Here is a 72,089-nt window from a genome sequence, read left to right on the forward strand (position 1 = left end):
GACCTCCCTGGGTGATCCCGATGCCTTTTCAAATTTATCACATTTAGATTTTTCAGAGGACACAAATGATGTATTAGGAGCAGGTTTGGGCAGCCATTTATAATTAGGTTTTCTAAACGTCCCGGTTGATTTAGAAATGGAATGTTTATCAGTTTGCTTAAAACCTGTGAGACTTCTACCAGAGTTGGTTGAAGACCCATTGTGGCTTCTTGAAGAGTCTGACCTTGGCTTGGCCGAGCTTGGTTTTAGCAGACTGCCTGGGACCTAGTAATGAAAAACCTTTTTATGTCTTTGAAAGATAGCCCGTTTTCTACTCTGTTCATCTGCCCAATCATCATTTCGAGAGCGATTTCTAGAGGGATTTCTATTTAAAGACCTTCCTCTGAATTCGTTCTCTCCTCTTGGGAGTTTGAAATGTACAAACATACGATTTTGGCAGTTTCTAGCTATATGACCACCAACACCACAATTAAAACAAATTTGTTTGTTACTGTTGTAACTTGTGCTACATTGATCATATTTGTTTCCCATACTATCACTCCTACTTCTCTCACAAGAACATGAACATGAATTGGGTTGTGAGGCAAGCGAGGGTACAGTAGATGGAAAATTTTGTGATGTTAATGGTTTATCAAAATCATTATCACACACATCCAAATTATCAACCAAATTGTTCAAACCAGACTTTTTCAAAACATTCAAACTAGTATCAGAAGTCATAAAAACACCATCACAAAAAACATTGTCTTTTGAAATATCAGAAAACGTATTGTCTTTATTAAAAACTAAAGCTTCAGGTTTAGACTCGATTTTATTTTCAGAAACACATCCTTCAACTTCGTGCTTTGACTGATTCAAGGATTGATCTGCAGGAGAAGTAGAAATGTTAGTACTTTCAACATTAACAAATCATCCCGAAATAAAACCAGAGGGCTTGCCATAAACCATAAATGATTCATTGGCAATCTCTTCTTTGGACAAAGGCTTGGGCACATATGAATGATTGAAGGGAGGGGGTACATGGTTATACCCTAGACCTTTTGATTGATTCCTTTTAAACTGCATGCTTTGGTCTATCATATTTGCAACCACCTCACTTGAGAAGTCATATTTTCTAACATCGAGTTTGGCAGTTTCAAATTTTCCTTTCAAAGATTCAACTTCAACCACTAGCTCGGCGTTTTGTTTGACTACATAATCATAGTTTTCACATTTATTATTAGAGTCTTCCTGAAGTCTCCTAAAGTCCTTAATTTTTTATTCCAATTGAGTTTTGAGTGGTTTTTGTCCCTTTCTAAGTTGGTACCCTTCATATCTAAGGTCTTCTACGTCCCTTATTAATTTTTCATTAAGTTCACGAAGAATCCTAAGATTTTCTACTTCACTGCCTAATGTCTCAATTTTGTCATGTAAAGTTTTAACATAGTCAATACAGGCTTGAGAGCATGATGGAAGACTTACCTTGGCTGAATTAGGTTCATGAGAAGAGGATACCATCAATGCAAACTGCAGCTCCTTCATCTCACTTTCGGCTGCCACAATCTCTGTTGGGGCATCATCACAAACTTGTGCTAGGTGGGCAGCTTCACGTCCAGATAGGTTCAGCGCTTGCATCTGATCCTCCCAATCAAATGACTGAGCGACCATAGCCTTCTCGTTGTTTATTTGACTGCCACTATGATTGTTGCCAACTGTAACCATTGTCCTATCATTATTGAGTCTTTTGTCTGGCTGTGGACAATCACGAGCAAAATGCCCTGGCTCGTGGCAGTTTAAGCATCGTAGCTTTCCTTTGCTGAACCCAACTTTCTTGTCAGCATTCATTCCCCAGTTATTCTTCCCAGTTTTCTTGGCAAATTGCTTCGCTGTAAAGACTGCCATGGCAATTTGCCAAGTAATGTCCATCTCCTCAACATCTTCAGGGTGAATTTGATCAAGATCGGAAAATGATAGTTGAGGTGGAAGATCCCCGGCTACAAGCGCATTGTAGTAATTGACTAATCCCGAAGCAAGAGCAAAATTCCCATCGCCCTCCTTTCCTCTTGAAGAAGAGGCTCCAGTTGAGGATGAAGCAGCTTGAGCAGCCACAAATGATTGATTCTGCGAGAAGGGAATGGTCGTAGCAGAGGAAGCCAATGGAGTTTGAGTTTGAGCTTGCGAAGGAGGTAGATTAAAAGATGAACCTGCAAAGGGATGAGAGACAGAAAAAGATGAAAGAGCACTGTTAGAGGAAATGCCAAGATTCGCAGCTGAATACAAGTTCACATGGTTCATTTCCCGCTGCTTGTCATCAATATCACATGACTTGATGACAGCCATCACTTCAGCGAGAGAGAGGCGGCTGAGATCTTTAGTTTTCTTAATGACAGCTACATTCATGTCCCAAGATTTTGAGAGAGCATTCAGTAGCTTCTTGTTCACTTTTAGACTTTGTGTAGAAGATTCCAGCCACAGTCATTTCTGTATTGAGAGTTGTGAACTGATGCAGCTGTGATTCAAGTGTCTCTCCAGGGATATAGTTAAACATATTAAAACGTTGTCGCAGCATATCCTGGCAACTCTCTCGCATATCTTCATTTCCTTCATACACCTCGATCAGGGCTTCCCACAAAGCTTTAGCCGAGGTATACTCTCTGAACCCTTGAGCAATGTCTGGTGACAAGGCCATGGTCAAGATGGCCAAAGCCTTTTCCTGGTCCTCCACACTTTCAAAATCCTCATCAGTATAATTTTCAATTTTCTTATCAACCACTTGCCCCGCAACTGTAGTGGTTATTCTGACTGGAGTCTTGATGACACATTTCCAGAACTTGAAATCTTTCATTTTTATGTACTTTTCTATTCTATATTTCCACTCGGGAAACCCATCAGCAGACATGAGCCTAGGAATTCGCGTGGTGGTACCCATGAGAGCATCAAGCTCTTGAAAATGGTTTTGATTTTGAGATTCTATTTTGAGTTAATTAAAATTAATTAAGATTCAAAAAGTATAATAAAATAGAATTTACTGTTGAAAACTCGATTTATTGTAAAAATAGTTTACTGAAAAAATAATTTACTGCCGTAAGGAGCTTGCGGCTGTAAACTAGGAGTTTGCGGCCGTAAACTCCAATTTTTTTGATTGATGTTTTCGGTTCAATTATTAACAAAAATTTAAGAGATTAATTTAGTTTACTGTCTAGGGTTCTTTGCGATTTACGAATATGGTCTTCAAATTAACAAACTTGCACCCAAAAATCGGTTCACGGCCAAAGAGCTTCAATTTACGGTTGAGGAACTTGACGGGTTTGCGGCCGTGTAAAGGAGCTTACGGCCGTAATCTTGGACCGGAAACTCCAAATACTTCAGATTTCTGATAAACAATAAAAAACCCTTTGCAGAGAAATACGAACTTGTAACACCGTAAAATTTCAAGACAAAATTTTCATTTAAAATAATCATTTTAATCTTAGAACACTTGTTTAAAATCTCATTCATAATTGAATTACAAAACATAGCTTCATTTTCACTTGCATAGAAAACCAGGATCCTCCAAAATATGACTCTTTCTCTGGTGTGTACAATCAAGCCGGTGCCGTCCCGTGATACTGAAAGAAACCTGAAAACAACATAACACAAAACACTGTAAGCACGAAGCTTAGTGAGTTCCCCAAAATACCACACACATAACACATATAAGCCACTCGAGGCCATAACTCTATGGGTCCGTGCACCCAAACTCTGTGAACCCTCAGGTTCTAACTCTGTGAACCTTCCGGTTCTAACTCTAGGATCCCTTCGGTTCTAACTCTGAAAACATGCACCGCATAAATCACATAGAAATAATGCAGTACAACACATAGCATACACATAACATACACACACTAACACATAGCTCTGATTACCTACTCAAGGTAAGGTATAGTGAGAAGACTCACCTGGCAAGCAGAAAGCAGATATCTCCATACTTGAATCCCGAACTCGCCACCGCCTAACACGTAAGGCAAAACTCTCATGACTACAACTCTCGAGACTAGAATCAATCCTCTCAATGCACCCTCTTAAGGGTAAAAGAATATTTTACCCCTCTCTTGGCCCAAAGGCCACATCGCTGACCAAACCCTAAAAGTCAACGGTCAACCCTTGGTCAAAATCAAAGTCCTCAATCAAAGTCAACCCCTGACTGACCCTACTCGCCGAGTCAACCCTATGACTCGCCGAGTTCCTATAATCAGAACTTCACTCAATCCGCGACCTAACTCGCCGAGTCACTCCGAGACTCGCCGAGTCCAACAACTCTGAGTCCCCTCGCACACAACTCACCGAGTCATCCCTTGACTCGCCGATTCTCGACTCAACCAGGGAATATCGGGACTCTTCGACAAGACTCGCCGAGTCCAAGAACAGACTCGCCGAGTCTAAGACTATCATCAACCTACTCGCCGAGTTGTTCATACAACTCGCCGAGTTCCAGGCCATCTTCATCCAACTCGCCGAGTTGTTCTTCCAACTCGCCGAGTCCCAGCTCATCTTCAAGCAACTCGTCGAGTCCGCTCATGTGACTCGCCGAGTACCACCGGTCTGAATCCACTCAGAAGCATTCCAGGCCATGCAAATGATCCAAAACATAGGTCTAGTCTCATACAACTCATCCATCACGTAAAGTGGCAAACTTTACGTGAATCCAAAGAGATCTAGGCCTTATTCACTTATAACTAGGGTTTGGGACATGCAAGCTTCACTAAATAGTCCAACACAGGGACTTTCATGCTCTCTGATTCTTCTCCACTTCAGATCTGAGGTAGCAACCTCAGATCTAACCTCTAGACTTCCAATTTCATCCATAGACAAGATCCCACAAACCCTAAAATGAAGAAACAACATACAATCAGTCCAAGAACGAGATATTACCTCCAATGGACGCCCCAACTGCAATGAAATTCGAATCCAAGCAAAGCCCCTTGCCCCAAGCCTTCAATCTCACAAGATTCCTTCAACAAACTCCTCCAATGCTCCAAATACGCTCCAATCTTCTTCAATCACACTTTCTAGGGTTTCTGGACTTCAAGAGGGAATAAAGAGGCTGGGGGAAGGATATAATGTTCTTTAAATAGGGCTCAACCCCGAGAATTAGGGCTTTCTCCACACAGCGCCTACTCGCCGAGTCCATCTCATCGACTCGCCGAGTCGGCTGCTTAACACGCGACCAAGCCGCGACTCTACTCGCCGAGTCCATCCATGGACTCGCCGAGTCGCTCTTTCCTAAATAACACTTTTAGCCCTTCAACTCTACTCTTGCTATTCCGGGATGTTACATAACTTGTACCAAAAAAACGACTGTAGAATGTCTTTGACACCGGTCTTGCTCTGATACCAATTGTAAGGTCCAAAAACGGATTTTACCAGAGATCAAAAGCAAACACAATCCCACAAAGCAAATAGAAAATGCAGGAAAATAACAAACCAAGCTTGCATACGTTTTATAGCTATAAACGTCTGATACAACTCGGTGGGAACCGTGAACACAAAAGGCATCAACAACCAAAATCGTCTGACAAACCCACTATATATACACCTCAAGACCGTGAAGAGTTTACGACCGTAAGGTGTTTACGGCCGTAAACTCTTTTACAACCGTAAACTATAGTTAAGGCTAATTACCAACACGTCCCTATCATTAAACTGCAAAACTTAGACCAAACCACAAAACTAAGCCCTTCAATCCAACATTGAGAAAAAAGAAATTAATAAAGAAATAGTCAAACGGTCGTTGATATGGGACATATTAGGTGAATTCTTGAAAGACATTTGATTTCTTTAATATTTTTTTCACCAACCCAACAAACATTTATTTGCTTTTTTAGAAGTAGGAATATCCAAATCAATAGTTTAAACATATATGGGTCAACACTCTCTTCTTTAACAATAGTTAAAAATCAAACACATCAATGCTTGTACTTAAATTGAAGATGCTATATAACTGAAATCGTTGAGTTATTTATAAGTATATCCCGCCAAATCTTATGTTATTTAAACTTATTATATTTCATTTTTTTTTCAAATTACTAATTATTGGATCTTTTTTTTATATGCAAATTTGAAAAAAGAAACATAAAACCTTTGCATACATACCCAATAATAAAAATCAACGATTGACCTTTTTGATGAACTGAATCCAAAAAATATTGATTCCAGCTTTTATCATAATAAAAAAGAATTATCAATATCATATCTTTGGTTACATAAAAAAATAATAGAATGTTTAATGCCCACAAAATTCATATTATCTTAGATCTTTCATTAACACTATAACAAAAAATAAATATAACAGGCCCAAAAACTTCTAAAACACAAATGAGCCAACTTCAAATTCTTGTAATATCATTAATTTTTTCAAATAGAAACTTTAAAAGTTCCTTGATTCTCCTTTCTCTTAAACTCTATAGCCAAATCTTAAACAAATAAAAGTTACCAGAACACAATGAACAACTAAATCTCTACATAACCCTCCATAAACTCCATTATCCATAGATTGGACCTACAGAAATCTGTAGATTCAAGTAACGGCTTATCCAAGTCTATTTGTTAAAAGAAAGGTTCCACCGGTTCTTTTAATTGACAATTCACATATATTTTTCAAAACTATATTCTGTAACTAATCAATTTTAGTCAATAAGAGTTGACCCCGTCCTGCAGATAATTACAAAAACAAAAACATTATTAGTTAATGTTCAGGCATCCATCTCAAAGTTTGTCAAGACATGAAAAAATTATGTAGGTTAATGAGCAAAAAGCGAGGAGATGTTTCTTTGAATTAATGAGCTCAATATGTTAGCAATTAAACTCGAGATGTATACTTGGCTGTTTCTTTTTTTTTTTAATCGGGACATAACAACTTAATAGGTTAAGACAAAAAAAAGTTGGCTTAATGAAATCAGACACCCATCCAATACCTATTTCGCCTTTGTTTTCCTTCAAATTACTCACATGGTGATCATGGGTTTTTAAACCATTCGAACTATTTCCTATTGTCGTTGAAGACACTCCATAACGTAAAAACACAATAAACTAAATGGAACATTACCGGTGCAGTAGCAAACTATGTCACTTAGTCAAATGATCAAGGGAGACATATTTTGAGCTTCATCCACCAAATACTGTTGTTAAAAAAGTATATGACTACCAACAAATTAAGCATAATAGTGCTTCCATCTACTTCAATGATCTGCCATGACTACCAAAAAAACTCCCAGGAAGCACTTCTTAATTCTTCATTCAAAAGGAAAACACTTGTAATCGATCTTAGAGTAAATTGTAGTTAAAAATGATAAGGAATTTACCTTTAAAGGTGAACTTGGGTAGATATACGATATCAACAATCCACCAAAGAGAAAAATATGAAATGGTAGAGAAACGCCCAGTCTAAAATAGGAAACGTAACGACATGATTTTCACCAAAATGATCCCATTTCATGACAAAGTTGTAATTTTTGTAAAATTAGCTAACATATAAGCTACACATTTCAAATGTACACATATTTGGTTGTAGAAATTGGCTAATCAGTTTAGCTTTTCAAGTAAAAAACATGTATGTTCAAGTTTTAGGAAAGACCAATTTTTCACACATAATGGATAACTACATTTAAAAAAAAGATTGCCGTTATTGGGAGTCAAATATACACCTCATAGGAGCCAAAACCAAATTACATCTGCTGAAAGTGATTTTGTGTATATCAATGTAACCCCATTCACAATATTCAATACTTTCATTTAGAATTGGTAAGATTTTTATATAACTAAAACATATTGTATTGAAAAATACGATTATAGAGCATTATGAATAATATAGGACAATAACATGAGATATTGAATACCTAATTATCCTCCCTTATGTTTTAAATTTGTCCTGCTAGGTTCAGCAAGTCGGCAACAATCTGTACAAAATAAAACAATTACAATCAAAGTTGGCATGAAAATGTAAGTAAAACCAGGTATAAAGTTGTCATCATATGTGTATGAGAAGGAGAATAAGAAAATGAGTGAAAGAGTGGCGTGTATAGATGGTTCTAGTAGATTGATGCAACGTCGAATTACACCCCTTAATCACTTCAACTTCTTACGTTAACTACAATATTCAAACATGAGGTGTATAGGCTAATCCTTCACCTTGAAATATGACATATGAAAAAGAACCCTGATCTAAAAAAGAGCAACATTGGTTATCAACATTTTGATTCTCTTCCTATCCATCACCCATCTCTACATATAAGCATCAACATATTTCCAATGATATCCATACATATCAAATACCAACAGAGCTCACCTCAGTTGATATATTTCTTCAAGATCTTGAGAAACTGAAGCTTAAGATCTGTAAAAAAATCAAATCTAATAAAAAAATTTTGTAAAAATCTGCAAATCCATTCTGGAAAAAAAAAAAATTTATGGAGTAAATCAAAATCTGCAATAACAAACTTGTTAATCAAAACCTTGTATTCAGATTTTCCTTACACTAAACCTCAAAAATTTATTCTACAAAATATGAGATTCACATTAGACACAAAAAAGAAAGAAAGTGCTCATCTTTTAACGTTAATCAAACTCATATGGAATTATGGCTCATTTGTGAGAACATACGATAGAAGTTACTATTCTAGGGTTAGGCGCATCTAATCTACAATGGATCCAAACATAAAAATCAACATCAATAGCAGAAGATTAAAACGAAATCGAAGTTATTTTCGAAAAAACAAAATGACTCTTCGTCTTCGACACCCAAAACCCTAGATAAAGGTTGTGCAATGATGATGGTGTGAACGCAGTTGGGGCTGAGATTACGGGATGATTATGGTAACAAATGAAATAAGGAGAACGTAACTATACCACCTTAATCAATGTCGGGGAGGTTGTTAGACAGGATGGAGAATACAGACAGAGTCAAGAGCCATCGACCTAGTTGCAATTTCTTCAAAAAAATTAGATGAAAAAGAAATTCCATTGTAATTTGTTCAATATAAGAGATGAAAAAGAAGTTGTTTTACCTGATTTGTACAGAGAATGACGTTGGTATGGTGGTTCTTCAAGAGACATAAGAGTGAGATAGAGAGGAGGTATGGTGTGCTTCAGTTTACCCTAAACAAAAAATACAAAATCGAGACCTGATGAAACAAACGCAAAAATGATTTTTTATTGCTGGACGGTGGAGGTTTAGGTGATAATCATTGATGGAGAGGCGAGGCACTGATTTGGATGTGTCTTCAATTTTATATGAACAATGAAGAAAATATGCCGAGATATGGGGAAACGGCGAGATAAGGAATGAGCCGGGTCAAAACAATAATGCCTTAATAACAGGGGCAATAAGATTCATTTGAAACAATAACGCCCAATTCAACTCATTCAAGTCAGATTTGATCTAACCGATTCATTTGATTTTGACCAATTCAAAAGCTGAAATTGAGAAAAGGTTGGTTTAGCATTTGTTGACTGATTCACCGATAAGATCTGATTGCATAAACTTGTTGTACATTATGTTTTAAGGATTGTACCGTCTTGACTCATTCTAGTCAAAAAGTATGATTTTTTTTAAATTTAAATCATCTATATTGGGTAAGATAAGGATATAGGTTTGAATGTTTCAATATTAATTTTACATTTGTACTTAATGCATTGTATTTTGTAATTTGTTGATAAATGTTTGTACATTCAGCTTAAAGGTTTGGACGTCTTAAATCTATTTTTAGAAATAATAAGGTTTGTATAATAAGATAGTATATATCTTACTATCTTATAAAAGAAATCTCACTATTTCCAAAAATAGATTGAATATAATAATATTATTTTTTTAAGACGTTCAAAACATTAAGCTAATAGTACAAGTAACCATCAATAAAATAATATTATATATATATATATATATATATATATATTATAATTATGTAATTGTTTAAATCGTATAAATAATGAAGCAATATGTACAAGTATCTAATGGAGAATAAATGTTATTTCCAATAATCAAGCCTTATAAGCATATAATTGACCCGACTTTTATTCAAATCGAAGGAACCCAAAATATGTACGTACATTTTTATTTAACAAAAACAAAATTTTTTCAACCAAAATTATGTACACATTTTTATTTTTAACCCAAAACAAAAACGCAATTATATTTGTTTGCCGAAAACTATTTGCCTAATAAACATCATTCACCGCCCGCCGCTTTGCACGGGTAAACGACTAGTATATATATATATATATATATATATATATATATATATATATATATATATACACACACACACACACACACACACACTATTAGGATACCCGCGCGATGCAGCGGCGTAGATAGTTCCCTCCTGCAGATAGTTTCCTTGTGGCGATTAGTTTGTTTTTGACACAAGATAGTTTCTTTTGGCCTTAATATAGACAGTTCATTTTGGTGTGACCATAATATCAAAATGACTTAAGAGGGTAACTACCTCTTATCCGTGTTCACATATTAGCAACTTCTTTTTTTTTGTACATAATAAAGCAACTAACTTGTTTTAACTGTTTAAATTACACCAATATTACCGGCTAATATCTGTTTTAACGGGTAACTCAAAGGGAAAATGACTTAAAAGGGTAATTACCTCTTATCTGTGTTCACATATTGGCAACTTCTTATTTTTTGTACATAAGAAAGCAACTAACTTGTTTTAACTGTGTAGCATCCAAAAAATCATGACCAAAAAATTTCTTTTTAATTTAATACTAAAACCATTAATTTAATATTCCGACATCAGGCCCCGCCTGACATTGAGCCCCGCTCGGTATACTTATTTGTCTCTCTTAGGCCCCGCCTGTCGCCGGGGCCCGCCCGCTAAACACATACAATCCTATAACACGCTAACACATAAAGAAACATACTCTACTGTATCCCTGTCCTAAGAAACGTAGTCTGGTAATAATGAGATACAGAACATCGTTCGTACTTAACTAGTGATGAGATACGGGAGCTCGCCCACACTCACCTCTTTACTAGGCACATACAAGTATCACACATACAACAAGTATAATCTAACATGAAAACATTCCTTAGGCACCCGCCCGACATCAGACCTTGGTCTGGAATAACATACTAGCAAACAATGCCTATGGCTAACCCCCGAGTCTTCCTACTCATAGACTACATGGGCTGGCATTATGGCCTTAGACCCATTCACACTATGAGGAGACTCACCTTGCACTGCTGAAGCCCTGGCTGGAACTAGCTGAGTACGGACGAAGTTCTGTATCTCATTATTAGTAGAGTATGTTTCTTAGGACATGGATACAATAGAGTATGTTTCTTTATGTGTTAGCATGTTAGATGATTGTATGTGTTTAGCGGGTGGGGCTCGAAGACAGGCGAGGCCTAAGAGAGACAAATATGTATACCGAGCGGGGCTCGATGCCAGGCGAGGCCTGATGTCGGGCGAGGCCCGATGCTGGAGTATTAAATTAATGGTTTGACAATTATGGTTTTAGTATTAAATTAAAAACGAAATTTTTGGTCATGATTTTTGGGATGTTACACAGTTAAAACAAGTTAGTTTCTTTCTTATGTACAAAAAATAAGAAGTTGCCAATATGTGAACACAGATAAGAGGTAGTTACCCTCCGTAGTCATTTTCCCTTTGAGTTACCGGTTAAAACATCTATTATCCGGTAATATTAGTATAATTTAAACAATTAAAACAAGTTAGTTGCTTTATTATGTACAAAAAAGAAAAAGTTGCCAATATGTGAACACGGATAAGAGGTAGTTACCCTCCTAAGTCATTATCTCAAAATTGTTTTAAAAAAACATTTGATTTTGTTCTTCCAACACATAATATGTCGAACCATTAAAATGTCTTTATTGTATCTAATACACTTCAATTCATTTTTTATGGATACGTTTTTTTATGTTTTGGATTTATATCAGAGTTTTAGGTTTCGGGTTTTGGCATTTCGGTATAGGGTTGACATGTTAACCACTCATGGTCCTCATGAACAGATAATATCGTTTCTTAAATTAAAAAATTATAGTGTTTTACTGTTTTATATAACGTCTCAAGACGTGTCGAAGCATGTGGGTAGATGGCTTATGACGTGAGTTTTTTTTCAAAACATTTGATAAATTTATATATAAACCTTTTGCCAAATTTCTTTATTAATTTTGTTTAAGGTATTCTTACTAAAAAGAAGAAAATCCTGTCGTTATAAAAATTTATATATTAAAATGTTTCCAAAAAATTTAAATAAAAATTGATGTATTTTTCTATTACATCTTTATAAAGTTATAAAGGCTTAGCGACACAGTTTGTTGCCCGTTTGCCGTCTCACTCATTGTACGATAACAATTAAATAGAAGAAATCAATATGAATATATCAAATTCAAAGTGGAAAAAAAAATCTTCATAATAAATTAAGATTAAGATTAATGAATAAAGAAAACTATAAATAGACTTTACATCTTTAATAATAATAATAAAAAAGTTAACAATAAATGTTATACCGGTAAAATCAAAAAGCTTAGAAAAACAAATAGACAATCTATGATTATGAGAATTGCCACCTATGAGTTGTTACTTCTCAAATCTTTAGTAAGGCTAAGGCTAAGAAGTGTCTATCACGCGTGAGAAAGGGAGTGAAAATATGCCACGTCATTATTTTAACCATTTCACAACCAACCTACTAGATTGTGGAAATGGTGTTTACTAGTAAAGTGGTGGTGAAGAAGAGAGAGATTGTAGAGAGAGATAGACACAAACAAATCTTCCACCAATCAGAGCCTTAGTTTTCTTCTGTAGCCGGTACTACGCCACAAGACACTCATCCATCTTTGGGGTGGTGTTCACGCGTAGCCTACTATGCCACATGGGACATTACGTGTAGTTTGATGATACCGGATAGCCTAAAGATTTTATTTTCTTTAATAAAAAAAATGGAAAATGTCATTTGAATAGGTCTTTTCTAGCAAGTGTGTTTGCACTATTCACGCTTTCCGACAACAAAGGGGTGGAACTCGAACTTGGGTTAATCAGATTCCTTCTAGTTATCCATTTCTAAGTTTTTTAGCTGTCTTTTTTTATATTTTCTTTTATATATATATATATATATATATATATATATATATATATATATATATATATATATATTTACTATATTATAAAAGAAATCATATTATTTCTATAAATAGATTAAATATAATAATATTATTTTTTAAGACGTCTAAACCATTAAGCTAATAGTACTAGTTACCACCAATAAAATAATATTTTTTCTCCCTTTGACTCGCCATATATCTTTGAATAACTTCGATGATCAAAATTTGTATTCTACATCCTTAATTCGCGTAATTTGAGTTTTAAAATCCATTAAAAAGGTACAATATCAGTCTCACCCTTAAACCTAAGTTAATCTCGCATCCTTTAACACCGCCTTCCTCGGCCACCATTGCACCAGCCACCAGCTCTATCATCTACCATCGGCTCCCTATTTAACCTTGAATCAAACTTGACCCAAACATTACCCTCAAATACGGTGACGTAAACATCATCCAGTTTCTTCCTGTGTGGACAATATCTATCATCACCAGTAGCACCCCTGCCGACGACCTTCACGATTTCAGGGATTTGTAGAGAGAGGATTACAAATCGGGGGTTTGGGAAGGTGATAATTATTCTTCATAAATGAATTTATGCTACTCTACTACTGGTGAGTTTTTCATATCCTCTTCACCTTCTTGAACGTGTTTGTTCTTCTGATTCTTGTATGTTGCTTGACTTTGATGGTGATGCTTTTTTTTTCAGTTCTATTGTATTATTCTATACCGATGTTGTTTCATTTTATGATCAATTTCTATAATCTGTATTGAACTGAAATAGTGCTTCCCGATTTTCCTGAAAGTTTTCACAGGTAATTCCGTAATGGTGAAATGATTGAATAAAGCGGGTCAATGGGAAGATGATGGCTAAAAATCGGCTCAGAATGCTCTCCGCTTAGTTGGGTCAAAAGAATATCTTTAGGAGTCGGGTTTGAAACACTATGCTAAGCTTCGATCCCCAGCACTCTTCACTCTTCAGTTGTGTCAATTATGTCTCCCCTACAATACGAACTATGCCAAACTCATCATCTTCTTTTTCCTTATTTCTGGAGGTAAGAATTTCCATCGGATTTTCTCTTTTTGTTCTGTCTCTTATTCTCTTACCTTATTTTCACATCCAACATTGTTTTTTTTAGTTTTGTATGTATTTCTGTCAATGGTTGTGGTTCTCCAAGATCTACATATTCAGTTATAAAATCCATAAAGAAAGTATTTCAAGAAGTACGTCCATTTGCCTTTCCTTTTCACCCACTTCCCCTGAAACTATTGTGATTATAAGCTGTTGTTGTAAACAGGTTTTTCAATTTTGAACACGTGGTTTTATTTTCGTGTAATGATCTGGTTTAATCTTTTAATTTGCATCTTTTATTCTACATTTTTTTTCTCATTTTTTGTGTGAAATTTGTGTTAGGCTTTTTACCAGGTGGTAGAGTTAGGGCTCCAAGTAAATACCAAAAATCAAAGACAGGTAGCTTTTAACTTTGAATCTCCTGATCTTGACTATACCATGAATGAATGTGAATGGAATTTAAACAATGCTTTTGATAGAAACTGTGATTGTGAACTTTGATTGGCCTTTGATTTGTTCAAGTAACTCTAAATTTATCGATCTTGGAAGCTTTTACTGATCTTGGTATGCTTTTAAAGAAAACTATGATTTTGTTTTACAGTGAACTTGATGAAAGAACTATAGATTCAAGAGAAATGGTAGTATCTTGAACTTGATCACTAAAAATTGATTGACAAATTGTAAACATGATCCAATAACGCTTGGATCTAAATTATGATCTTTTGATAGCTGTTAGAAACAGCTTTGTCATTTGCAGGTTTAAAACAAGAAATAAAAAATAACAGAAAATGAGAAGTTGATCGAGGTTTAAAAGAAAGGAGTTAAAGGACGTTAGAGAAAATAAATTGAAATCCAACTTTTAACCAATTGTGGGGAGTTTCTGATTCATGAATTTGATAGTTTTATACCTTTATATGCATGTCAGGTCAATGAGCACTATTTTGAATTTGCATATGTTTCTGGTTATTTACAACAGGTCAAACAAGACTTAAAGTTCAAAGAAAGTTTTAAATCCATCCAAGTTGATTTTTTTTGTTTCCTAGAATGATGATGGATAAATGGAATCTAGAAATGTGGTTCTTTGATCTCCCGGGTTTTCAGTCATATAAAGTTTTATATATGTACTTTCTGTATCAAGATTCTTGACCTGGTTTAGAGATTTGAATGTTACCAAGCTTTTCTATATCATAAAGCTTGACCTAGGGTTGGTATAATATTATTGTAATTCATATATTTATTTTTAGAGTATTATAACATAGATGAAGATTTTCCTGATTTAGAAAGATACAAATGTAAAATTTGATAACGAGGCAATTGACTTTCTTTATTTATGTTATACCATATCTTTTTTTACTGTTCGATTTATTCCTTTTGAAAGAAGTAATTTTATTTGACTCTTATTATATATAATCATTTATTTCTTTTAATAAATGATTATTACTAATAATGAAGCATTCATATATTAAAAAAAAATTTGTATACATAAAAAAATTAGATACATTGGTTCATAAAAAGTGGTCTGATTGAAAACGTGGACTCAATCAAGTGGTAAAATTAGTGTCAAAGCTAGAAAAAAGCATGGTTAATAAAATCTTACATGATCATTAAATGCTTTTTTAGTTAAAAATATGTTTTCATATGTAAAACTGGTAACTTTAAAAAAATTTAAAATTTTGAAATAACCTAAATAAAACAAGTTGAATTTTGTATTGCCAAGTTAATTTTTAAAATTGTATTATACTATTAGTGATTTAGTGTTTAAGTATTTTTAAGAGGTTTTAATCATTTTATTATATTTTGTAGGATATAAAACCATTATAAAATAATAATACATGTTAATATACATCAGTGTTACTGATTTTTATGTCAGTGATTATTATTATTATTATTATTATTATTATTATTATTATTATTTAATGAGAATGCACAAGATTTGTAAAAAAAAATTTATGTTTGGAGCTAAACAATATACTATTTTCTAAGATTATATACAATGTTTTAATAATTTTGCCTTGAAATAAAATGTTGCAATAAATTATAATTGTCATATAAAAAATAATACAAATATATTAACAATTACTATGAAACCTATCCAACAAGTCATGAAAACAACAATTGAAAGCAAAAAATAATTCCAATGGACGAAAATATGTTATGACAATAAATACGTGAAGAAATGTTTTTGAAAGTCTTTAAATTTGTTCCTACCATGATTTTAGGTTTGTTAATGTCTAAATTTTATCAATTTTTTCCCCTTAAGTTTACAAATTTACTAAAGAGATTCTTAAGATTCCAAATCTTTTATGCATCTACCCGAATAATGTTCTCCAAATTTGACATGAAAGTCTTTAACTTTTATAAAGTTTATCGGTTCCGTTGCTTAAAACTTACTATTAGGGTTTAGGGTTTAGAGGCATCAAGAACAAAAACTAATAGTTCTTCAAAACAATCTGAAAGCGAATCAAAATTAGAAGCCACACCAACTATTTAAAAATGGTTAATTTAAATCAGTTTCGGTTAATTTTTCGGTCATTATACTCACTTAAACTAATTGTATTTAGTTGTTCATGTTAATAAGAAAAATGATCCCAATCAGAAGGTTTTTTTGTAACATGTATACAAAGAAAATTAATTGTCGAATAGAAATTATCTACTGACCGGTAAAATAAACTTTTCGTTAACAGTTGAAAAGAAAATGATCACTGGATGTCAAACTTTTAAACCGAAAAAGTACTACTCGCTGAAATAAAATATCACGCGCCATCGCATCGTGCGGGTATCCTACTAGTATATATATATATATATATATATATATATATATATATATATATATATATATAATTTATTGAGCCTTTCTTTTATATTTACAATTATATGGATGTTAAGTTTTAAAAGACTTAATATTACTAAAATTATAATATTATTAAAAGTTCAATTCAATACATATTTTAAATATCATTAAATTTGCTTGATAATCTACGCATTTCGTTTTAATATTTTTGAAGAAGATATATATTACTCTCTAGACATGTTTGGAAATTTATAATGAAATATATAGTTTATAAAAGTAACGTTCATATGTATACAAACACATATATTTTTAATGTTTATAAAATGTATTGTGACAGAACACATACGTTCATTAATTATCCAATATGCTAATAAAATGTATTGTTTAAACTATTTCTTTTAGAATATAAAATTCATAATTAAAATGGGAAGTGGTGTAATTAATTTGAGGGATGGAGTTTTATTAATCCACCGAAACACAAATTTAATAAAAGCAATACATATTTGACATTAAGGTCCCGTTTGATAGTTTATGTCTGGGAAAGTGTTATCTGCGAAAATTTTGTGACTGGGAAAGAAATCATGCTGTTTGATTGTACATCTGATTGACTGTGCTGAATGATGAAAAAAAAAATAATTCAATAAAAAATAAATTTTAAAAAAAGTTATTTAAAAAAAGTAATAATTCAAGAAAGAAAGAAAGATGCGGGGTTTGGTGCATAATTGTATTTCCAGCCCATTCAGTCAGAAAGATATGATTTTGGGGCTTTTTGGGAAAGACATGTCTTACCGAGAAAGACCCATTTTTTTTGCAAATCAAACAGTCTTTCCGGTCCATTCAGTCGGAAAGATCTGTTTGGACCTAGAAAGATATGTATTTCCACTACATTATTTTATTTTTATCCACAAATAAAATATTATCTTTAATTTTATATAAAATCACTTTGTTATATAAAGTGAGGAAATGATTGAGGTGTTGTAAAAATATCCACATTCTCTTTATATGATTTTTAACTAAAAATATAGTATTTAAAACAATTATTACATAAAACATATACTAATTATATTCATTTACGTTTATAGAAAAATAATAATAACCGCTAATAATAAAATCAATGATATTTTTAATAACGGTCTAAATAATATTAAACTATTTTAAAACTATATACCAATAATACAAAATTGATTAACAATATTATATTATAAAAAGGGATAGTAACTTAAAAAGGGTAACATATTTTTCAGTTTGTACACATTTAGTCAGTAATGTTTTTTTTGTCCACATTTTTCCATTGAACTTGTTCGACTGTTCAAATAACATCCTTATGCCTTGCTATCAGAGGTTAAACCTGTTTTCGGCATATTTGCCACCTCCGGCGACACTCCGGTCGTCTTCTCCGGTGAGTCTCCAACCATAAATCTGAAATAATTTAATTTTTTATTTTTTGATCAACAACACACACAATACTTCATCTCCAAACCAGAAATCTAAACCAAACATGAACTCAAGAACATAAATCAAAAAAATCTGAGGAAGAACATGAATAAAAACGCAGAAATCAAAGTTGTGTTCTTGAACAAAAATGGAAAATTGAAGTTAATGAATAACACGAACTCAAGAACATGAACTTCGGTGTATTCATATCGTGATTCAGCTTGAAAATCAAACACCTTACACTTAAATATCATTTTTAGAGAGAGAAATAATGATATATGTTTTTGAGTTTGAATAGAAGAAGTATCAGATGAACACATACACAATGATCTTTAAGGTGTGTAGATCTTCATCGTCTTCATCTTCTTCCCAAATCTAATGTTCGATCATCTTCTTCTTTCCAGAAACAATTTCCAAGCACATAGAAGAAATTGATTTTATGTGAGCTGGTTCAAAGGATAATGCATCGACGAACTTGTACATTGTGCTGCATTGTTTGTACTTTGTTGACTTCCAAGAACAAAGAAGATGAACACGATGAACAAAAGATCTGGAACAACACTCCGATGGTTTTTGGGTTTGAAAACCCTAACTTGAGTTAATCTTAAAGCTCATCAGACCTTCAAGAACATAAACAAAAAAGATTTATGCCGGTTTTTAGATCTGATGAAGAACAAGAACACAAATATGATGAAGAACACGAACTCAAACTCAAAAGTCATCTTTACCTATTCAAGAACATACAAACACTCATGATTCTTGATTTCTTATATGAACTTGATTTCAGATTCGAGTTCAATGTGTTCTTGAATAAAAATGGAAACATGATTTTCGAGCTTCAAACTTTTCACATGAACACTTCTAGATTCGAGTTCAGTGTGTTCTTGAACAAAAATGGAAACTTGATTTCAAACTATAACTCAAGAACATAACTTCGGTTGAGATCTTTTGATTTCTGGGAAGAAGATGAACACACACACACACACATACATCGATGAACTTGTTTTTTCTGATCTATTTGTTCTCAGATTTGGGTTGAAGTGGTTGAATGATTTATGGGTTTATGATTTTTGGGTCAAAGGGTTTGAAGGGATGAACATGATTGTGTATGTGTTTTCTGATCTATAAAACCCACACATACACACTGATTGAAGGGTTTGAGAATTTTTGTTCAGATCTAACAAACACACACACACACACACTCACACGTAACTCTAAAAACATTTTTGATGAACGTATTTTTCAGATCTAGTTTTTCTTAAAGATGTTCAATTTGGATTGAAGGGGTTGAAGAATTTTTTGAGGAAAACACATGAATCTAGGTATTTTTTGTTTATGTATGTGTTTTTTTGGTGTTTTTGGTCAGAGACTTGCCGGAAAATATGACCGGAGTCTCACCGGAGCTCACAAGAACGCCGGAAACCGACTGAACCTTCGATAGTAGGTCATAAGAATGTTTTTTGAACAGTTTAACAAGTTCAATGGAAAATTTTGGACAAAAAAAAAGTCAATGACTAAATGTGTACAAACCTGAAAATATATTACCCTTTTAAGGCATTATCCCTTATAAAAATCATGGTCTATTATAGTTAGTAAAGATGTGTAATCTTTCGTAAAGTTCATGATTATCTTTGTCTTCCCAAGATATTGCGTAGTCTTCCCAATATATAGTTTTTAATTTTGATAATGTCTTAATATAATTTTTTTTGTTTAAACTTATAAAACTTTTACCCTAATGAATTACCTATTTTAGATAATTTCCATGTACTATATTCTAAATCTTCTAAATGTATTTCCTTATAATTTACTAAACCAACAAGGTACCCTTCATGAAATTTATATATAAACTAAAAAGAGATTGAATAAATCCAAATTTATATAATCAGACTTAGCATAGTTTTTGTAGTTTTATTTATTTTTATTTTACAGTCTTTTTATTATTTAACATCTCTATAAATATATAATAAATACATAATGCATTTGATTTAATTTAATATTCCTAATTTAAAGATAAATTAAAAGTCTGTTATTAATTATTTTGATTTTGGATAGAGTCTAAATAAATTATATGCTATTCGTGTTTTTTAATTTTCACAGAAGTTGGTTTTGTAATTTTCCATTAAATATTTATGCATGTATTTTTGTTAGTAATTCAATAATAGAATGGAGAGTTATATTCTTGTAAAGAAAATACCATTGTTGTCAAAATCGCGATCCTGATCATAGGATCGTACAATCCTACGATCCGGATCGTAAAAAGATCGTATTTAGGGTAGGATCGTAGGTAGGATCGTAAGATCATAAGTAGGATCGTAAGATCGAGATCCAATCCGATCCTACCTCCCTTGATTTTTTTTTTTTTTTTTTTTTTTTTGCAAATGAGTTTTTTTACCACTTTATGTCTTTTACCCTTGTGTGTTGTGACTTGTGATTAATATTTTAAAGTTTTTATAAATTTTGAACAAAAAATTGAATGTTTGAATTATTTTTCATGATTAAAAATTATAAATTAAAATTATATTTTATTTTGTGGGATCTTAGGATCCCGATCACGATCTTACGATCTTGATCTTGCAAACCCAAAAATGACCCTACGTAGGATCTCAATCTTGACAACCTGGGAAAATACCTTTAATTAATTTATTTATGGGATTACACAAAAGAAATTGTCGGTTTTAAAATCTAAATACAAATACGAATCAAAAGATAATAAACATATCTCCAGAAACCAAATGCATTTATCATTCTAAAAACAACAAAAGAATCATAACATAAGTTGTCTATTATACGCATCACCAATAACATAAAAGTTCCATGCCTAAAATAACACATGTCCACCAGCCAGTAAATTTGAAGAATAATTAGTCAAAACCAATAAACTTAACCTAAAATCTGAATCATATTTACAACTTGAAAAAAAAAAAAAAAACCCGAAACTTCCCACTTCTATTTTGCTGGAAAAAAAAAGAACTGCACTTATTTAGTCAACCAAAACATATTAGAGTATCACATTTCAACAAAAAATATATATAAAAAATGAAAAAAATACAGATAATAAGATTTCTAAAAAAAACTTATGTTCCGTCAGAAGCGAGAAGGAAGATGTATCGCTGAAGTAAGCAATGGTGGCACATATGAACATAAGGTAATGCATGGCTGAAGTAAGAAATGGTGGTGAAGTGTACCTGCAAACCAGTGAACATATCCATATAAGATAGATAAAGAGATATATATATCATACACACATATCTGAACGGTTGAACAAGGGGTGGTGTTCGGTGGTGGGCTTCATAGATCTAAGATTTTAACATTAATGTCTTAAGAACCGGAGCATGGAGAGAAGAGCATTGATGTGTTGATGAAGGCGATGGAAGAGGAAGTCGTAGGCTGTGACGGCGGCTTGCGATGGTGGCTACAGCAGCAACTATCGAGGTGATGTCGGCGTCTGGTGATCAGAGATGGAAGAAGATTAGGGTTCTTAGGGATAGTGGTGTATTGAGATAAAATTTAAGAGGCAGTGTTTTTAAAATAAGAATCTTATGGTGTGAGTGTTTTAAGGTGAAAGCCTTTTATTTTGATTGATTATCATTACAAGAAAATCACCTTTTAGCGGCGACGCTATTACCGGCGACGGATGTCTTTAGCAGTGACACTAGAGATTGTCGCCGCTAAAAGCCCATGTCGCCGGTAATAGCGTCGCCGCTAAAGGGTGATCACCCGAATCCGTGTTTTCCCCTTCTGTTATATCTACACCGTCCGATCAAATATCCAATCCAACGATTGGGGTCACCTTATCCGTACTAACCTAATACCGGCGACATATGTCGCCGCTAAAGGTTGAAATTGTCGCCGCTAATAGTTTACTAAAAAATGACGTAGTACCCTTCCCTCCAGATTGTCGCCGCTATTGATACGTGTCGCCGGTAAAACCCTATTTGTCGCCGCTAAAGCCTCTCGCAGATAAAAAAAAAACGCACGCAGTAGACTTCATTTTTCCATTCTGCTTTCTGTTTACCTTGGCTACCCTTCGCCCCTTCCAGCTTTTTCCGAGTTCATCTTCAATTTGCTTTTCCATCCTGATTTCTCCCCACATTGTGTCATATTAAGGATATTAAGGATGAAGGTGTGATTTGGGACCGATTTCTAACCCAATTTCTTGAAGAAAGGTAATTTGATTTGATAATTTCCTTGTTAATTTGTATGTTAACACTGAAAAAGTGTTGATTAAGTTTCTAAGATTAGGTAATTTAATTTCTATGTTACCCTTGCAAATATTGTTGAAGAGATTTGTGACATCTTGGATGGCTCCTAGGTTTTGTTGGAGGACATTTGACCTTACAAGCAAGAAAACATCATCTTTACTGTCGATTTGTAGCTTCATCGGGTGAATAGCAGTTTTTCCGGCTACATATCCGTGGATTTCCGTCACTACAGGTTCTATTATTTCATTTTTTTTTGTGAATTTGGTATTTGTAGGTGAAAATTATGTGAAAATTGCCATATGTGAAAATTGTGTGTATATTTGATATTTGTATGTGAAAATTGTGTGTATATTTGATATTTAATGTATGTGGTATATGAGTATTTGGTAGAAGTATATATATGATATGTGAAATTATATGTATTTGTTATATGTAGGATGTTATTGTGTGTGTGAATGTATGTATGTTTGTTGTAAATGTGGTATATGATTGTGAAATTTTGGTATTTGGTATAAATAGGATGTTATTATCTATATATGTGAAATTATGTGTATTTGGTTTAACTAGGATGCTATTTTATGTGTATGTGAATGTATTTGTATTTGGTGTATATGTGGTATATGTATGTAAAAGTATGTGAATTTCATGTTCTTATGTATTATGTATAAGTATGTGGTTTTGGTATAAGTAGGATGCTATAATTGAAAAAAAAATTAAAAAAAATTATTGTTATAATTGCAAAGTGTTAAGAATCACATTTTAATGTTTGAATAGATGCGAATATAATAGAATTAAAATGATTATTTAAAAACCAAGTTGTCAATACGCACCAAAACAAATATGATTTTTAGGAAAACGATAGAAATTATTTATCAAACCTGTTTTAAATACTTTTAAGTAATATTTCTTATTATTTAGTGATTAACTTTTCCAAAATCGTCCAACCCCGAAATAGCGTATTTATATATGTTATAAATTATATATATATATATATATATATATATATATATATATATATATATATATATATATCTTTTAATCTCGACGGTAAATTACAAATACTAGAAACAACAACACAATAATAATAATATCCTACAAATTGTAATTAAAATTAATTAAAAAAACGCATAAATAAAAAATTTTAATTTAATTTTTTAATTTTTAATTTTTTTTTATTCTTTTAATTGTAAAAAAAATGTGGATTGGAAAAAAAACAATGCTAATTCTATATACTAAACTGTAAACCCAAAATTATGTTTCAGCAACATCATGTCTATTGATAAAAGCTGGACTACTAATCCATATCGAAACCATCCCGAGTTCCAAGCAGGACTCAAAGCTTTTATCGAGAAGTCCAAGTCACACATTGATAGTAATGGTAAAATCAGATGTGCGTGTGAAAAATGTGATAACCGTTACTTCGCAACCATCACAACCATCACATGTAAAACAATCTACTTTGGTAATTTTGGTTTTGTGGTGATTATTTGCTAAAAAGTTTGGTAGTTAGGTTTTTGTCCCAAGTGCAAAAAATAACAACGTACTTTGGTTTTTTTTGTCTTAGTTTAAAAATAGCAATCTACTTTATCATCGTAAAATGCATGTTGATTTGGTAATTTTGGTTTTGTGGTGATTATTTGTTAAAAAGTCTGGTAATTAGGTTTTTGTCCCATATGCAAAAAACAACAATGTACTTTGATTTTTTGTCTTAGTTTAAAAATAACTATGTATTTTGATAGTTTTTGTTTATTTTTGATAATTTAACTTATAAGTTTATATATGTTGTTATTAATTATGTAGTTGGAAAATCTCCGTGCGATGCTGAATGACCCGGCATGTAGGGATGAGCTGTATTCGTTTTTTCAATCCCAAAATAATCAAGGAAACGATGGGAATGAAGATAATGACATATAGGGATGAGTTTTATTTGCATATGTTATCACGCTTTGCTACTTGGTAGATTGTAAAACTTTGGTTGTTTTTTTGTAATTACCGACGACACTAATACCGGGCGACATTATTACTTTTTATATTTAATCGGATATTATGACTTTTGATATTTAATTAATTATAATCGGATGTTTGTTTTGTAATTAGCATCGACACTATTATCTTTTATATTTAATCGAATGTTGCTATGTAATTACCGAGTACATTATTACCAGCAACCAAAATCGTTAATTACAAAAAAAAAAAAAAAAATTAAAAATGAAAATCGTAATTACCGGCGACATGGTCATTACCGACGACACTGTCATTACCGGCAACACATATCGTTAGCGGCGACGCGTCCATTAGCGGCGACATCTATCATTAGCGGCGGCAAGTTCATCAATAGCGACGAAGTAGTAGTGGCGACGTATTACCGGCAACACGTCGCCGCTATTACTATTACCAGCGACATCTTGGCTTATTACCGGCGACTTTTGTCGCTGCTAATGATCATTTTCCTTGTTCTGTATTCACATGGATCAAACTCTAAACAAACAATCTACATCATCCAAAAAAATCCAAGGGCTGAAATCTTACTAGACTTTGGTCTTAAAAATTATAGAGGCCACAATTATTTATGCATTATAATGTAGTTAATATATATATATATATATATATATATATATATATATATATATATATATATATATATATATATATATATATATATATATACTAGGTTACAACCCGTGGAAACCACGGCTAAGAAACAAAAACAATATTGATAATAAAAATCGTAATGAAAAATCAAAAGTTTATAAAATTTTAATAAATTAATAAGATATAAGTTTTGTTTAGACATTTAATAAAATTATGATTATATGGAACATAATCTAAGGGGGTGTTTGGCTTAGCTTTTGTGGGGCAAAAGTCCTTTTTGTAAAATGACTTTTTGTAAAAGAACTTTTTACAAAAATTATTTTTTAAAATGTGTTTGGATTAGCTTTTGAAGAGAAAAAGTCAAAAATTAAAATGTTTGGTTTAATTTTTATATGTAAAATGACAAAAAAGGACATGTTTAGGGTAGATGAGGGGTATATTGGTAATTTAATATTTTTAGCTGATGAAAAATTAGGAAAAGTCAGGTAATCGTGACTTTTCAAAAAGACTGAAATTACTCTATGGAAAAAGTCATTTACAAAAGTCCTTTTCCCTTTGCCAAACATCTTTTGGGACTTTTTCTAAAAAATAAAGTCAAAAGTCATTTAAAACGCTAACCCAAACACCCTCTAAATTTGAATAGCTTGTAAAAAGAGATTAAACGTAAGAAAGTTTTCAAATAAAGCAAATTCTCCATTAAATATTCAAAAATTACAAAGGAACAATAAATAAATTCCTATTGAGAAATAAAACCAACACATAGGAAACTTGAACCACTAAAGTAATCCAAGAAAGAATCGGTGAACGTAAAATGAAGTTTATAAGCAAAAGATAATATAGGCTAAAAGAAACACAAACATATGATATAGCCACATATGATATAGCCACTTTTTTACTCCAAGATAGCTTGATAATAAACTTCACACTGTCACAACCACATCCAAATATTATTCCCAATAGGATCTATATGATTTGCTGAACAATAAACAATCACTTATAATTATGGTTGTAATAAAAATGTTTTAAGAAGGCTTTTGACAAAGTTATAACAACAACATACTTATAATTGGCTAAAAATAAAAGTGAGAACCGGTGATTTGTGGCCTTTTTGGTGTAGTTTTGTACAATCAACTATAGTTCCTTTCAATTTTTGGCTGAAAATACAAATAAAGTATTAGTATAACACATGATTTAAGCTAAGATCTAAATTAGTAAAAATTATGAAACAATGCTTTAAAGGAAATTTCACTAAGAAACATCATATATAATATTTTAATCTACAGACATAAAGAGAGAGTTTCCCTTTTACAGTTTTACTTCTTACTTCACAAAAATAATCATCTAAAGGAGGCATAAGAAATTGTTCAAAAAATAAGACTACATTCTCTAAACCAAGAAAAAGAAGAACAAAATTGGATTGTTTATAAAACTAAAAAGGCTCTACCATGATATGATTTGATTAGGTTAACCTTGAATTAAACTATATCCAACATAAATTCAGTGAGTAAAACCAAGTCGTTAATATCAATAAGCAACCACAACGTGTCAACGATATTTATATAACAAACAAATGTATAAGAGTATCCTTTAGGAAATCTACTAAACACCAAGTACCCATATAACATATACCAAACCTCAATAGATTTAACTTCCAAGAAAAAAAAAGGAAAGAGCATTCAAACATATTATAAAGGATGCATGACCTAAAAATAACATTACCGAGACACATATAGGCCTCCACCACATATAGGCTTCCACAACAAACCTATCTAATAAGAACTCATATAATATAAGTTAAGTGATTAACTTCTCATCATATATTTTCATTGCAAAATAACTTTAACGTAATTAGCATATATTCCAGTCATGACAATAGGACACATTTTAACAGTCAAAGTCCCACCTTTTTCACGTCAAGCTGTAAAAAATTCACTACCACGTAGAAACTAATAAAAAAAACTCGACAACTCATTAAAATGGGTATAAAAATTAAACATTATGTATTAAAACACACAAACCTAGAACATTAGTCTTCTTAAACTATTTAACTTACCCAAAAATAGCATCAGAAGGTTCATTTATGCTTCTGTTTCTTTCATTAGCCTAATTTTAAAAAGGGTTATAATCATTATATCCCAGAAATAACATTCTACTTTCACTTATTTGTTTGTTATAGCATTTTACATTCACTTAAAATTGATAAATTCCAGTTGTACTTCTGGAAGTATTGCCTAGGAAAATTAAACCCACATCAACCCCATCTTGTTTTTGATTGGGTACTTCTATAAAAACATATCAATTGAATAGTTTGAACCGGTATATGTATTAAATCTAGCATCATTTCCCATAGGTAAACAATTTTCATCTACTACTTTACCAACATCATTTGCTTGCCCTACTTTACCTTGATGAAGCTAGCACAATAGAAAAATGAATAATCTCCCCAATCAAGACCAGACCAAGCTTTGTGCTTGATATTTTATATATTTTACATACACTTATAAAGAGTGAAGCAAATGTACAGTGAAGAATTGGAGATAATCTTTATTCTAAAATGCAGGGGAACAGGAATGGGTCTTCATTCATATGGCTCCTCTGCTTGATGATACTACTTCTTCTCCTATTAAATCTGAATAAATTAAAATGTAGACCCCTCATATTAATATATATAAATCAAGATAAAAATAAGAATGAATAATTTAAATTGAATCATTTTACATGGAATACAAAGTTTTTATGCCTCTTCAAACCCAACGATTCACAGATGGGAAAATGCATTTGCCATAAAAGGCAAAAAATTAAGTAGAAACTTAAAGAAAACAATAGATCACTCCAATCCATCTATTTAAGCATTGGAAATTAAGCTTTTACATAGCACATCAGAAACACCATTGTGAATCCTTGGATGATTTTTACCTTGGTTCATCACCGACAGTTCCTTTTCGTGCATATATAAGAGCATAGTGGCGACGCTTCAGTGAGAAATCCGATTTGAGACCTATTTAGCACCTAACTACTCTAAAAGTATCAAGCCTAGAAGAAATCCACATGTAAGTATACTCATAAACTTGTTAAAATCCTCTTTTCTTGACCAATCATTAGCGATTCTCGCCTTTGATTTCTATAGATTCATCTTTGATGAGTGTAACCGAAATGAGAAAAATTATAGACATGGAGTGAAAAGAAGGAAGGTTACCTGCTCATATGTTGCTCAAAATCTTTACTAAATTCTTGGAATCTGCAATTGTCGAAGGGGGATGGTAGAATTAGAAAACCTAAATCTCAAACCTCATGATTTCCAGAGACAAAAGAATAAGGGTTGCTAGCAACGAACGATCAAACTCTTACCTCATTCTGAAGGAGAATTCTTGAGCGAGAGTGTTAAAATAAGAAACCCAACTGAAAGAATGATGGAGGGGAGATGGTGGTGGTGAAGATGACCGATGTAGAGTTTTGTTGAAAGAGAGATTTTTCCATGTACAATTGCATGAGCAAAACTGATTGACTCTCGTTCTCAGTAGTCTCTATTATAGAGAGAATCGGGGAGATAAAAAAGAAAGTAATAAATTGATTTTGTCGGATGATTTATTGCTGATTTACAGGGATTCCTGTTTGAACTTTGAATTTGATTTGAGCGTGGAGAGGAGGAAACCGAATAGTAGGGCTAGGGCAGAAAGGAAAAAGGGGTAATACCGGAAATTCACTTAGATGTTATTGGCGGGATAAATCGGTTAGGAGGGGCTAATAGAATGCCACATGGCAAAATTGTTCTTATTTATTAGATTAGGGGATAGGGGATATATATAAAAGATCCAACAGACTTAGGACTAGTATTTTCACCTTAACTCCTGTTCCTTGTCTGGTTGTGGACATATGATAGAATCATTAGTTCGACTGCCTTTTTGATCTAAATTATATATATATATATATATATATATATATATATATATATATATATATATATATATATATATATATATATATATATATATATACACTAGGTATCTCCCGAGGCCCGTGCTAAGCACGGTCCGAGCATGGCTATTGGGTATTTAGAAAGATTAAAGTATATTGGAATGAAGTATGTTGCTATTATTAATAAGCAATCCTTATTGGACGTACATTGCTATTATGGGTAACAAAACGAAATTACATTCATGTGACCTTTAAAAATAAAAACATTGTACTGTCAAAGCTATTTTAAAATGTCAACAAAACAAAAACGTGAAAGTAAGATGCTAAATGATAAATTATGTTATGTACTTATATTAAATCTCAACTGCTGAAGCTTAGAGGGAGGTAAGAGATCATCACTACAAGTGCCTTTAATAGTGGTGTATGTACGTAATTTATGGTTGTTCGTGCAAAGTTTCCACATGTTTGTATGCACACATAGAGAAAGATATCTAATATCTTATAGGAATGGTAAAAAGTCTTCTTTTAGAAATTTGAGTCTATACAGTATAGTATTCGTTAAAAAGCTCTGAACATGAACACATAAGGGTAATTTGGGTATTTGGTTCATAGTTGTTGAACAATATTGTGTAATAACAAAAAATTGGAAGGTCAATGATATAAATGGGTAGATTTTCAACATAAAAGACCTAAATAAGCAAAACAATATGAAAGTACAATGCTATATTATACAAACAAACGAATGTACATTCCTATTTCCCATGAAACTTGAGCTGATCAATTTAACATGAAACTTGACATGATAATCCATATCATAGATGAACACAATAAGCAATGTAATTGTTAAAGTAAAAGATATTCATAATCCATATCGTAATATTATTTGAATAGTAAGAGTGAATATAAGTATGATGCTATATAATGTTAGATTAATGGCAAGAGTGATGCCATCTATGGGTTTTCATATGGTCTCAGAGTGGGAAAAAGTAAAAATTTTCCAAAGCTGTAAAAGTAAAAGATATTCATAATGCACAATTTTGAGATTGAAATAACATGTGTAAATGTATAGCAAATTTAGTGTACAATGATTGAGTGGGTGTATTATATTCATCATTTTTGGTTAATCAACATAGGTATGATCAATAGTCATTGATATATTTATGAATTTATGTTATATATATTTTTTCGACATCATATATATTTGTTGTAGAAAAAGGAAATGTATGATTATGCTATTAGAATGTCGAAATTAACATGAAGATGACCAACAAAATTATTATAGAGTAAATGAAGTTAGTTGAGGCATACATGAATTAATGTTCTAATAATGTAATAATGTAATAATGTTTGATATAATAACATAAAAACATACCAATACCATGTTGAAATAACATAATATTATTTTTATTTTGGTAAGTGATAATGATCATCAGTCGGTTGGTAGATTGTGTGGAAAATAGTCTGTGACAAGCAAATGAAAGCAGTCAATGTACATAAATAAACAATGAAACTAATTAATGCAATGTTGGTTGTTGATCCATACCTATTTCATTCTTTTAGTTGGTCTTGATGTGCCAACGGATGATTATTCTATCACTTTTGTTTTCCCTACATCTGGTTGGGGTTGCTTTTGGGTTTGCTTAGGTGAGGCTGGTTTTGTTGTTGACAAATTTTCAGATTTAGTTGATGGAATGAGTAGTTGTTGCTCTTTAGTGTAATGTTCTTGGACTTTATGCAACTTGACAATGACAAATCTTGTGATTTGTTGTTGTTGGTTCCATGATTGATATGATCGTACAAATGTGACAACTGATAATCCTCGAACTGATGATGCGATAACATCATGTATATTTTTTTCCTGCTTTATGTAATTTATTAAATACAATGAAAATATTTGAATAATTAAAAAATGACAGTATTAAAAATAGGAAACCTTACACTTTCTGCTACATCTCTGATTTCACTGGGGTTTAATGGAATTAACTTTTCAATTTCAAGTGTTGATATGCTTGCAGCAATTGTTCTAGTTCCATCATTGATTTCAATTATTGCCTTTGAGCTGTTCAAAGAATCATGTTGTTGAAAGAAAATTGGTTTAAAAGTTAATTAATAGAAATACGCATACATGATCTGTACTTCTGATTTCTCTTTACAAAGAGGGTATTTGATGTTCCAGTTTACATCTGCTTGAATTGGTTTTAAACACATAGCACATATTGTTTGTGTGAAACTTCTATCTTGTTGAAGTAGATTGAGATTTCCTTTTATCCAAGTTGGTTTACCCTGGTGTCAAATAATCGGTAAGTCAATGACGGTTTAGAATATATAGAATAGTTGGTGAACATTTGTTATAATTACTTACATTTTTCATCCTTATAATTGCCCTGCCTATTGGAAGTATGTCTTTGTTTTCGGGAGGTGGCAACAGAATCTCAGTATCCTTGTATGTTTCATTCTGAAGGAGTACTTTAATTTCTGCTTTGTTAATTGTGTATCTGTGCATTACAAAAAATTAATTAAATATAATTATGGGTAATTATTATCTTGAATATACCAGTCTTGTAGCTTTAGATCATCTTTTCACTGGTGGATTTATAAGAATAGCAGATCTGAGGCTTGTAGTGATTGATTGTCCTGATTTGCATGTAGTTAATCATTAGTGTATTTTTTTAGGCATATATGTAGCTGCATTATGTTTGAAAGGGATTCGAATATACCATAGAATGTTGTCACTTTTACCCTCATTGCAAATACCAAAGCCCAGTAAAGCCCAGTATTGGTAATTTTGTCCAAGGCATTTCCTTCAATTTCATCGATGGGATTCCATAATGTTAGAATTAGAAGTTTTTTCCTGATAAAAATTTGTCAATTTTAGAATAATAACAATAAATAAATTTTAAAAAAATGATTTCATATTGTTAATCTAAGAAGTTAATCTTGCACATACTCCTCATTGACAATGATTACGTCCCTTTTTGATGATGTTTTTGATCCCTTTTTCACATGCTGAATTGGCAAACATTTAATTACAACACCTCTTACATCTGCATTTTGAAAGGTATAGATGTATATGTGACAATGTGGTTATAAATGTATATAAATGAATGGGTAAAGTGTATGTCTTACTTAGATAATTTTCTTCATCTGCATATTTGTATAGTTCACTAAATGGGGTAAAGTGAAATTGGCATGAGAGCGGTGGTGGGGTTTGTTCTTCGATGGGTTCAATGAGTGTTTGTCTGCTTAGTGTCCAAGAAAATTCATATGAATCAAGTTGAAAACGTGGTTCCATGAGTCTCAAATTTGCATTGGAAATTTGATAGCGATTGTATGGTTTGAATGTATTTTCAAAAAAGTCAAGGTCATTACTATAGACTAAGGCCGACACTCTTGTCCCCTGATGTAACAAACATGATTAGAATCAACATACAAATTGAAAATATAACGCATGTAATGTTGGTATACCTGTGTGTCTGCAAACATGAGTCTCCTAAATTCTTTTTTTGCGTTACTAAGTTGTCTATGACCACATTCTACAACTTGAATTTCGATGGTCCAACTTTTCTTCATGTTTGGAGTGATGTCGACTATGTTGTAGTAGTCTCTCGTCATTTTTTTGGTTATCTGTTATGGGTAAATAATTATATTCAATACAGAGTTCAATTCAATAATTAATTTGTTTATATCCTTGGTGTAGCAAGTCATCTGTTGTTAATGTATGAACTGGTATTGATTAATAGTAATATATAAAATAAAATAAAATTTTTATTTACTAATAAATATTTGTTTATTTCTTGCATCATTTGTAATACATAAGCATGACGATAATTGCGTGAATTTTATGGTGAAGTATACATATGAGGGCTAAACCCAAACAGATGATGTTTGTACGTAATGGAACATGTGTCTGATTTCAAAAAGAAATACGCATTCAAAAGATTTTGCTAATTGGTATTTAAAGTTTCTTCCCTGTGAATATATGAAAATTAGTAGGCAGTCACAACAAACGAAAGCCAACATACCTGTTTGTGAAGCGTCCGATGAATCGGAATTTGAATACTACGTTTCTAGAAACATATGTGCCAGTGTAATGCCTTGTGTGCAATATATGGTGAAATCGTTATAATCGTTTAATATTGTGCAGGGCAGTTACAATGAAGTTCAAAGAACCGCCGTTATAGCGGTTTATGCGGAAGGCAACATCATTGACGTGTACTGACAATTTATGTTGAGGATTTTAATTGGGCTGGCTTTTACGTATAATTATATGTATTATCAGTTAATATTGTAACTTGATTGGATTATATAAATCATATTCGTGTGTTTTACTTTTCAAGTAGTTAGCCATGTCATTTTTTTTAATTACTTAAGTTAAATCAACTGTTATGAGTATGTGGCCACATACAATTGCGTTTATTATTTATGAATTTTAAAAATGCAGTGTTTAATTTAAATCTATATTTGAATAATTTTTTAATGATTGGTTCAATCCAATGATAAACAAGGTTCAAATCATTGATTTAATTGAGGCTATTCAATGTTGTTGAATTTATTGATGAGCAAAGGAACTGACCCGGCTGAAACCGGCCCGAACCAGACTTAGTTTGGGAACCGAAGTCGAATAAAATTAAGAACCGAACCGGACTGCCAGTTCTATCGGTTCCGGTTCTACCTTGTTCCCGGTTCCTACCAATTCTTATCGTGTATTCAATGTTGGAACTGGTCATCGTGAAATAGCAAAATACGGTCCGGATTTTGTCGGTTCTATCAGATTTTGTTGATTCCATTGATTCTGGTTTTTACTAGTTGCAAAAATCCACAAGAATATCGTACAGGTCTTGCAAGAAAGGTTCTATATGGTCCGGTTCCAGTTTCAGCACTGGTTTCCGGCCGGTGTCCTAATCCAAATGTTCATCCCTAGTTGAATTTGATTTTGTTAGTGTTTGTATTAAAATTTTGTTTTAAATTTTGGCCAATAGCTATCAATTCATGGGCAATAAGATCTTATTCGAAATGATAGACATAAATGTAAAGACAAATTGTTATATAAAATACATATGCTGGTTGTAAAGTTTACATCGTAAACAAACAGGAAATGTTGCTTGAATGTCTGTAATTGATCAATTCACACCACCTGTCCTTTCATTAACCTTAACTATTTTTTCAGGTGAATTGCGTTTTTTATGAAGTGTGATTGTCACTTCTGAAGGAACAATTTTCGTTCCTTCATCATTTCTGAATCATGTTCCTACAATATATTATGAATACATTAGAATTGACATATTTTTAATCATTAAAAAACTTTTTCATTTCTAAATAGAACTTATCATTTATCATTGAAGCCACTTGTATATTACTTGTTTCTGACCCGCTTTTATTTCTGCCTGAAGTGCTCTCTCATATTTGCACACTGGGAACCCTTACTAATGCATGGGCCTCCTGATCAAAATCATATAAAAAGTGTTCAATTTTTATTTTGAATTAAATATATAAAATTTTGATTTGTGTTAATAGCATTTTTCATTTGAACAAAATTTATAATTAAAAATATAAAATGTAATTTGAAATATAACTAAAATCTGAACAAAATATTTAAAGACCTATACCTTCCCATCATAATCTGAATTGACAATTTATGATGAAATGCAGACACTTTCCAAATTGGTTAAACCACTTAGTATTGTATATAGTGTGGGGTAAAATGTTGATGTTCTTCAGGTATCTAAAATTAACGAGAAAATAAAAAATGAAATGGCTGAGTTACACTCAGGTAAAATTCTGAAAAAAGTGACCAATATTAACCAAATTAAGTTAAAAATGTGTTACCAATAGGAGACTGACAGCCAATGCAACAGACCTTCCACAGTCGACACCCAGGCCACATTAGCTCACATGCCAACATAAGATTTGAAAAAGACATGTAAGAACATCATGTAATTATTATACATTTACAACATACTTACTTTGTTGTCCATTTCTTAGTTTCAAAGAAAACATGAAATTATGATTACCTGATTAAGCCTGTTGTATGTAACATGTGTTTTCTTTGTAGATATACCTTTAGTTGTGTTTGGAACATTGTAATACTTCTTGATATACAATATTTTTTTGTCTTTTTTCTGTGTGGAGTTTTTTGTGATTTTTTTTATAACCACTTTAACACTTTCAATTCTTCTAGCACGGGACAGGGCAACGTATAGCTGTCCATGTGAAAATATAGGTTCTTTAAGGTATACGCCCACAATGTCTAGTGTTTGTCCTTGTGCTTTATTTATAGTCATTGCAAAGCATAGTTTGATTGGAAATTGTGTTCTTTTGAATGGCACTGTGTAGCCTTCTCCTATAGCTGGTTGTAATGGTATTCTATGAATAAACACCTCTTTCCCAGCATAATCACCAAAAGCTATCTCTGCCCGGATAACATTTCTATTAAAGTTCTTGCAAAAGAGTCTTGTACCATTACACAATACTTCTATAGGATTCATGTTTCTTAGTAATATAATATAATAGGTGCATTTTGCTTTAAAATTAGTCATGTGGTGGCATTCCATTCGGTGTTAAAGAATGCAGAAGATCCTCATAATGACCTTGGTCGTTTGGATCAAGGGTTTCATCGAAACTAACATACTCTTTCACCTCACCTTGGAATTTTTGTATTAAGATTTCATTGATCTGATCAACAAAAGTATTTTTCGTTGTCAAGATAGCTCGGTTCATTGATGAAGGTATAGTTGTGTAATGTTGAGAAATATTTGGGTAAACATATTCAATAAGAGTAAGTAATCCTTCTGATTCTTCACTTTCTTCTATAACAATTTGTTTTGGAAGAGTAACATCATCCTTATCTGAATTTTCATTACCATCACCTAATCGTAGAAGAAAGTCTGTAAAAATTGGATCTAGTAATGCCCTCATGTTTTCATCTAATTGTAGAAGACACAATGTTCGCCACAGGTAAGAGTTAGTCAAACAAGCAGCAATTGTATCATGTTTGCTTCCATTGGGAACAACTGGCAATGTCTGTCTAAAATCACCACCAAGTACAACTACTTTTCCACCAAAAAGTTCATCCTTTTCCATAAGATCACGCAAAAGATCATCTAGAGCTTCTATTGTTGAACGTTTAGCCACTGGGGCTTCATCCCATATAATTTTTACAACTTTTAATCAATATACCCAGTGCACATTATTTACTTATTCTACAATTTGATCTATCTGTTAAATCTAATGGAATTTTAAACTTGTCCTACCCCCTGGTAGTAATGATGCTGCAATACCTGATGTTGCTGTAGCTAAAGCTATATGTCCTTTCAATCTGATGTTTGCTAACAATACTCTATACAGGTAAGTTTTCCCTGTACCACCTGGACCGTCAATAAAAAACGCACCACTTATGTTATTTTCTACTTTTCCAATTATCGTATCAAAAGCAAGCTTTTGTTTTTCATTTAGAGTGTGTATTGCTTTTCGATCGCTTTCTGATACAATAATACTTCTTTCTGTTGTTATTTCTCTTGTTTCATAGCATAATATATTTCATTTGGCAATATATTGTAATCTAAGAGTTGTTTTCCATTTGACTGTAGAAATGTGTTAATTTGCTTAAATGCGCAGCGCTTTGCTTCAGGTAATGAATAATTATTGCACTGTGTCATGTGATCTTCAAACGATCGCCATAATTTTAATGGATTGTTTAGATTTGTAAACATAAGTAAAGTAGCAAAAAGTCTTCACAATTCATATGGCATGTGGAAGTTTGATGCCTCTTGCATGCATAATTGTTGGCTGTTATCATCAAGTAAATATCCTCGTAATAATGCAGATTCACGATAGGTGTCAACTTTTTGTCCATTACAAAATTTAAGATCATCGTACGACTTTGGACATCGAATTTTAGATAACAATATTCTCAAATAATACCATTCACCTTCACTTGGATGTGTCACCACAATGCGTCCTATTGAATTCTCAGTTTGTCTAGGTAACCAAATTTTGTTGTCTGATTTCCATACAAAATGGTCAGGAAATTCTACATATGTCAGATTAAGATGTTGTGCATATCTATCTGTACTATTTTGAAAAAAAATTCGGTCAACATAGTTTTTCTCTTACCTAAATTGTCTATTATATTTGCCAGTTGTTCTTTCTTTTTGAATGTTATTGGTTTATAATTTTCTAAATGTAAAGGTAAATGAATGACTGCTGGTTTGATTTCACCTAATGAAAATCTGAAAATTCTCCAAGCTCCCTCTGGAGGTGATATCCACCTACCTGCTTGAAATTGATCAATTTCGTTTATGACCGTTGGATGATCATCTTGTGTAACGGAAAAACTTATTTTGTAACATCCTTTGCATATATACTTATATATGTATTTCACAGCCTTTATTGTAGAGCATATTTCTATATTAATGTGACAATCCAACTTACATAGTAAATATGGATTGTATGGAACAACCCATCTATTATCTAGCGTAGCACCTCTAACTGTAACTTTAACCCCATTGTTACGTCTTCTGTATGCAGGGTAAGCATCATTATCTTGTGTTGTTACCTCACAAAATTCTTTGGGAAAAAAAATTCTTACAATACCCTTTTTTTCATACAAACATTTTTTGGATTAAGATCACCACATGGAACATGAAGCATATGTTTTACCACCATTCTAAATAGATGAGGATTTGAATTTTCATCTGGTATTTCGGTTGAAACTATCTCATCATACTCTTCTGGATGGTACATCTTATGTTGTGGTCCAAGTATTAATAAAAAAATGAGCATGTGGTAGTCCTCTTTTTTGAAACTCCACAACATAAGTATGTGCAACAACCTTACCAAAAATTTCATTTTTAAGAATTTCTTTCTTAAATTGCTCAAGTTTTGCAGGGAAGACTCTAACAATTAAATCTGCTCTATTTTGTGTTTCCTCATGACACATCATGTGTTGTTTGATTTCTGGCCAATTAGGATTACATGTTAATGTTACAAAAATATCAGGCTTACCAAAATTTTGCACTAATGCCATAACATCAATGTATTTTCTTCTCATGTTCCTTGGACCACCAATAAAATTTGTTGGTAAAACCACTCGTTGGCCAATAGCTGATGCGCTCGTTTCACCACTTGCCATAGCATCTACCACTCCTTGAAGGAACTCTTGTCTTAACTCTTGTTGTTGATTTCTATAAAAAGCTAACCGTTGTGTTTCTAATTTTATGTAACTATCAATTATATATTGTTCTAATAATCTACCAAAAAGCAACAAACATGATTTATCATGCGAACGTATTTGAAGTTTATATGCATAATATTCTCTTATAGAAACACATTTTGTATTCTCCAAAGATTTCCCCATAACTGAAAAAAACAAATCTATTAGTTTCAATTTAGATGTTTTACAAAAACATGAAGGGTATTTCCTTACCTATTTCTTCCATATTTAATAAGTCATCAACATTTGTAATACCCGATGGCGAGATTAGCCTTTCGGCGGAACATGTAACTGTTTTACTATTTCCTCGTTCAGTGGGACTTTTTTTTGGTATGTGTTGATGCCAGCCAAGTTCTCCATATGGAAACATTAGAGGGTATTGTAAAGGATCATAACAACCATAATAATACTAAACACTCTTTGGTTCGTCACTGTGTGTTCTTACTTGTATATTTCTACGACCATGTTCACCGTTCTCTTCACCCTTAACCCATAATGCTGCAACTTGTGAAACCTCTGGTTTGTTATATACACGTTGATCTTGTCCTGGAATAGTTTTAAGAACAATCTTATATTCATTCAAACATGGAATTTCTCTTAAATTTCTAAAAAAAAAGTGCATATAGATTATCTACCAGATAACTTATACATGTTGCAATTAAGTGTTTAGATAATCTTGGGGATGATGTTAACTGATTTTCAATTTCATTATTTGTATCATGAAAATATAATTGAAGGTTTTTGGCTTCTTTCTCTTTAGGTTGTAGATTGTTCATGAAGTGGTATACCTGTCCTTGCACTCTACAAGTGTAAATACCCATATTTCGTCTTGTAAGGTTTTTATCAGCTGTAACACCATATGATGTGAATGCAAATGTATTATTATATGTTCTAATATATGTTCTAAATGATTTTGCTTCTTCAGAATTAGCTGTCAATAAATTTCGCATGATTTGTAGGAGTTCATTACTGGATAATACAATACGACCTTCTAGACAACAGAAATTTGATGTTTCTGAATAAAATTTCACAACATGACAATAAGAATAACACATGACCTCTGGAAGAACATTAGCAGATAAAATTACTTGTTGCAATAGATTCTTTCCTTTTTCTATTGCTATTTTTCTTGTCTATAGTATTTGATTTCTCAATTGGTGGACCTAGATTTCTAAGTTTTCTCTTGTTGAGTCTTTCACTTTTATTAGTTATGTTTTCGTTTATGTGGTATAGGCCTGTTTGTATGGTATCACACAGTTTTCCATTTGTGTTGTTTATTGTTACATTTGTATGACAAGTATTCTTTAATTTCTTCTTCTTCCATTTTATGAGAGCTTCTTTTCTATATCTTTTCTTATATGCATGAGCATCATTAACCATATCTAACTTGTCAATTATAGCATCACAATTACCATTTTTTTCTTCCAGTTTATAATAGCTATTCTCTTATATAGTTTCCTAACTACATTAGAAGAGCTAGCAACAGGAGTTATTTTTGTGTCATTGTTTGTTGGTTGATGACATCCATTCACGATCCTGAATTTTGGTAAAAATAACAAAAAATTGTAAGGTCAATGATATAAATGGGTAGATTTTCAACATAAAATGTCTAAATATGCAAAAGAATATGAAAGTACAATGCTATATTACACAAACAAACAAATTTACATTCCTATTTCCCACATAAGAGTGATGTATACTTCCTTCAAAGTGACAGTTTTCAAATTGAATGGTGAGGTAAGGAAAGAAGTAAAAGATGAGATAAGTCACAAATAAAGATATAACCTAGGAATGAATTATTATCGAGTCAATCAATTTAACATGTAGATGTTTAATTTGACATGATAATTTATATCATTCAAGAACATTACAAGCAGTGAAATTGTTAAAATTTCATAACCTACTAAAATTCAAATTCATTCAATATTGCCTGGTTATTAAGAAGATAACATTAAAAAAAAACAGAGAGAGACAGGACAAAAATGACATTGCAATAATGCTACAATTTTAACTAAATAATGGGTAGTTCAATTGATTAGTGTTGTAGTTATTACTATATTGATATGATTTTCTTTATGGAATATTAATGTAGTTAAGATAAGTTGCGGATATATCTGATTTTTATATTCACATGTACATAACGCTAATTAACAATTTATAATTTTTGGTTAACTTAAGAAAGTGGACTAATGAAGTGTAATTAGATCAATCAAAATTCATTTCAACTTATACTTTTAACACCAGGTTGTATATTCATAAGTCACGAAAATTACAAGATACTAAAACTTTTTCACAGGGGATGTTTCTGATTTTGTTTTTTAATTTAAAGGAAAACAATTGACTAATTATGCTCAATTTTAGAAACACAGAAACATGGAAAACAAAATTGTAATTTGAAGGCTATGTCAATTTTTTTAATATTATGGAAATTAGTAGATTTTTTCTGAATTTTTTTTTTTAATTTAAAGGAAAAAAGTTGCCCAATTATGATCAATTTAGAAATACAGGAACTTGACAAACAAAATTGCAATTAGAAGGCTATGTCAATTTTTTCTTTTTCTTTTTTAATTTGATGGAAATTTGATGTTTTGCAATCACACCATTAAAAAAACTACATGCAATATGGGATAAATATGGTCAATTTTAGTTTGGGATAGAGACCTATTTACGACGCTAACCTTCATGAACATTGGGAATTATGCTTTTGAAAAGTTAATAACCAAACAGAACACAAAAGAACGAGAGAGGAAATGGGATTCTATACAGGGTAACATACACAAATTTGCAGGAAGGTACTAATAAATCACAATGGTTGTGAACCTTTATTGAATCAGAAAGATGAAGCATGACAAATTTCATGCAATTCGATCCGATAGAGGTTGTTCATCCCTTTCACAAATAACCCATAATCATTCAGAAACGTTTTAAGACAATTTCACATATCAGATGAGAACATGTCATGGTATAATATAGAAGAGAAGCAAGAACGATCTCAAGTAATTAAAGTCGAATGAAATTAGTGTTAGTGAAGATGTACCTGTGGGAATGAAAGGATGGCAGAAGATCACTTTGAATAGGTTGAAGTAAGTTGTTGGTCGTGCCAAATGTCCGGCTTAAAGATCACTTGATCTTCGAGATCCTATGAAATAATTTTTTTTAATTTCTGTCAAAAATGTGTGTTTTTGGCTGGAGTACATGAAAGTGTGCACACTATATCAGCCTTTCCACATATCACAGAAAAAATACCTCAAAATTGATTCAGTTTTCAATAACTTTTTACGTTACCTTAAGTTGGGCATCCATTTCTTCGATTACATAGAACAAATTTCTTGTTAACAATGTAAAAGGAGTGGAATGTGACAGTAAACATAGGTAAAACGGAATATTGAAATGACAAGTAATTCAAACCTTTGTGGTTAAGAAATCCATTTTGGTGTGGAATAGAAGAAGAGACTGTTGCCTCTTCCTAAGTTTTATCATCCAATAGTTCCAATTTTGTTACTCTCCCTCTGCAATGAAAATAAAGAAACACGGATATTTATTGAATTAATTTTATAGCATTTACATTAATAAAAACAGAAATCTAATTCACATCTTAACTTGTGATTGTGCTTGATCAACTGAGAAGCATCTTTCTTCTTTGTGTGTTTGTGGGTATGTCTGTCTTGACATACATTATTGATGCAGGTTATGGAGGTTCATGGTAGCAAAACAACTCAACCTATAAGTCTATTATACACAACCATGAAAACCCTAACCCTTAATTGAAAATTGAAAATCATGTAGGGTAGTGCTGAATCCAAATTAAATCGATACAAATTTTTTTTGCCTTTTTTCAACTTTTAATTTGAACAAAAACTGTTGGTTTGCAGTGACACCAAAATCAGAACATTAGAAAATATGGGGCGGTTTAGGAGAATTGCACGTTTCTACTTTAAGATTCAGAAGCAGGTACAACACCGACCTTCATGAAAATTGGGCTCTCTTCTTTTTCAAACGGGTGCAAGCAACATGTTGAATTTCTTCATTGATTAAGGGTTATTGCCTATAACCATGATGTTGATTGTGCGTATAGAAGAATGAGAAGAATATTTTGGGCATAAAGTTGTTCAAAAAAAAAACGGAAGGGTAAAGAAATCCATCGATTGGATTAATTGTAACAACTAATTAAACTTGAAAGCAAATTAGAGTTCCTGTTGATAATATACCTGTAGAAGGTAATGGAAGAAAGAAAAGTTGAGCCGTTCTTCTTTGATTCCGATTTGTAAATTCGGTCAACAAGATGATGAATATCGTTAATTGCATAATTAGGTTCTTCTTTGATTTGATTTCCAGATATTTGAGGAAACGATACGCGTGACTGAAAAGATGCAGAATGGAACGATATGTCGAATTGCAAAAGGAAGACCGTTCAAATGGATGCGACGATGATAACGATTGATTTTGAGTATTGGTAAATTGCATCGTTTGGAGAATGGGTTACGTGGAGGTTTTTGAAGCCTATGAATTTCTTCTAAACGGTACCAGAATAATAGGGTGTTTATATATATATATATATATATATATATATATATATATATATATATATATAGAGAGAGAGAGAGAGAGAGAGAAGAATAATCATTTGAGAACTCATAATTTCCCGAGAACCAGAGAACTAAAAATAAAATGTTGGATCAAAATAAAGGACGATCAAGATGCAATGTGACATTTTTGTAAATAATCAGAAAACTAAAGAGGTGGGGGCATATCAATTAAATTAGACACGGGTATTACTGGAAACAAATATATTATTAGTTTATTAATCTTATTTACTAAAAGAGAAAACAAAATTTCCCAATGTCGCCTGCGATTTTCCCCAAACGGTCGTCAACTTCTTCGATTCTGGTGTCGGCGATTCCGCCTCCCCGACAGCCGACATCGGCGAGTCGCCTCTTCAGTACCGCATCTAGGTAATTATTGGTGACCACTACCTACATCGACCATCTCCCTCGGCCGTTATGAAAAGAAAAGAAGAAGTTGAAAGTTCAAGCCCTAATTGATCAGTTAGGGCTCCAAAATGATGCCAAAACTATCGTCGATGACAAAGAACATCGAGGAGTCTTAGGCGGAGAACAACGTCGTGTTTCCATTGGACCTGATATCATTTTTGTATTTGATTCCGGTGCCGCATCCATCTATCTTGTCTTCGACCACAAACACCACCATACATTCCGTGAATCGACATCCAAGCAAAAAAAACTCCAACTGATCTTGTTCCAAAAGCTTCTTCCACTGCCGAATTCTCCCCTGAAATCATTGATGTACTCGGAGATGTCAACATCTTCACTGCTTCCTTGCAAGTGTAGCAGAAGGTTGAATATCTTGAACATGAATTCCATCCGCTTCCATATTTACCATTTTGCCCTTCGTTTTCCTTTCACCACCAAAATATTCTTTAGTTTCAGATTGAAGAGTATCAAGTTTAAGAACTAACTTGAGGGAACCATTTGTTGCATTTCTTGGGGTCCAATTAGAAGGTGAACAGTCATCTTGCTTTCAGACAGGAGACACAGGTTTGAATTTGATCTCCTTGTTCTATGCAATTTTGATGGCCTTTGACCAACCCATTCACTTTCTTGTGAAGTAAGTATCTCCCTAGACATTGCAGTCTCCCACACTATTTGTGTAGTCCTCATAGCCTTCTTTTTTGTCAATGGACTAGAACATGTAGTGTAAGAATCATCACAATTATTGGACTTGAGAATACGAGAAAGGTTAGAAATACTTGTTACTATTATGAAAGACACAATATTAACAAGGTGAAATAACAAAAGACAGATTCGATTATGTTCATAGTTTTAGTAACACTTTCTCTGTTTTTTAATGAATGATACAAAAAAAAAATTATAATGGATTACCTGAAAACCATATTTATTATTAAAAATTATAATAGATTTTTGTAGACTAGTGTACTTGAAATGATATCTGGATATGAGTGTTTGAAAATTGCTTAAAACTGCATAAAATCTTCATGTTTGAAGTTGTTTAAAGGTTTTCCTGTGTTGAAAGGTGAAACTTGAAGCCTATGTTTTCATATATCTTGCAATCTTTGTATATTCTTTTGTTTAACTTGTGGAAATGTGATTATTCCAATCCATGTTTAAATTATTATTGTTGTTGTTGTTGTTGTTGTTGTTGTTGATATTATTATTATTATTATTATTATTATTATTATTATTATTATTATTGATATTATTATTATTATTATAATTATTATTATTACTATTATTATTATTATTGATATTATTATTATTATTATTATTATTATTATTATTATTATTATTATTATTGTTGTTGTTGTTGTTGTTGTTGTTATTATTGTTGTTGTTATTATTATTATTATTATTATTATTATTATTATTATTATCATTATTATTATTATTATTATTATTATTATTATCATTATCATTATTATTATTATTATTATTATTATTATCATTATTATTATCATTATTATCATTATCATTATTATTATCATTATTATTATTATTATTATTATTATTATTATTATTATTATTATTATTATCATTATCATTCTCATTCTCATTATCATTATCATTATTATTATTATTATTATTATTATTATTATTATTATTATTATTATTATCATTATTATCATTATCATCATTATCATTATTATCATTATCTTTATCATTATCATTATCATTATCATCATTATTATTATTATTATTATAGAATGCTATAAAATAAATGAGGATAAACAACACTAGCAGAGTAGACTTGATATATTGAGCTTCACAAAATGCCAACACACCTTATTATTCTCTATTATTATCATTATCTTTTTTGTGTGAGACCTCGGCGTTTAAAGACTGGGATACTCTGTGGGAACTTAAAGAAATTCTCGTTATCAACTTTAGCCTTGATTCAGATCAACCTCTTGAAATTCTCCCTCTTCGAGTACCTCTCACCCCAAACACTTGCTTCGGTATAATTAGGATTGTTTGGATGTGAAGTTAGATTATCATTACTAATTTGATATTTCCCCTTTGTTCATTGAGCAGTATTCTCATAAATATACAAACATTGTTGAGGACTGTTTTCGTGATTATGAGATTGTTGATATTGTTAATGAAGATGTTTTATATCCCTTGTTGCAAGAGCTTGTTACAACTCCATTCTTCCGATATTTTAAGGTATTGTTTCCATTGATATTTGGCTGCTTTGTAAGACTAGTGATGAATTGAAAATCCTAATGTGTTCACATCTTTCCATTGATATTTTAAGGTATTGTCTCAATTGATCCTCTAAGTGAGTCTTAGTACAATTGTATGTCTGAGAACAGGAATCAATAATTGAAGAAATGGTTAAATCAAGAAGTCAATCATACTTCGTTCCAAAACAAGTCTTAGAGTTAAGATTGTGACATTGAGTGACAAGTCTTAAGAAGGTTTATAACATTCATCAAATGTGGAAAGTTGTGATGTCTTGGATAAGACAAAGACCAACTAGGACCAATTTTATGAAGTGTTCTGTCTTGATAAAAGCTACACTAACTCTTGAATATTTGTTTGTCAAGAAATGTTTATTGACAAGAGAATCTTATATGTCAAGGAGTCAGTGGGAGTTTTAATGGTCTTGACAGGGTTCAAGAACAAATCAAAATAAACCTTATCGAACATCACTAGCACACGACTTGAGGTTTACAACCTATCGTGTTGACACTATCTTTTTTTTGTTCCGTTCCAATTGAGTTAATTATGCATGTAAGTTCTATGAGTTCTCATTTGAACGCATAAAAGGCAAGCACCTTGATCAATGAAAAGTACATTGATAAGAAAGGGTGAGCTGCTTAACTACTTGGAAGACATGGTGGGCAGCCATGTTACCATAAGGTAAGAGATCAAGATTAAGAAAGTTCGGTCCATAAGAGTTTGGATTTGTCGCAAACTTTAGTTTTGACAATTCGCATGGATAGGAACACATACACCATTAAAATCTAAGTGTCATAATATTTTCTCCTTCACGAAGATAACTGTGAGGAAATGATTTCACTAAGAGAGATTTTAAGAAGATAGCGATTGTGAAATTGTATTCTCGAATTCGATTATGGTTACGGTATCCCTTTCCATGATCTGAATTGTGAGATTTGACAATTAGTCTGAATTGTTTAGACACACATATGAGCTATCTTAGACAAAGGTGTATGATATTAAGAAGCTTAGATAAAAGATTATCAAAGCATTAAGTATTAGAAATATGAACTTAAGAAATTCAATAGGTATTGTTTTTCTGGAAGTTAAGCTGTTTTCTAAATACATGTCAAAGCTAGTGGGATCATAAATGTTATGCTTATATGATAATAATCATCATGATAGTGGGAGCATAAATATTATGCTTGTATGATTATTAAGGCAAGTATTGCAAGTTAGCAATATTAATTATAGAAAACAAGAGTTATACTTTGTAAAGTCGTAAGGGTTGAAAAGTTGTTTTGCTATAATTAAGGGAGAGAATATTGTACTTCGTTTCAAAATCTAAAGCTTAGATTGAGAAATTTTAATAAATTTAGTCAAAGGATACATAGTGTGTTCTTAAATTTCGATTATGATTACGGTATCCCTCTTCATAGTTCGAATAGTGAGAATGTGACACATAAAATATTATGGCAAAAGATTGATAAAGTATCGTATCTTTATGTAAGACATCATGCATCGTATCCCATACGCTTCGGGTAAAGGATCGATTACAGATGCTATAATATTTGACCATTCTAAAATTTTCCAAATGTCTAGCGCATTATGCATCGTATCCCATACGCTTCGGGTAAAGGATTGATTACAGATGCTATAATATTTGACCATTCTAAAATTTTCCAAATGTCTAGCGCATTTAGAAGGAACAAGGACAATAATCGGTTTTGACTAAGATAATTAAACAACTATCAAAGGACGATCCAAAATTCTCCGAGGATTGGTCGCTTGTGAGTAGTTGGAAGTATGGTATTGGATGGACCATATCGGCATTATTATGAATAAGATAAGATTCTATTAAGAATGAATTGTAATATGGCAAATATGGAAATGTTTCCATATTGGGAGTTGGATATTAAGAGTCTATGTATAGATTAGAAAATTTTATGCAAAAGGATGTTCAAGGAATGTACTTGAGTGAGAGACATCACGTCTATGGAATTGTATTGTAACAATCTCAGATAGAGGACTTTGTAATTTCATTGGCAATAGTCATTGTGACTTTTGTACTATGACATTATGAAAGGATCATTGCATAAAATGTTAGAATCTAGCATATTCTATAAATGGTAAGAATTTGATATTCTTTCACTTGTGAAAAAGGATTAGGAGTTGTGAAATGAGTATGATTGGAAAAGTATTCATTTGATCTATTTCACAAAGTAAGAACTGTAGGTAAACATTGTGTGCATGCTAAGAGCATGGGACAAGTGTAGTAATAATTCAAGTAAGAAGTTGATTACCCGAAACAACAAATAATGAGTAATCAATATGGTGATAGATAAAAGGTGTTTTATTTATACTCAAAAGTTTGGGGCCATATGGGATTAGTATTATTCTTGTGTTTCACTTTGCATGTTTTGACTTCCTGAATAATTTAATTGGTTCTGAACAGTCAAATTATTCGAACGGACCACAGTCATTCATATGTTGGAAGTAGGTATGAATGAAGACTGTCGTGAATTGGTGTGTGGATTGTCTAAAGTGTATTAGACATAAGCAATTGTTTGCTGCAACGTTTATGAGTGCTTATGAATATGATTTGAGCATTGGATTAAACCCACGCTCACTTGGATTACTTCATGGATTTTATCACGAGTGATTGGAGAGACGATAACATCTTATATTCTTGAAACCGAGATGTGTGAGTTGTATCTTGCGAGTCGGTTGCACATTGATAATATGTAAACGCACCAGTAACTTGGTGTTATAAAACATATTGTTGTGTGTAATTCAGTAAGTGAGTGCAAGCGATCATTGAGTCAAAGTTTATCCATTCCTTTTATCCAAAGTAGGATAAAAACGATATCTTTGGACTCCTCGATGATTTAGTGATGGCACCTAAGCGCTTGACCGAGCCGAGACTAATTTGATGTGATCAATTGTAGTCTGTTGTCAGTCGTCATAAATCGGAAGTTAGGAAATAGTATAGAGAGAATGATTAGAATTCATGTCTTATATCTATACGATATCTAGAATGGAGGAATATATGATCCCTTATCTAAAGGACACGCGTATCTGATAAGATCAGAGTTGACAGCGGCTTTGGAAAGCTACGATTGCAGATCAGGATCTGAAGTCATACACAGAATAGTTATTAGACTTATCCAAGTGGGAGACTGTTGGATTAGTGTCTAAGTCCATAACTATTTTGGTATGTACTTGACCCGATGGTGCATGTTCCTTTTGGGTTGCCTTCACCAAAGCAACTTGATAGGATGAATTATGGAGAGAGAGGATTAATTATGATTTATTAATATATTATGAGAATAATATATTAAAGGAGAAATCATATTGTTTAATTAATATTAGTCAAGAATTAATAAGAATTAAGTTTGTGGGTAAAAGACATTAATTAAACTTAAGGGACTAGAACTGTCGATTGTGTGATAGTTGAATATTGGGCTAGTGGACTCCATATTAGAGGAGTGGACGAATTCTATGGGGAAACCCATTAGAAATCGTCCTAGGCCTATAAGGAGGGAGTCCATGGGTTGCTTAGGGCCTAAGCATCCAAATTAGGGTTTCCTTATTAGATAACCCTAATAGCCTCACTATTTAAGGACCCCTTGGGCACCAAAAACGTGGGCAACTGAATCCTTAGGGTTTCTACATGTTTTTGGGTGTCTCTTCTCTTCTCATTCTTCATCCTCTTGCTCTTGGTGTTTGTGAGCCATTAGAGGAGTGACACTTGTGACTCTAAGCTTTCTAAAGTCATTACAAGGAGGATTTGAGATTGTTATTGCTACATAACAATCAAGGTAAGATCTAAACCTCTTTCTTATGTTAATATGATTAATTGTATGCTAGACTTAGGGTTTAAAGTCTTGTATGAATTACATGTATAATAGAGAAACCTAGATCCAAGCATTAGGGTTTGCATGAGCACATAGGATGTTCTTATGGCTAAAACCCATCAACATTCTGGTTAGATCTTTCTCCAGATCGTCTATGGATATATTATATGGGGAAGAGTTGAGGCGGTCCTGCTCTGTGCAGTAGGCTAAGATACCCAGTGCGGGCTGACTGAAAGTTGTAGGCACAGAGGCTCAAGAGGAGCGGCAGGGTTGAGGCAGTAGGCCAACAAACCCTGGGAGTTTCAACTCGAGGGCTGAATTGGTTCAACATGTTGGTAGTTAAATCTAGGGTATTCCATCCCTAGGATGACCGGAACTTATGATCATTTGGACTTGTCATATTGGTATTCCCACCTGAAGGATGGTATGGGATAGATGTGAGTGCCCTGCTGGTGGGCCGGTAGTGGTAGGTATGTTGTTGGTGGTAATAGCTTGCGTGGCTGTATTCTATGGATGGGGTGGACGACAAGGAGTGACATGTTAGATGATCGTTGGTATTGTGTGGACATTTTATCTGAATGGGCTATTAGGTGGCATGTTGTACTTGATCGGGATGACGGTAGGTCGTAAGCACAGGGGTTCAGCAGAATGTGATCCATGGTTCTACTTTCGGGTAGGAATCATAGAATCTCGAGGTTGAATAGTCCGTTAGTGGTGCTGGGAAGAGAATTAGCGATGGTTAGTATGAGTGGTCTGTCAGGGAGCTAGTCCAGATCCAGGTTCCAGATTGCGAGTTAGATAGAGTAAGGTTGTGTTGGATGACATTCAGTTCGACAAGCCTGAATTACGCTGAGAGGCCGTGGCCATTCTGAAGAGGAAGGTGAAGATTCTACGGAACGAGGAGATACCTATGGTGAAGGTATAGTAAGAGCATTGGATGGGAATCCAAATGGACGTGGGAGTCAGAGGCAGGGATGCGGGAGCAGTATCCAAGGTTGCTCACCACAGCATACTTCGAGGACAAAGTCTAGTTTAAATGGGGGAGAATTGTAACGCCCCGATTCCCGAGTATCAATTTATGATGATAAATTCTCATGGATTCAAGGTCTACTCGACGAGTTGGTTTCCTGACTCATCGAGTAGCGGTAGGTTAGGCCGAGCACTTAAGTGATCTACTCACCGAGTCCAAGAAAGGACTCGACGAGTAGGAACTGGAGGATGAAATCCTAATTCCCGAAATTTTGCACCCTATTTAAAGGATCATTTTCCCCTTAGTCTCCCTTTACTACCTCTTGAGAGTCCAGAAACCCTAATTCGTGTGTGCTCCATATTAGTATGAATTTCAAGCTTGGAAAGAAGATTTTGTTGCTAGAAGCTTAAAGATCAAGAAGTTGGAGGCAAGAACATTTGGGGATCTGAAGTCTACCTCAGTCTAGCATCATTTGAAGGTAAAAAGTTGTTACCTTGACCTTGTTCTTTATAGATCTCTTCATGTTGAAGATTAGGGCTCTTATAGCATGCGTGATAACCATTTTCGGGTATGGGCTAGGATCTAAAGTCACAACTTCAGATCTGAGCTCATCTTGGACTCTAGAGCCATAAAGTCTCCAGCTGTAGCAAGCATGGACCCTCCATGTTGAGATAAACCCCATTTTAAGCATGGGATTGACATTCTAAGCCTATAAAGCCTTGCGTGCACGTAAAGGTTGCAACTTTATGTGATAATCATGCCTTAGGAGCTTAGATCTGCAATATGGAGCCTTTGCATGACTTAAAAAGCATCTGTATGGTTGAAGGATTGAAGGGACTCGGTGAGTCATATGAAGATAGTCATGTACTCGACGAGTTGGATGAACAACTCGGCGAGTCCGATGAAGATTGCCTTGGGCTCGGCGAGTCAGTCGTATGAGTCGGTGAGTCAGCTAAGGTTTTTCCCCAACCCATTGATACGCGTGAACTCGGCGAGTTGCGAGGAAACTCAACGAGTCAACCAAGGATTTCACAACATCTCGAGTTTAGGAAGGACTCAACGAGTCGGTAAACTGCACTCGACAAATCGGTAAATTGCACTCGACGAGTCGGGTCAACATGGACTGTTGACCTTGACTGTTGGCTTTAGCATTGACCAAGGGTTGACCAGTTGACCTCTGGGGGTATTTTGGTAATTTGGAAATTTATGAAAAAGGGTTTCATGGTAACTATAGGTGGTGGAGTTCATGTCGGTGATCCGAGAGGTTGATCTTATCTTTCGAATCGACAGTTGCGAGGTGAGTTATCCTCATTATATCAACAGGGTCTACGGCGCCAAGGCCGGCCCTTTATCGGATTTGTATTCGGGTATTTTTCTTGATATGTTTATTGATCTGTTAGATCTGCATCCTAGTAGTTAGGATGGTATTATGCTAGTGACCTGGTTTAGGTCGGTATCCTGGCATATAGGATGATGTTAAATTAGTGACCGGTTAGGCCAGTATCCTGGTTATTGGATGGTTGTTGTGTTAGTGATGTGTTAGATTGGTATGATTATCTGTTATATACATGCTAGTGTATAATATTTATGTGTACATGATTGTTTGATTGGAATGGGGGTTGGGTTGAGGCGGGTTCTGCTTTGTGCTGTAGGCCAACATACCCAGGGCGGACCGGGTAGACTGTAGGCCCAGGAAGGCACATAGTCAGGCCGAAGGCTCGACGAGTGGTCCGGATAGGCTGAAGGCCCCGAGAGGGCGAGCCAGATGTGCCGAGGCTCAGATAGTTGGCCAGATAGACTGAAGGCCCGGTGTGTCACACCCCCGAACCAGACGGCGGAAACGTCCGAGGGCTATTGTGACTTAATTGAATACCATCACAATGATTATACATGAATCATAACATCATTTATCACCATGCATTGTTATATTACAACCGATATTGTGTACATTCAGTACATTGTTTTAAAACATTACATTTCCAAAACATAAACCGTTCGATACTAATTAAACAAAACATCATGACATCACTGGATACATTTTCTTCGATTTACCTGTTACCTGAGAATACAAGTATTTTGGAAAAACGTCAACATATGAAATGTTGGTGAGTTCATAAGTAATGTTTGAAAAGTAATGATTTGTATAATTTTGAAAACCACCAGAAAATATGATATTTTCTGAAAAGAGTATTGTATATAAGAAAAAGTGTGAAGATCCGTAAGTATGCTTGTTGATTTCTATAAACGTGAATAATTGTTAGACTTTGTATACATCACATAGGTGAAAGTGTTGAATTCCCTAGAGAAACCCGATGTTTTCCTAATACATCAAATTACGTGTCTTATTTATTGTTATACCGATACGACGTTTGTTTTCGATAATTCCAGGTGACATTGGATTAATTATGGGTTGTGAGTCGTTATAATCACGCATTAATGAAAATGACTAGTTTACAACTACCAAATACAAACGATCCCTTGGGCGTCGTCCGTACTACTCACTTAATCCAACCACCCTGACTTCTCATAGCCCCACAACCGAGGAGAAAGGAGGGTACGAAGCCCCTGTTATTTCCATAAGTCATTCAAGGCTATCGTGAATGCGAAAGGCACTTGGCCCGACTCACATTTGACTTCTCGACTTTGCTAGCAGTACCAATGGGCCCTTGGTGCCCAACAACACAATAAGGCTATTGAAAGTCCTTTTACACGGAATTAGGTCATAGAAGACCCAATAACATGTAAGCGCGTTCCCTTCGGGCCTAAAGATCATGTCATTGGGCTAGCTAGGTCCAACAAGCACAATTTGAAACTTTCAAGCCCAAAGATTGAATATTGACTTCTCGTAAATTTTCGCGTGTGTATTGAAGTACTATTGTTTATTGATTTTTGATTCGTTATTAATTCGAGACCGAATCAATTCGTTTGGCAACGATATTGGTGTTGAAAGTGTATTTGCTATTACGTTTCGCCGGTAGCCGTGGTACTCGTATTTTATCTTAAGGGATTTACTGTTTTAAACATTAGAGTTTTCCTTTTTATGCCCCTTCTTGGATAAAATTTACACTTTTAACCCTTTATATAAAAGAATTTCCATTTTAGTCCTTAAACGATTTTTCTTGACACTTTAGTATCAAAACTTGTTGAAAAGACATTTTCAGCCCATATTTACTTGATAAACAGCTTAAGTCCCTCAAAAATGAAATTTTCTCGGTTGAAACCCCCATTTTTGCAACTTTTACTATTTTGGCCCAAAATGGAAAATTTTTGCATTTTTTGTCCCTTTTTAATTTGAAAAGCATTTTTGGCCTTTGAAATGGTTTTAGTATACTTGTAATCCCCTGTTTTACAGAAATGTGCATTTTCAGCCCCTCAATTTTAAAAATCTCGCAAATTGGGGCTTTATTGGGCCGAAAAGCCCATTTTAGCCCATTATGTTCAAAATTCACATTTTTAACCCTTCAAAAGTGTTGATATTTAGAAAATATATACTAGAAACTGTTTAGACTCATTTCGACCTTTAGAAATTATCTTTTGTCGTTTTGGGCCCCTTAGTTTTGTATTTTTGACATTTTGAGTCCAAAAATGTTCATTCTAACCAACTAAACTATTTTTCTAGACTTGATTAGTGTGAAATGGTATAAGTTATACTTATTTCATTCCTCATATTGTAGTTCTCGGTTTTTAGGTTCTTTTGGCTAACATAAACATCACAAATCACATAAGATCATATATATAAGCATAAAAATCACACAAGGCATACATTTACTCATAGATCTACACATTTGCTTGTATTCTCCCCCACTAAAACTTATAAAACCGAAAAAGAGGGGGTATGAAGCTCACCTTGGGTGTGGTTTCGGTTTTGGAAGAAAAATGAGAAGAAAATTCGGCCTTAGCAACCCTCCTTGGAAGATCTCGAACTTAGATGCTTCTAAGGTGCTAAATCATAAGTTTGAATGGATTAAGAGGTGATTCTTGAATGGAATGAAATAACTAGCTTATGGATCTAACATCAACTTACCTTAGATGATGATTTTTGTTGTAAGAATCCCCTTGAATACTTCTTAGATCTCGAAAATATGGAGGAGATATGAGAGAGTTTTCTTGAGAGAATGGAGAGTGAAATGTGGGTGTGTGTGTGTGCTTGGATTCGGCCGAGAGAAGAAAGAGAAGGGAGAAGAGAGAGAATTGATAAGATGGTTGCATGGAAGTATGAGTGTTGCATGGAGATCCTTGATGTAAAAGTGAGGTGGCACACACAAATTCAACTCTCCTTTCCTTTGGGCTTGGGCCGAGAATGGAGAGGGGAAAGAGGAGGTTTTTGGGCTTTTTACCCCTAAGCCCATATTATAGTTAAGTTAGATGATGTTTGACTCAATTAAATCAAAGTATAATTTTTATGAACTATTAGGGCTAAATTAGGTTAATTATGGCCCAAAATGGTTCTTATAATTAATTTATTTCATTCTAGGCCCAATATGGCCCAAAATATTGAAATAATTGGAAGTGGGTCCAATTAGAGCCCATTTAAGAGTTCTAAGCCCAAGATGGTCAAATTGGAAGCTTATTGGTCCATTGGGCCCAATAAGGAAGTCCTAGTCCAAAATGGACTTAAAACAGTACTTCTAGGGTTTCTAATTGCTTATTGACTACTTGAAATCCTTGCATGGGGTGTTTGTTTGAAATTTTATTGTCATAGAGTATGCATCATACATGCTCTTGTGTCTTTGATTCATAATTTGGCTTAATTGTTGTAATTTACAAGGCACAAAAATTTCTAGTTGTGACACGGTGTGAGCGGTCCAGTCAGACTGTAGACTCAGAGAGCGGACCAGGTGGACTAAAGGCCGATGCGGGCGGACCAGTCACACTGTAGACTCGAGATGCATGGCTGTTCTGTGTTTGTTATATGATATGTTATAGTTGTATGAGGTTGGTATTTTGGGGGTAACTCACTAAGATTTCGGGCTTACATTTTCCGTTTATTGTTTCAGGTTCAACGGATGGCCGCGTGAAGGCGAAGGCGTGACCGTACACTTCCTCGATTTGTGATTATGATTTCTGGGAACTCTGATGTTTAAACTATTTTGAAAACAAACTGTAATAACTGAATGGTTTTATATGATTTAAAAAGTTTTAAATTTGCTCAAATTTTATGGGTGTTACAAGTTGGTATCAGAGCCTTGGTTTGAGTGAATTGGAGGAACATTCGTGTGAATCCAGTCTCAAACCGTGGAAAAGATTTTCAAAAGGATTTCTTAAAAGGTTTTCAAATTAAGAAAAGAGGATGCGAAGTGTACGATCAGCCGGAGCCAGTAAGTAGACCCCAAAATACCATACAGTTATCTGATTATGTGATATGATAGAACAACATGCTAGTACTAGGCTAAGGATCTTCAGGAATTGCATGATAGAATTGTCTGATTACATGATGTTGCTAGCCTAGGGATTTCCTTTTATGAGATTGACATCATTACTGTAGTTACTTGTGTATGCATCCAGGCTGTACATAATTAAGATTCTATAGCCTTGGAATGTTTGGTTTAGCTTTATTTCCTGTTCCTCGTAAGGTTGTGGGCTTAGAGTAGGATCGAGTATTCGAATGTCTATAGGGTCCAACGTTATGTATGGCTAGCATACACTAGTGCTGCAGGGTTGGTGGAAGTTTCATGGATGGGTGGGTTGTGAGAGGCCAGGAGGCCAGTTACTAGGTATTTAGCATTCCTCTAGGAGTGAGGATTGAGCGCTTGCTATGTTTATGTATATTGTTAGGGTGTTGTGGTGATACTTGAGATAAATATGGGTAGATGTGGAAGGTAGTATGGGTCCGTACTACTGAAAGCACAGGACCCATACGCGTAGCAAGGAAGTCACAACCCCTAGGGTGTGGTTGGGATTAGGTCCCCCGTCGTTTGTGTGGATTGTCTGATATCTTCCTGTTATATTTTCAGTATGGTGGTTACGAGGCGTTTTGTGACTGGATCTGGATTGGGATCAGAGCAGGGCGATCAGGAGGCCCTGACAACGCCTGAGGTTATCAGCCAGGAGGGGCCAGTAGCACCCAAGACTGTATTACAGACGGGGACAGATGAGCTAGATGCCAGGATTCAAGAGATCCTGCATGATGAGGTTGCCGCTATGTTTCGGGAACAGTTACCAGAGATGTTTGGGTCTATCAAGACCGCCATGGTCGAGTACTTTGACGAGCGCTATGCAGCCCTTGCAGAGGCGGCTACCGTGGCAGCTACTGCAGTTGTAACAGCGGCAGGGGTAGGGGCCAGTCAGCCTTTTTAGTATTGGGACTTCAATAACACGAAGCCCCTGACTTTCGATGGGACTCAGGACCCTATCATAGCCATGAGGTGGCTATCGAACATGGAGGGATGCTTTTTCACATGTTCCTGCCTGGCTGACCAGAAGGTCACGTGTGCTCTGAACATGTTGAGGGCCGGGGCGAAGGAATGGTAGAGGTTGATGACAGGGTCTTATTCGGATGAGAAGAGAGCTACAATTTCTTGGGATCAGTTTAGGGAGATGTTCCGCTCCCGCTACATTCCACGGGCCGAGCGTGAGTGGCTAGCTCAGGAGTTCTTGGAGTTGAAGCAGGATTCGGAGTCGGTGACAGAAATCACCCATTTGTTTAATAAAAGGGCGATGTTTTGTCTGGAGTTTGCTTCCGAGCAGGCTCAGATGACACGATATATGAGCATGCTCAAGACTGACATTAGGCAGCTCGTTGCTATCCAACGATGTGATACGTTGCTGGATTTACAGGAGGCCACTAGGCGGCGTGAGCTGGAGATTGACTTACAATTGCGAGAGTAGAGGTAGGCCCCAGTGCAGTCACAGCCGGCGCCAAAGCGGTACAAGGCCACTGATTCTAAATTAAAAAATTAATTTAATGATTATCTAAATTTGACCTAATTTCAATTTCTTGCAAGATAAGTTACCCAATTAATACAAATAATCAATCTTTAATCATATAAGGAAGTTATTATCTAATCAATTGGTAAATATCTTTTTATTAATCAAAGATATACTCAAATATAAGATAAAATTCGAATATTAAGGACCCAAAACAATTAAGGTAAGTATCCTCAAGCAAAACAGCAAGAAATCCCGAAACTGCCTCCTTCTGACGCTCGAGCTCGCCGAGTTTCTCTATGGACTCGCCGAGTCCACATTGGAACTCGCCGAGTTCATCAGACAGGGAGCCAAAAATCGATTTTGAAGCTTGAACAAATAACCAAAGCATCAATACAATAGAAACCAATCAAGGCTCTGATACCACTGATGGGTTTTAGCCATAAGAACATCCTATGTGCTCATGCAAACCCTAATGCTTGGATCTAGGTTTCTCTATTGTACATTCAATTCATCCAAGAATTTAAACCCTAAGTCTAGCATACAATTAATCATATTAACATAAGAAAGAGGTTTAGATCTTACCTTGATTGTTATGTAGCAATAACAATCTCAAATCCTCCTTGTAATGACTTTAGAAAGCTTAGAGTCACAAGTGTCACTCCTCTAATGGATCACAAACACCAAGAGCAAGAGGATGAAGAATGAGAAGAGAAGAGACACCCAAAAACATGTAGAAACCCTAAGGATTCAGTTGCCCACGTTTTTGGTGCCCAAGGGGTCCTTAAATAGTGAGGCTATTAGGGTTATCTAACAAGGAAACCCTAATTTGGATGCTTAGGCCCTAAGCAACCCATGGACTCCCTCCTTATAGGCCTAGGACGATTTCTAATGGGTTTCCCCATAGAATTCGTCCAATCCTCTAATATGGAGTCCATTAGCCCAATATTCAACTATCACACAATTGACAGTTCTAGTCCCTTAAGTTTAATTAATGTCTTTTAGCTACAAACTTAATTCTTATTAATTCTTGACTAATATTAATTAAACAATATGATTTCTCCTTTAATATATTATTCTCATAATATATTAATAAATCATAATTAATCCTCTCTCTCCATAATTCATCCTATCAAGTTGCTTTGGTGAAGGCAACCCAAAAGGACCATGCACCATCGGGTCAAGTACATACCAAAATAGTTATGGACTTAGACACTAATCCAACAAACGTGCTCCTACAAAAGAATTAATCAACACAATCTCTATGCCCATAACCTATGACTGGAATACCCTTACATGGTCCTCAACATAGGTCTGGATTGCCTATGAGCCCACAACATGAGTCTGGTATGCCCTCTCCAGCCCTCAGCTCATGACTGGAATGCTCCCGATAACCTATTGACATTACCGTCGATACTTCAGATGTCCAACACCCTGTCCTGGAGGTAATCACCTCCTCCATTAGTCAAGAAAACCTAATCAATCTCCTTTACAACTCCAACAAGTGCCACAGTGCTTAACCTCCTCCTATACTATCCACTTACGGAACAAGTTGCTACCCCATAACACATATATACTCAGAACCTGATCATGTAGCTAACAAGACCCATGTAAATTCTTCAGCATACTCCATCAGCATGTTCAATACTTGGGGACAGACCTACTGATTGCTATTGCATATCAGCATACTCAATACCCACACATAGATCTACAAACACATACAGAGTCTTCAGCATGACTGGACCGCCTCACCAGACCTTCAGTCTACCTGGACCACTCTCGGAACCTTCAGCATGTCTGGACCGCCTCTCTGGGCCTTTAGCCTGTTTGGACCATTCCCCGAGCCTTCGGCCTGACTGGTACGCCCCACTGGCTTTCAGTCTATCCGGACCGCTCTAACCTGTTGAGCATCTCCCTAGACCACCCATCCTGGTGATCTCCCTCATGCGGACTGTTCTCACCCACTTGGGGTTCCGAACTCCTGATCCATTCCATGGACTCTAACCCCGGCCTAACTCTAGGCCCCATTTCCATCGCCCACTTCTCGGAAAATCATGATCTGTTCCGTGGCCTGCTTATCCACCACAGGCGCTAAATAGCCCGCACACTCGTGCTGAATGTACTATTGAACCCTAGCAACTAGCAAAATTCTCAACGGCTGATGCTTCATTCGAGAATTTCCAATTCTCCCCCACTTGAGACACTAGCTACTACATACTGACGATGAAATCAAAACACAACTCAACCGTCCCTACTAGGCATTATCACCCTTAACTACGGAACGATTAACCCTGGAGTGGATAACCTCTGTAGTACAACCCTCCCGACATGGATCAACCGGACTTCAAAAGAATCTAAACCCTAGATGAACACTTTTGCATCTTCGATTCACAGCTACTGGTCCTATAAGGGTGATTCTATACCCTAACTTCCATTCTCCAACACCCTAGATACTAACCGGCTATGACCCCTTGATACTAAGCTCCCTTGACCCTTCTATATTCTAATGACTCATGCAGTAAGAGGTGGAAAAATTCACAATTTAATCATAAACAACAAGATTAAAGATGGAACGTACCCGCTCCTGCATCTGGCACTGTCCTGACCTCCTCTGTCGTAAGCTGGAAAGCACGTCCCTGAGCCCTCGGAGGCTCTGCTTTGCCCTGACCCGCGACAGTAGTCCTCAATGTAACAAGTTGTGGACAGTTTGCATTCACGTGACCAACCTGATGTCAGTGATAACAAATCCTCAAGTCCTAAACTGGGGCCAGCTAGTGACAATCCCTCGCATAATTCCCCTCCCTTTCGCACTTGTGGCATGCACCACCGGACTTACCAACTCCGGTATGACCCTTCCCGCACTTCTCACAAGTGCGTCCGCTCTGACCTTTAACCCTAGAATCAGCGGTCTTGGACCGCTTTGGCGCCGGCTGTGACTGCACCGAGGCCTGCCTCTACTCTCGCAACTGTAAGTCAATATCCAGCTCACGCCGCCTAGTGGCCTCCTGTAAATCCAGCAACATATCACATTGCTGGGTAGCAACGAGCTGCCTAATGTCAGTCTTGAGCATGCTTAGATATTGTGTCATCTGAGCCTGCTCGGAAGCAAACTCCAGACAAAACATTGCCCTTTCAGTAAACAAACGGGTGATTTCTGTCACCGACTCCGAATCCTACTTCAACTCCAAGAACTCATGAGCTAGCCGCTCACGCTCGGCCCATGGAATGTAGCGGGAGCGGAACATCTCCCTAAACTGATCCCAAGAAACTATAGCTCTCTGCTCATCCGAATAAGATCCTGTCATCAACCTCCACCATTCCTTCGCCTCGGCCCTCAACATGTTCAGAGCACACCTGACCTTTTGGTCAGCCAGGCAGGAACATGTGAAAAAGCATCCCTCGATGTCCGATAGCCACCTCATGGCTATGATAGGGTCCTGAGTCCCATCGAAAGTCAGTCGCTTCATGTTATTGAAGTCCCGATACTGAAAAGGCTGACTGGCCCCTACCCCTGCCGCTGTTACAACTGCAGTAGCTGCCACGGCAGCCGCCTCTGCAAGGGCTGCATAGCGCTCGTTAAAGTACTCGACCATGGCGGTCTTTATAGACCCAAACATCTATGGTAACTGTTCCCGAAACATAGCGGCAACCTCATCATGCAGGATCTCTCGAATCTTGGCATCTAGCTCCTCCTTCCCCGTCTGTAATACAGTCTTGGGTGCTGTTGGCCCCTCCTGGCCGGTAACCTCAGGCATTGTCGGGGCCTCTTGATTGCCCTGCCCTGATCCCGATCCGGATCCAGTCACAAAACGCCTCGTAACCACCATACTGAAAATATAACAGGAAGATATCAGACAATCCGCACAAACGACGGGGGACCTAATCCTAACCACACTGTTGGGCTGTAGATAGTTTTGATGTTGCGTCTTTTGGGCTCGTTAGTTTAGCCTTGTATTCTCCAGTTTGGGCCTGTCCAACCGAGAGCCTTTTATGTATTGTATATAAGTTTAATGCTTGCATGCATATTAGGTTAAGATTCTAGAGATTATCGATATAGCGATTAATCAAGAGTACAATATTTTTTAGTAATCGTTCTTGTAATCTTCTAATCCTTTACAGTTGATGTTCTTAATCGAGCTCTTCTAAGGATTTTATTTAATCATTCGACACGATTGATTCAAGTTGTTTGTTCTTATTTTTGCGTTTTTACTGTTTCATATTCATATACTTGTTCAAGATCTAATCGATCTTCGTAGATTAAAAGTTGTTTTAATCCCATCAATTGGTATCAGAGCAGGAGGCTGTGTAATCGATACACATCTTTTCTGTGAAAAAGATTTCCATTAGGGTTTTTCCGCAATCATCGATATTTATTGAGCCGTCATCTTTATTGACGTATCTTAATATTTATTGTTTTGCCCTAATCTGCTTTATTACAAGTCTGATCTTTGAACAGGTTTTTACGATCATAATGGACGCGACGCAATCAAACCCCATTAATATTTCCAACAACATCGGTTCGACGACAAAGATTCCTATCTTATACACCCATGACTATGAAGTATGGGCGCATCATTTTGAAGATTACGTGATTGGATCGGAGGACAATGGTTATCTCATCTGGGAAGCCATCATCAATGGACCGTTTTCACATTCTGCAACATCCAGAATCATTAAGACGCAAAAAGAATACAACGATCTGCTTAAGGACGTGACGGATATTGCGCAAGATGAAAAAGACAAATTCCAGTGCAATATTAAGGCGCTAAGGTTGATCAGATTCGCTCTTCAGTCCGACACATTCAGACTGGTCAGCTCATGCACTACGGCGAAGGAAGTATGGGATAGACTTCGCGAACTGTATTCCACAGACGAAGATCTTGAACATTCCATCCAAACCTTGCTTCTATCTGAGTTTGGTGAATTCAGGCAAGGGGCCGAAGAAACAGTGACCCAGACGTTTAATCGCTTCAATCATCTTCTTAGTAAGATGATCAAACACGACATTGAAAGGAAGCTCATCGAACAAAAGGTTACTTTCTTGAACGGACTGAGATCTGAATGGAGAGCAGTTGTTTCCACAGTCAAAGCCCATGAACAGTTTAAATCTTACTCTTTGGCGAAACTGGTGGGTATTCTAAAGTCGCAAGAGAAGATTGTGGTTCAAGAGAAGAATGTTGTTTCTAGTCTTGGTTCGTTGGCCCTCCTATCTAAAAGTAAAGCTGTGATGGAGGATGAAGAGCTCAACTTGGAAGAATATGACCTCACAACTGAGGATTATGCCATGATGGTATCCAATCCTAAGAGGTTCATAAAGAAGAGATTCCCCAGCAACAAAAACCGAAACTGGCAGGGGAGTTACAGCTCTGAAAAAGCGAACAATGAACCGAAAGCTGAGGAGCCCAAGAAGGAACCGAAAGTAGATGGCGATTCCGGAGTAAGCTGTTTCTATTGTGGTGGCAAGAACCACTATGCTAAGGACTGTGTTCTTAAGAAGATGGCTGAAAAGGACGATGGAAAGGATGAGGAAGCCGTGCTGCAGAAGAGATTGGATGAGTTGAGAAAGAAGAAGTCTACCGCTAACTCTTCTGTTAATGCTCTTATTGTGCAGGGTTCGGTTAATGACGATGAGTTCGGTAGCACAGAAGTTTGGTCTACTGACTCAGAAGACGAAGAAGTGAGGAAGCCTACTCATGGAAGGGCTTATGTGGCTAAGGAGGAAAGCAGTGGTGGAAAATGCTTCATGGTAACTGACGTATCTCAAATGAGGGGATACAATACCGATGGAGGAAGCAATGGACCGAAGGTGCAAGAGGATATGTGCTTTACGGCCAAACCACTCAGCCAGCAGTTCAATGAGCTCGATGAACTGATAAAGAAGGTACAATCTGTTTTTATTTCGTCTAAAGTACCATCATCCTCATATGAGAAAGAATTAAAAAATGTTAATACAAGAATTTCTCATTTAGATAGTAGCTTAACTCAAACTCGAGTCACCAATTCTAACCTGACTGATCAATTAAGCAGGGTGGCGTCGAAGAGTGAGGAGCGGCGAATGTGGATTGAGTTAAAAGAGTCGGAATTAGTTAAAGTTAAAGACGAAAACATTTATTTGCAGAGAGACAATTTGAAATTGTTAAAACAACGAAATGTGTTTTGTTTAATAGCTAAACGTTTATATTCCAATATTACTCAACTTCACTTGGATTGTGAGATAGGCCAAAAGATCCATCGCATGATTTTGCCCTTCCTAGAATTTAAGGAGGATGAAATCGATGCCGAAGCCTACAAATGTGAGAGTGTGATATCATCTGATGATGTCAATCCGACTTACATGTATGGACTGGACAAAATTGAGTCCTTCATTAAATCCAAAGACCACAAGGACATGCTCAAAAACCTTTTGGACGAAAATGACCGACTTAAACTAAGAACCGAAACCATGCAAAAATTTGACTCCCTAAACGCCAACGTAAGCTCAGAAAATAAAATAGATGTTGAAAATGCATCTGAGCTTAACGAGGATGAAAACATGAGTGAAATTTCTGTAGAGGATACGGTTGACTGCTCAGAATTCGTTAAAAGCGAAACTAAAAACCACAAAAATCTTATCTCTGAAAATTCTGTGGAATTCGCTAGACTGTCCCAACAAAAGTCCCCGAAACTAGTAGAAAAAGCTGTCGTGTATCAAAAGGTCAGGACCACTCCGAATCAGGTATACAAGGTGACTGGAGTAACCGAACATCAAACAGCTGAACTCACAGCTATTGTTAATGAAGACAATGCTGATGGCTGTGATGAGTATTTCTGGGAAGCTCCTATTGATAATGAAAACGAAACCGTTGGCCTGTCTGAAAGAACCTCCTGGATGAGCAAAGGAAGATACATCCCTGAACCATTGAATAAGCCTGATAATTTCAGTGAACCAAGCACCAGTGGTACGAAAGATATTCCTCAAGATGATGATTGTTCAGCAAAAGAAGACATACCCTCTACTCCAACAGCTCGTAGTGAAACTTCATCAGATACTCCCTCCACTTCTTCAGGGCAAACTGAATCTTCTTCAGATATTCCATCTGCTCCCTCGGCTTAAAGAAAAACTCCTGAAGTTCAAAAGGAACCAGCCAAGGTGACAACAAAAACGAAAGCGAACGTTCATCATCAACCCAAGCAGATGAGGGATAGGAAGATAGAAAGGAACCAAAGATACAGGAAAAACCTTTCTGAAAGGAAACAATTCTGGCACTCCCAGAATGCATACTATTCACACAAGGACAAGAATCTGAAGTATGAAAACAATCCTGTAAGAAAGCCTGACAGTTCCAACAACCGAAAGCCAAGGTTTGGTTCGCAAGAAAACACCAACCGAAAGCCAAGGTTCGGTTCGCAAGAAAATACCAACCGAAAGCCAAGGTTCGGTTCGCAAGAAAACACCAACCGAAAGCAAGGGCTCGGTTCTGAAAAGGAATTCGACCGAAACCAAAGGTTCGGTTCCAAGAACAACTCCAACCGAACACAGAGGTTCGGCTCTAAAGCCAAAAGAGAACAAGACTCGAAGGTCAGCCCCGCCAACGATCAAAAGCAAAAGGGTCACCTAGAGTCATCAGCCAGGAAGACATCTCCATCCAAATCCTCTCATTCTAATTCTTCTCGTTCTTCTACTTCCACTCATTCATCTCCATCTTGCTCTAAAGCTAATCCCACATGTTGTCAAAAACCTCATCCATCAGCTGAACAGAAAGGAAAGCAGAAGGTCGATGAATCCAAACCTGAGTCCAAAGCGAACAAACCCAATCCTAACAAAATAAAAGTCTTTACCATTAAAAAGAAAGATGAAACAACTCTAATTAAAAGAACATATCTAGTTGACATCTCTCTTACTATTCCCGTTCCCATGAAAAGCTCACATAGACCCAAGAAACTTTGGGTTCCTAAATCTGCTTAATTTTTACAGGTTATGAGTGACGAGCAGTTTGACGAAGAATGGTACATTGACAGTGGCTGCTCGCGTCACATGACAGGGAGGAAAGAGGAGCTCAGGGAATACAGATCTCTTGCAAATGGTGGCAACGTCAAGTTTGGAAATAACTCTTTCGGCACCATAAAGGGATACGGGATGATAACGAATGGTGACTTTACAATAAGGAAGGTGGCCTATGTGGAAGGACTTCAACACAACCTCATCAGTGTATCTCAGCTTGTTGGAGGTACAGGTCTCAAAGTTTCATTCGATGATGAAGGTTCTGAAATCATAGAGAAAAAGACAAAGAAGGTGATTCTGAAGTCAGAGCGAAAGGGTGAAATGTTTCCTCTGAACATGAAACCCATCAAAGGAAACCCAGCCATATGTCTGCTATCAAAAGCTCAATCCAACGAAAGCTGGTTGTGGCACAGAAGACTCTCTCATCTCAATTTCAAAGATATCAACCGTCTTGTCACTGGAGGTCATGTTAGGGGTCTTCCATTGCTCAAGTTTGACCGAGAGCATTTGTGTGCTGCATGCGAAATGGGAAAGCAGAGTCGTCAAAGTCACCCATCCGTAATTAACACAAAAGTTGTTGAACCACTCGAATTGCTTCATATCGATTTGTGTGGTCCTTCATCTATCGAAAGCATCGGTGGTAGCAAGTATATTCTTGTTATCGTAGATGACTTCTCACGATTTACATGGGTGTTCTTTCTAAAGCTCAAATCTGAAGCGACTCAAAAGCTGAAAGTGTTTATCAAGCAGATTGAAGTCCAGCTCAAGAAGGTCGTTCGAAACATCAGGAGCGACAATGGTCTCGAATTCAAGAACAAGGAGTTTGAAGAGTTTCTTGCAAAAAAGGGAATTAGTCATAATTTCTCAGCTCCCTACACACCACAACAGAACGGAATAGTCGAAAGACGAAACCGATCCTTGTGTGAAGCTGCCCGAACTATGTTAAGTTTCGCTTCCTTACCTCTTTATTTTTGGGCTGACGCTATTTCTGCTGCTTGTTATACACAGAAGAGGTCCTATCTCAATAAGCGATTCAAGCTCACACCATATGAGATAATAAATAACAGAAAACCCAATGTGAAATTTTTCCATGTGTTTGGCTCAAGGTGTTTCATCTTTAACTCTAAAGAACACCGCAACAAGTTTGACGTCAAAGCTGACGAGGGAATCTTTCTGGGTTACTCACTCACATCCAAGGCGTACAGGGTCCTAAACAAACGATCAAGAAGGATTGAAGAGACATACTATGTGACCTTCGACGATAACTATGTCAAGAAGCTACAGGCCATAGATGACACTGCCGAGGAAATCTTTCCTCAAACTGGCCAAGTCACAGTCTCGATTGCCAATTTGTACTAGAATTTTCTGGAACTCTTTGACGAACCGGAAAAAGCTTCTCTCTCAGAAGCAGGTGCAGCTGACAACAAAATTGATCATATGAAGCAAATTGTCGAAGATGCTGCAAAAAGAATGCATGAAGGAGAATCGCCCACTGATGAATCTCCAACCAACACTGCTTCAGTCGAGGGGGAGACAAGTTCTCATGTTGAGGGGGAGCCTAGCTCACAAGTCCAGGGGGAGCCAAGCTCTACTACTTCAACCGAAGGTCCTTCACCAACCGAAGGTGCCTCTCCAACCGAAGATGCCCCTCCAAACGAAGGTGCTTCAATGCCTGAAAATCCAGCACCACAACAAAACCCTGAACCTCATGTTTCTCAAGACTCATCATTTGAGGGGGAGCATGATGATATGACGCTTGATGACGATAGCCAATCTGAGCCCGAAGAGATGATCAATGCTGAACTAGATCCAACCTTCGATCCGAATTACCCTCCTCTTACCAAATGGACCAGAGATCATCCTATCTCTCAAGTAGTTGGTGATGTATCTGAGAAGGTTTTGACCCGATCTCAACTGAAGGCAAAACAGACATCCTTATTCTCAAAGGTAGAGTTTTGTATGTTTAACTCATTCGTATCAAAAGTTGAACCGAAGACAGTGAACACTGCCCTCGATCACTCTGATTGGGTTCAAGCAATGCAAGACGAACTGAACGAGTTTGAAAGGAACAAAGTCTGGCGCCTCATTCCAACTCCTCCAGATGCTTCGGTTGTTGGTCTTAAATGGGTTTTTAGAAACAAAATGGACAAGGAAGGTAATGTCATAAGGAACAAGGCTCGTCTGGTAGTCAAGGGATACTGTCAGGAGGAAGGAATAGATTACGAAGAAACGTTCGCTCCAGTAGCTAGGCTAGAATCTGTTAGAATATTTCTGGCCTATGCTGCTCACAAAAACTTTGAGGTTTTCCAAATGGACGTCAAGTGTGCATTTCTCAATGGAGAACTCGAAGAAACTGTGTATGTGGAGCAACCTCCTGGGTTCGTGAACGAAAAGCATCCAAATCATTGCTATATTCTGGATAAAGCTGTGTACGGTCTCAAACAAGCTCCGAGAGCCTGGTATGAAACGCTTACTAAATTTTTAAAGATGTCTAAATTTAAACAAGGTTCGGTTGACCCAACCTTCTTTCGCAAAAAGGAAGGTAACCACCTTATGATAGTTCAAATTTACGTTGATGACATCATCTTTGGCTCCACGAATCCCAACTTAACGGCTGAATTCAGAAAGTTGATGGAGACTAAGTTTGAAATGAGCTCAATGGGTCCTATTACTTTTTCCTTGGTTTAAACATAAGACAGGGACCCGAAGGTATCTTTATTAATCAGGAAGCTTACACAAAGACTCTCCTAGCAAAGTTTGGCATGATGGGCGACTCAAAAGTCAAAGTCCCAATGGCATTCGGCACCAAGCTTACCCCATCTCTTGACAAACCGACTGTCGACATCACGCTCTATCGTCAAATGATAGGCTCACTGATGTATCTAACTGCGAGCAGGCCTGATATCATGTTTTCTGTGTGTTATTGTGCTCGATTTCAGGCTAACCCACGAGAACCTCACATGCTGGCAGTAAAGAACATCCTACGCTATCTCAAGCGAACAACCTCCTTAGGTTTGTGGTATCCATCCAATTCAGGCTTCTTTGTTCAAGCCTATTCTGATGCTGACCTTGGAGGATGTGGACTCGACCGTAAAAGCACAACTGGTGGCTGTCAATTTCTTGATGGGAAATTGGTCAGCTGGCAATCCAAGAAACAAACATGTGTGTCGCTGTCTACTGCCGAAGCGGAATACATTGCCGCTGCATCCTGCACATCACAAGTGATTTGGATCCAGAGTCAACTCCGAGACTATGGACTCAATATGAAGAAGATCCCACTATATTGTGACTCTGAAAGTGCAATTAGGATCTGTCATAACCCAGTGCAACACTCTAAAACCAAACACATAGCACTGAGGTATCACTTCATCAAAGATCATGTGGAAGATGGAAATGTCGAAGTTCACTTCGTAAGAACCACTGATCAACTGGCTGACGTCTTTACCAAAGCTCTTCCAGAAGCTTCATTCAATAAAATATTGCAAGGGCTAGGAATGATGGAATCAGAATCAGTACCTCACACTACCTCTCAACCTCTAACGTAAGAAGCGAAATCAACCGACCGTTCGGGTTCGGTTCAACCATCTAACTCGCTCATTACTTCAAAGGTAGTCTTTCAGTGTTGTATATTACATGTACTTTTTTGTTTTTCTTTATATTAAAAGTATTTATTACTTGTATATCTAAATTCCTTAGATTCTAAAAATTTTCCAAAACCGAAACCTACCGAAGGTTCGGGTTCGGTTTTTCAAAATTTTGTGGAACCGAAACCAACCGAAGGTTCGGGTTCGGTTTTTCAAAATTTTGCGGAACCGAAACCAACCGAAGGTTCGGATTCGGTTTTTCAAAAATTTTCAGAACCGAAACCAACCGAAGGTTCGGGTTTGATATTCCAAAATTTCTAGAACCGAAACTAACCGAACGTTCGGGTTCGGTTTTTCAATTTTTTCTCAGAGTTTTTTTTAGTCTTTATTTTATTTTCACTCTTATTTTTTTTAATCTACAATTTTTTTATAAATTTCAAAACTCCAAAAATATCTTATTTAATTTTTTTTGTGTGCTCGTTCGTTCATGGGAATATATTTGATAAATTACTTAAGTGTCCCTAGAAGCATGCTGCTGTATGTGTCCCAAGCCTCATAAGATTTTGAATAATAGCCTTCATGACCTGGTATATACAAACCTTGTCTTCCCAATAAGGCTAACTCATTTATTCTAATCGTGAGCTACCTCACACTCTTCTCACATGAGTTAAGAGTCTCCTGCTTGGTCCTTATTTTCGCAGCAGAGGTACTATGTTTTCTTACACCTTCCCCATTGCACTTCTCCATTACATTCGTTTCATCATTGTAACCCTTGAGACTCTCAGTAACTACCACTGAGGTTTATGGTTACACAACATCTGTGTTTATGATCTTAGTTTCGTGCCACTACGAGCTGAGTGAAACCCATAATTCAACACCAACGAATTGACGGTGACCAATTAACTTGATCAAGTTTTCACCAATGAATTGACGAATGTACCTTCATGGAATTTCAAATTTTCTTTTGCGTGATTCCAATGAAATTGTTAAAACACCATAACATTTCTTCCCAAGGAATCCAGTTTTACAATTTTTATTTGAGATTTTATATTAATCCAAGCCACTATACAATCAACTCCAACCTACTTGTTCAACAGACTACACTGGTCTCACAAGTACTTTGTTCTCTTTCGTTCTTATATCAAGAATTGAATTGATGCATCAAAGCGAAACCAACCTTAATTGACCTAATTAAAAGAAGCCTTTCAAAATTTATTTATAAATGTTTGATCGTAATTCAACGGGATTCCACATTAACACTTTGAGGTCCTTCCTGACCTTGAAGGAAGAGATTCATGCCCGGGATCATCAGTTTCGTGTCCTTATGGACATCACAGATTATCCTAAAAAGAGTTGCTTTATTTCTTTTTCTTTTACACTCTTTGCACGAAAAGCCTAGATTTTCAAAAATTCCGTTACTAATTATTTTACAGGCTGGATTATTACTGAAGGGTTACTAATGAAGTTGTGGCCAAAAATTAGCCACGTGGGTCATTAATTGGATACAGCTGTTTAAAAAAAGGGGAAAAGACAAAATGTTGCTGACTCGGCGGGAGTTAAATGGATAGAAATTCAAACGACGGCAAAAAGGAGGGCGCGTGAATTTGAAACGGCCGCGCTTTTTCTGACATTTGAGGACGCGTGTGCAATATCGAAGCGTCATACCTCTGGAGTTACAGGCGCGTGTGGAAATGGAAACGGTTCCTTTCTCTGAACCGGCGCTTATTGGGCGGCGTAATCCTAGGAATCTGACACTCTCTCTCTCCTACGTGATCATCGCACGCCCCAACTGTCACCAATCAGTCACTCAAAAACCCGTTTCATATTTCCATAAGAGATTTGAAACGATCTTTCTCTCTCCTCTCCCACTATAAAAACCCATCACACACCACCTTTTACCTCTTTACTGCCCCCATAATTCCCAAAGCAAAAATACTTCCAAATACTCTCCCGTTCTTCTTCTTCTCCAAACCTGCAACAATGGCTGAATCTTCATCTGTTCATGCAACTTCTCAGATTCTTCCAATCCGACCTCAACAGTGCCTGGTCATTGATCTGAACCCATTGGCGTATGATCCCTATATGACGCCGGTCATCGAATGCCTCAAGTACTCCCAGCTTGCTCCTGCACTGTCGAGAATTGAAACAGTGCCGATGGTGGCCTTATCTCAGGTCTATGCGACGGCTTACTACGACAAGGCCGTCGACCGGGTTTTCTTTGAAGTGGGAGAGCACAAGACTTCAATTTCTCGTCCCCGTTTCTGCACGCTGTTAGGGTTTGCAGCTGACTCATCGCGAGTTCACCCGGAGACGATTCCGGTTGGAATGTTCTACAGCATGTTTTACAACATGGGCTACACGGAGGTTCTCACCTCCGTCGCCAGGTTCAAGAAGTCCTGCCTACTGCCCCAGTGGAATGGGTTATTTACAGTTCTCTTCAAGGGACTGTCAGAGAGGAGCTCAGGATCTGACGGTGCAAGTCGTCTTTTCCTTTCAATAATGTACGGAGTGTACAATGGGATAAACCTGGATTATGGGTTTGTCCTCTGGCAACAGCTGCTTCAGAGCCTCTCTTCCTCTTCCCGACACTCCGAGGTGTCGCTGGCCCGGTTCTGGATCTTGATCACAAGATGGGCCATGGACAAGTTCGACGTTCCAACAGACGATGGTGCATCGATGTCTTCTATTGGTACGTTTCATACCAAGAAGATCATCATATCCGATGCATCAAAGTTCTCTTTCATTGGCTCTATCCCGGAGTCGATGTATGGGAATGTGCCATCTGACAGCCAAATGATCAGGACGATCAAGGAATCTGGGCCATCTGGTCCGAGGGAACTGACACCGGACATGCTGCGATCGATTCATGATGCCGATAAACCGGTGGCCAGGAGTAAAAAGGCAGAGAAAGGGAAGAAGCCATCAAAAGCCCCAAAAGGACCTTCTCCCAAGAAGCGCAAACAACCGAAGGCTGCTTCATCCCCACAACCGAAAAGGAGGAAGACCCAACAAAAGCGAAAGCTCGTCATTCCCTCCTCTTCAAGCGAATCCGAAGGTGGGAGTTCGGACTCTGAGGGATCACAAGGAGACGAATCTCCTCAACGAGGCAACACACCCCCTCGGTCCCCAACCCCGGAAATGGAACTTCATCAATCCCCAGTTCCTTCCCCTCCACCCACAATACCTATTTCCATTCCCACCATAAACCCCACCATTCCCCCAACCTCTATCCCTATACCACCACCCATATTCACCACCTCAACCGAAACACCACCTGTTACCGAAACCCCTACAGTAACCGAACCTCCTCAAACCCATACACAACCA

The 72,089-nt window shown here is 35.5% G+C and overlaps 3 protein-coding genes and 2 long non-coding RNA genes across 19 annotated transcripts; 1 reads left to right on the plus strand and 4 right to left on the minus strand.

Moving 5' to 3' along the window:
- Positions 1–6,843: 6,843 nt before the first annotated feature.
- Positions 6,844–9,300, minus strand: LOC145094611 (uncharacterized). The gene is made up of 2 exons (XR_013703435.1): positions 9,021–9,300; positions 6,844–8,944 (listed from the first exon to the last, which is right to left on the minus strand). It is a non-coding gene; the product is annotated as an uncharacterized LOC145094611 (long non-coding RNA).
- A 4,037-nt stretch (positions 9,301–13,337) lies between these two features.
- LOC145092984 (uncharacterized) lies at positions 13,338–15,515 on the plus strand. Of its 15 annotated transcripts, none has more exons than XR_013702714.1 (6): positions 13,338–13,704; positions 13,897–14,145; positions 14,230–14,314; positions 14,389–14,423; positions 14,505–14,800; positions 14,892–15,515. XR_013702714.1 is itself a non-coding variant. In XM_079031004.1 (6 exons), exons 2-6 carry the CDS (start codon positions 14,035–14,037, stop codon positions 14,952–14,954), a joined length of 351 nt encoding a protein of 116 aa, XP_078887130.1. In that variant the 5' UTR covers positions 13,338–13,704; positions 13,897–14,034; the 3' UTR covers positions 14,955–15,515. The 15 variants fall into 15 exon arrangements, 5 of the variants coding, with proteins under 5 accessions (XP_078887130.1, XP_078887129.1, XP_078887127.1 ...); XM_079031004.1 differs by having other exon boundaries at positions 14,505–14,561; XM_079031003.1 differs by having other exon boundaries at positions 14,505–14,561; positions 15,139–15,515.
- Positions 15,516–27,461: 11,946 nt separating this feature from the next.
- On the minus strand, positions 27,462–28,894 carry LOC145094612 (uncharacterized). The gene is made up of 4 exons (XR_013703436.1): positions 28,530–28,894; positions 28,378–28,419; positions 28,098–28,214; positions 27,462–27,810 (listed from the first exon to the last, which is right to left on the minus strand). It is a non-coding gene; the product is annotated as an uncharacterized LOC145094612 (long non-coding RNA).
- A 1,787-nt stretch (positions 28,895–30,681) lies between these two features.
- LOC145095580 (replication protein A 70 kDa DNA-binding subunit B-like) lies at positions 30,682–32,708 on the minus strand. The gene is made up of 8 exons (XM_079033430.1): positions 32,562–32,708; positions 32,223–32,493; positions 32,044–32,140; positions 31,786–31,947; positions 31,459–31,591; positions 31,222–31,379; positions 31,035–31,155; positions 30,682–30,954 (listed from the first exon to the last, which is right to left on the minus strand). The coding sequence occupies exons 1-8, from the start codon at positions 32,706–32,708 to the stop codon at positions 30,682–30,684; spliced, it is 1,362 nt and encodes a 453-aa protein (XP_078889556.1).
- A 2,916-nt stretch (positions 32,709–35,624) lies between these two features.
- Positions 35,625–39,687, minus strand: LOC145095581 (uncharacterized). The gene is made up of 9 exons (XM_079033431.1): positions 39,396–39,687; positions 39,001–39,322; positions 38,779–38,912; positions 37,932–38,453; positions 37,527–37,661; positions 37,209–37,412; positions 37,024–37,161; positions 36,374–36,595; positions 35,625–36,256 (listed from the first exon to the last, which is right to left on the minus strand). The coding sequence occupies exons 1-9, from the start codon at positions 39,685–39,687 to the stop codon at positions 35,625–35,627; spliced, it is 2,601 nt and encodes an 866-aa protein (XP_078889557.1).
- Between the last annotated feature and the right edge of the window lie 32,402 nt (positions 39,688–72,089).

The sequence above is a fragment of the Lactuca serriola genome, chromosome 3 (genome assembly GCF_051521515.1).
Source record: "Lactuca serriola cultivar US96UC23 chromosome 3, Lser_US96UC23_V15, whole genome shotgun sequence".
Classification (NCBI taxonomy): domain Eukaryota; kingdom Viridiplantae; phylum Streptophyta; class Magnoliopsida; order Asterales; family Asteraceae; genus Lactuca; species Lactuca serriola.

Excerpts from the sequence above, each read along its gene's own strand:
- LOC145092984 (XM_079031001.1), top strand. The coding sequence starts at position 14,035 with ATGCTAAGCTTCGATCCCCAGCACTCTTCACTCTTCAGTTGTGTCAAT. Across the intron at positions 14,146-14,229 it reads CTTTTTCCTTATTTCTGGAG|TTTTGTATGTATTTCTGTCA; the intron begins GTAAGAATTTCC and ends TGTTTTTTTTAG. Across the intron at positions 14,315-14,388 it reads TAAAGAAAGTATTTCAAGAA|GTTTTTCAATTTTGAACACG; the intron begins GTACGTCCATTT and ends TGTTGTAAACAG.
- LOC145095580 (XM_079033430.1), bottom strand. The coding sequence starts at position 32,708 with ATGACGAGAGACTACTACAACATAGTCGACATCACTCCAAACATGAAG. Across the intron at positions 32,494-32,561 it reads TCATGTTTGCAGACACACAG|GGGACAAGAGTGTCGGCCTT; the intron begins GTATACCAACAT and ends TTGTTACATCAG. Across the intron at positions 31,156-31,221 it reads AAATCAGAAGTACAGATCAT|CTCAAAGGCAATAATTGAAA; the intron begins GTATGCGTATTT and ends TTCTTTGAACAG.
- LOC145095581 (XM_079033431.1), bottom strand. The coding sequence starts at position 39,687 with ATGGTTAATGATGCTCATGCATATAAGAAAAGATATAGAAAAGAAGCT. Across the intron at positions 37,162-37,208 it reads AAATATAATAGACAATTTAG|ATAGATATGCACAACATCTT; the intron begins GTAAGAGAAAAA and ends AAAATAGTACAG. Across the intron at positions 36,596-37,023 it reads GGTGACACATCCAAGTGAAG|AAAGAAGTATTATTGTATCA; the intron begins GTGAATGGTATT and ends AAATAACAACAG.